This window comes from Nicotiana tomentosiformis, chromosome 7 (genome assembly GCF_000390325.3).
Source record: "Nicotiana tomentosiformis chromosome 7, ASM39032v3, whole genome shotgun sequence".
Classification (NCBI taxonomy): Eukaryota; Viridiplantae; Streptophyta; class Magnoliopsida; order Solanales; family Solanaceae; genus Nicotiana; species Nicotiana tomentosiformis.
This window is the reverse complement of record NC_090818.1, coordinates 49,902,822-49,974,910: the sequence shown is the minus strand read 5'-3', so window position 1 is coordinate 49,974,910 and position 72,089 is coordinate 49,902,822. Positions and strand designations below refer to the sequence as shown.

The following is a 72,089-nucleotide window of genomic DNA, read 5'->3' as shown; positions in this document are numbered from 1 at the left end:
TGCCAGGGTAGTCGGTTCAGGTCCGGTGAGGTTTTGGAATGAATTGGAATACTTAGTTCCAATGTTTAAAGCTTAAGTTCAAATAGTGACCGGATGTCGACTTATGTATAAACGACCCCAGAATAGAATTTTGATGATTCCAACAGCTCTGTATGGTGATTTTGGACGTAGGAGCATGTCCAAATTTGATTTGGAAGTCCGTAGTTAAATGAGGCTTGAAATGCTAAAATAGGAATTTAAGTTTGAAAGTTTGATCGGGGAGTTGAATTTTTGATATCGAGGGCGGAATCCAGTTTCAAAAATTTTCATAGCTCCGTTATATCATTTATGACTTGTGTGCAAAATTTGAGGTCAATCGGACTTGATTTGATAGATTTCGACATCAAATGTAAAAGTTGGAAATTTTTAAGTTCCTTAAGCTTGAATTTGGGTATGATTCGTGACTTTAGCATCATTTTATGTGATTCGAGATTTCAAATAAGTTAGTATGATATTTTAGGACTTGTTGGTATATTTGGTTGAGGTCCCGAGGGCCTCGGGTGAGTTTCGGATAGTTAACGGATCAAAAGTTGAACTTAAACAACTGCTACAATTTTTCTGCTGGAAAATCGGGGGCAGAAATCGAACCCATGATCGAGGGACACGATCGTAGCCATGATCGAGGGCCAGGATCGAGGCCCAGGATCGATGGCCAGGATCGGGGGCCAGGATCGAAGCGAGGATCGAGGGCCATGATCAAAGCCAGGATCGAGGGTCGGGATTGAGGCCATGATCGAGGCAAGATCGAGGGCAGCCTGGACAGAACTTTAAGTTATAAAGCAGGGGATTTCGTCCCATTTTCCATTTTTGACAAATTGGAGCTTGGGGAGAGGCGATATTTGGGAGATTTTCAGAGAAAACATCGGGGTAAGTGTTCTTAATTCAATTTTGGTTAGATTACCCGAATTCATGGTTGTTTTTATCTTTTAATTGGTGAATTAAGTTGGAAAAGTTTGAAAACTCTCTTGGATAAATTTGAGGATTTGAGGGTCGAATTGTTATCAAAATTTAGTAATATTGGTATGGTTAGACTCGTGGTTGAATGAGTGTTCATATTTCGTAACTTTCTCCGGATTCCGAGACGTGGGCCCCACGGGCGATTTTTGAGTTAAGTTCGGATTATTATTGAAAAATGAAGTATTCTTATGAAATTGATTCATATAATTTTTGTTGACTGTATCGAATTATTTTGGCTAGATTCGATCCATTCAAAGTTGGATAATCGAGGAAAAGACCTACTAGTGGATTAAATTGGAGCAAGTCGGAGTAAGTGACTTGTCTAACTTTGTGTGGGGAAAATTCTCCCTAGGATTGGTATTGATGTGATAAGTGTAATGTGTTGAAAGTCGTGTACACGATGTGACGAGTTTGTACACGGGCTAAATGTGGAAAACTTTGGTTTTTAAATTGTGTATATCTCTGTCACACATTAATTAAATTATTTTATCCGATTATATTCATCATCATTAATCTATTTTATATTCCTGAATTTGCCTGACATTTTTTCTACTAATTGTTTTTACCTGTTTAGTTGAAACTTTGCTTTTTTTATTCTGTGCATTATTTGAAAGTTGAATTTTCTTAAATTAACTATTATTAAAAATAAAGTATTTTACATTTATTAATTGGATGTTAAGTCAAGATGTTAAATTTGTGGAAATATTATTTTTGCTGAATATTTTGTGAAGACTTTTGTATTCATTGTGATTGAGCCGTGAGCTCCGTATTGTGGAAATAATGGATATTATTTTGCTGAATATTTTGTGAAGACTTTTTTTATTTACTGTGATTGAGCTGTGATCTCCGTAATGTGAAAAAATATTCTGGTTGTTGATTTATTTTGGCAAGTTAAAATATTTGGGCACTTGAGGTGCAAATTGTGATATTAATATGTATGCGGTGGTATAAGGTCTGGGTGTTGAAACGCATGCGGTGAGATAAGGGTGGCTTGATACGCGTGGCTAGTAGGGGAACTACTAGAAGTCATACGGTGTGATAAGGGTGGCTAAAACGCGGGATGTTATTTCGAAAAAAATATTTTTTTTAAAATTAAACGTGAAGGCTCCCGCAGTGATATAAGGAAATGAGATATTGTGAATTTATTTATTATTTGGGACTACGAGGTGGTACCTCGGGAGTGCCCTTGTTGATATTTATTTATGGCCGCAGTTGCCTTTGATTATTGTGGTGATTCTCTTAAAGTTGAAAAAAAATCTGTTTTGTTTCTGCGAGGTATTATTTGCCCTTATTCTGTGAAGTTAAATTGTGACATACTATCTACTTGATTTATTTCCATTGTCATTTTATCGCTATTATATTGTTAAACATTTTATCATGCCTTTTATTATTTCCAGTAGGGCCTGACCTAACCTCGTCACTACTCTACCGAGGTTAGGTTTGGCACTTACTGGGTACTGTTGTGGTGTACTCATACTACGTTTCTGCATATCTTTTGGTGCAGATCCAGGTACATCTTACCAGTTCAGACATCAGTGAGCTACCGGTGTAGGGAGACTTCTAGGTATATCTGACAGCGTCCGCCGACCCCGGAGTCCCCTTCTATCCTTATTATGTTGCTTCCTTATTTTTTTTTAGATTCTAATATATAGAGACATTGAGGATAAATTCTTAGAAGCTTATGACTTATTTCTACCGGGTTATGGGAGATGTAATTTATTGAATTGCCGATGTATTTATTTTGTATTTCTATTATTATTCCGCATTGATACGCTTACCTAGTCTTAGAGACTAGGTGCCATCACGACATCCTACGGAGGAAATTTGGGGTCGTGACAGATATATACTTTCGAAAAATTCATCATTATCTGATTCTATAACTGTATTATTATGAATGTCAGGATTTTCTGATTTATGAACTAGAAATCGATATGCTTTACTATCTGTTGCATATCTTATGAAAACACAATCTATAGTTTTCGGTCCTATCTTTATCCTTTTGGGTTTAGGAACTTGCACTTTTGCCAAACACTCCCACACTTTAAAATAGTTCAAGTTGGGCTTCCTTCTTTTCTATTTTTCATATGAAATGGATTGCGTTTTTCTATGGGATACTCGGTTTAATATCCTGTTAGCTGTAAAAATGGCTTCCCCTCACAAGTTTTGTGGCAAATCAGAACTTATCAACAAAGCATTCATCATTTCCTTTAATGATCGATTCTTTCTTTCCGCAATCCCATTGGATTGTGGCGTGTAAGGGGTCGTTGTTTGATGAATAATTCTGTATTCTAAACATATTTCTTCAAAATGAGATTCGTATTCACCACCCCTATCACTTCTTAACATTTTGATTTTCTTGTCAAGTTGTGTTTCAACTTCATTTTTGTATTATTTAAATGTATCTATTGCTTCATCTTTATTATTAAGTAAATATATCAATATCGAGTACTGTCGTCAATACCGCGAGATGGTATTGATTTCATGTCATAAATATATGTGTGAATTAAGTCTAAAGGATTTGAATTCCTTCCAACTGACTTATAAGGATGTTTAACATATTTAGATTCCATACATATATGACATTTTGATTTGTCGCATTCAAACTTAGGCAATACTTCCAAATTAATCATTTTTCGCAAGGTTTTATAATTGACATGTCCCAAACGTATATGCCATAAATCATTTGACTCAAGTAAGTAAGAAGAAGCTAAAATTTTATTATTGTCAACAACCATTATATTCAGCTTAAAAAGGCCCTTAGTAAGGTAACATATTCCTAAGTACATCTCGTTCTTATTTATTACAACTTTGTCTAAACAAAAACACACTTAAACCCGTTCTTGACGATAAGTGAAATATAAACTAAGTTCTTCCGTATTTTAGGAACATGACAAACATTGTTTAGAGTCACCACCTTGCCAGAGGTCATCTTTAGGAATATCTTTCCATAACCTTCAATTTTGTCCGTTGCAGAATTTCCCATAAAAATGGTCTCGTCGGATCCAACGGGAGCATATGAAGCAAATGCTTCTCTAACAGCACAAACATGGCGGGTAGCACCAGAATCAATCCACCATTCCTTAGGATTTCCCACAAAGTTTCATTCAGACAACATAGTGCACACGTCATCAATATCATCATTTGTTTCAACCATATTTGTGTGTCCCTTTTTCTTTTCTTTCTTTGGAGCACGACATTCTATAACTTTGTGTCCAACCTTTCCACAGTTGTGGAAATTTTCCTTGAATTTCTTCTTGTTGGGATAGTTATTTAGTTCAGAAGACATCTTTCGCTTCTTCGGATTAGTTGGAGCAGTTTCAACAATATTTACTCCCATAATTGTTGAGTTCCCACATGTCTTCTTTTCTGCAGCTTTATTGTCCTCTTCGATACTCAATCAAACGATGAGAACTTCGAGTTTCAAATCCTTGCACTTGTGTTTCAAGTAGTTCTTAAAGTTCCTCCATAAACGAGGCAACTTCTCAATCATTGCTGCAACTTGAAATGCCTAATTGATGAGCAAACCTTCAATGAACAATTTGTAATTAGTAACAAAATTAATACTTTCAACAAAAGAATCAATTCGAATTATACCTTCAGCAAGGAGATCGTGAATTATAACTTGCAGCTTTTGAACTTGGGTAATGATAGGCTTGCTATCTACCATCTTATAGTCCAAAAACTTGGCTGCAACAAACTTCTTTAAACCGACATCCTCGGTTTTATACTTCTTTTCCAACGCATCCCGTAGTACTTTAGAAGTTTCTGCATTACTATAGACGTTGTAAAGATCATCTTTCAGTCCGCTAAGAATGTAATTCTTGCACAAGAAATCTGAGTGTTTCCATGCCTCAGCCACTATAAAACGTTCATTATCAGGAGTTGATTCCGGCAGAATCGGAACGTCCTCCTTGATGAGCTTCTGTAGACTTAAAGTAGTCAAGTAAAAGAACACCTTCTCTTGCCAACATTTGAAATCAATCCCGAAGAAAATTTTGGGCTTTTTCGCCGGAGCCGGTGGTGGCACAGAACGACTGGAAGTAGTAGCATTACTCGTAGAGCCAACCACGAGGGTTACTGTTTCTGTCATTTCTGTTAACAACAAAACAGAAATAAAATTAATTAACAGTGAAGTATTTAAAATTTTCAAACCGAACAACTTTAACAGAAACAGATTAAATGCCACGGTGAAGATTTTATTTCTTCAAACCGAATATAGAACGAGAAAAAAATCACAGAGATTTTAATCTTGTAATGTCAACCAATGAGTAGAAAATCCGAAAATTTTAGTCTCCAAACTGAGAGTAGAAATCACTAGGATTTAGTCTCCCACAAACAAAATATAAGATGAATACATAAAAAATATATTAAGTTCCTTAAGCTTGTTATTAATCTGTATTCGAAAATATATTCAAAGAATAAAAACCAGAAATATAGAAGAGCAGAATTATTCCGAGCTCACTGAATTCACAGTGTTTCCTTAAGGAACTTAATCCCCTCATAGTATCCGAGGTTTATGATTATTTTCTCCCAGGATAGAACGGATTACCCTCATTGGTATAGCGGTACTTCAAACCCTAGTGACAATGAATGCAAAGAACGGTAGAAAATCACACTTACTGCTTTCTTTTCTGTTAAAACAATGCAGAAAGAAGAAGGATAAATCAGAATTTTCGTAAGGAAAATCTGAGGGAGAGTTCATGTATTTATAGCCAAAAAATATTGGGTTATACTGAAGAGTTACAACTCTTCATGTAAGATTGGGTTGCAACTCAAAATGGTTGTTTCATAAAATGACCATCTATGCAAAACCGCCAAATTCAAATTATAACAAAAAAATTAAAACAGAAGAAAATTGAATTACTGTTAAAGAAACGGTCTAATTTGGATTTATTAATATTAACAAATAAATTTGGTCCAAAAAATTAATCAATCAATCAACCGAATCCGAGCGACAACGACGGCGTGAGGCTTGCCTTCTTCTTAACTCTTTAAGAGCTAGAAGAAGAGCAATTGTATATATACCCATCAAAAAAAAATTTCTTTTCCAATATGCGACAATGTCCCTTTGTCAAGAAAGAAAAATCAATTTATTTTTTTTCTTCATTTTCCATTTACCCTCTTTTAAGCTCTAAAAGGTTAAACCCAACAGTATATTCACTTCAGCAACACTAACTGGAGTTTAAGTTGAAGTATGCTAACGGTAATAATCGGAGACACTGCATTAGAATGCGAATATCAGATAGACGACTTTCTCTATTTAATTAACGTTTACTCGAATTTTTAGAAAGTATCCGATATAACCAAATTCCAGGAAAGTGGAAGTTTTGAAATTCTTTCAAAAGACAAGCTTGAGCAAAGGAAATTTTCTTCTTGATTTGGTAATAACGTAGTTCTCACTTGTTTCATACAAATACATGAAAGAAATGAATAACATAAAGGCTGTTTTGATAAGCTTATACGCGGGTTAAATAAACACTTTTTTACGAACTGAACAAACACCAAAGTGTTTATCTATATTATATTAAAAGCACGAAAATCTTTAGCAAAATATTGTTCGCCTTTTTTATCCTTTTAAAATAGAGTTCACACTTGACAAAATAGTCATTTACTATTTTTTTAATATATAAGAATACTCATTTAAATAATTTCCTACTATTTAGGAATAGTCATTTAATTAATTCCCTACTATATAGGAATCTCCATTTAATACTCCTTTAATATTTATAATATTGATCTTTAATTCTTTTTGGTTCTAGAATTTCAAGCACACATAGTAGGAAAGATTATAGTTCACTACATAATACGAAATTTCCGTCCAACTCCATTAATATTTCGGAGTATTATTAAAATTTCCTTTTAAATTTAGGAGGGCCCTTTTTTTGTTAATAAATTTTTTTCTAATTCGCACACAATAGGAAGGTTTCGGTTTTTTTTTAGTTAATAAATTTTTCGCTAATTCACATACACTATGAAACTTTCGATACTTTCAACTATATTCAAATTTAGAAGTATTAAAATTTTCACACTTGGAAAACTTTTTTAGTAAACAAAATTTTATCTAATTCACATACACATACTAGGTTTTGGTATAAATTTTGACACTAATTTTTTATAAAATATATTAGGTGAAAACGAGCTTTTGTGAACTTCTTTTTTATTAGAGTTTTTTTAATAAATTTTTAAACAATTATATACACAGGTACTTCTATAAAAGATGTCACAATTACAACTTTTCATCATTATAAAACTTTGCCTTGTTGAAGCAGCAACTATAAAATTAACGGTTTCAGGTTCTCTTTCTTTGAGTAATTTTTTTTTATATTAATAGTTGAATTTTGCATTCATGTATTTGTATTAGTAGTTGAATTTTGCTTTCACATATTAGTAGTTGAATTTTGCATGCACGTATTCAACCCATACATCTTTATTTTGATGTTCTTGATTGTGAATCTTGATTGCATAGTCGCCTTTTTGCATTAGAGTGTATGCTTCAATCATTTGTCAAGTTATTTCTTCTACTATTTTTTTGTGCTCTCATTGGATCTTTTTCTCCATTTTTAACAATTTTTAATAGATCTTAAATTGGACAAAATTGTATTAAATTATTTTTAAAAAAATTATAAGAATTTGTAATAAACTAAAATTTTAGTTATAATTTTTTTTATTATTTGAACTAAGTGAGAAATAATATTATTTAATACTCTAAATTCTTTCTTTGTTTGAACTATATAAAATGCCTATAATTTATTTTTAAAATCTTTATCATTCAAATTTAATAGGATAATGGAATGCAAATTCTCCACGTACTCTGATTTTGTAACGGAATGTGAATAAAATCCTTCGCTTATTTCGGATAGCTATGTGGCCAATGATTTTGCTATTTCGAGTTCATGCATGATTCAAGACTATTGCCGACAAAATATCAAAGAGAGGATAAAACGTAGTTTTTTGTTGGGATATTAAATCTTTTATGAAATCAAAGTTCTTTAAAAAGAGCTTTACTTTAAAAACGTTATACCTTCAAAAGTTATGTGTTCTTGCTGAAACTTAAAAAAAAATATGGCAACTTGTGAAACTTAAGGAATTGAATTATAAAATTGAAATTAATTTTAAGTTACATATTGATTGAGATGATTTAGTGCTTTTATGGGATAAAGTTTCTTCCTTTATTGAATAACTAAATAAGCCTAATAATTAATCATTTAGAACACAATTTTCTTTTTCTTTTTCTTTTTAAAATTTATTTTATAACTTAAACATAGGTCTAAAATCGAGATGAGGCACACGCGCGCGCAACGAAGGTCCTTAGTGAAATGTCGTTCGTCTTTTTTACCCTTTAAAACTGGTTTTACATTAGGCAAAATCATAATTAAATAATTTCCTAATTTGTAGGACTCTGAAATCAACTAAAAATTTCTTTCCTTATTTGATTTATATAAGAACTCCTAATATTTCTTAATATTTAAGACTTTAAACTCAACTAAATTTTACTTAATAATTCCATCCTATTTGAAATAATAAATTACTTGTTCATTCGTTAGGATTCATAAAGTATTAGAACCACTTCCTTATTTGTCCTTATTAAAATTATTAACTAAATTTTTATAAATAGTTATAATGCAAAAATAACTCCTATCAGCTTGACCAAAATTATCGAAGTCATTAATTAGTAGAGCTCCTTTTCTTTTTCTATATGATTTTAAGGAGTATTAGTTCTAACTTTTCAACCGTCGCCAATTAAATTAGGCTTTCAGCAATTGTCGTCATTTGAGTGTCTGATAATGATTCGTTTTTGCTTTTACATAACAAATTTTTATTTACATGGATCTATTTTATCATCCATCATAACATGTTGTTAAACTTTGTTTATTTTTAACCCTTATATATGTCTAAATACCTACTTTTAAAAAATTTAAGTTTTTCGATGTTCATTGAGTTCTGTATGATAACACAGATATGCACTCAGAAATTAGTCGTTGTTGGCTATTCTTTTGTAAAATTTCAAACTTTTGAATATTCTTCGTGCTAATAGTTTCATGCACTTCTAAAAAATTAGTCATTGTCAGTTTTTGGTCAATATATATGAAAATTTGAGTAAGAATGCAAGACGAATAATATTGTCTATGCATAATATAGATAATTTAAGTTTTGTATTAGAAAGATGAAACTCGAAGACATACTAACAATTTCACATTGAATAGACATTAAAAATTCATAAGTTGTATACGAATCAACAATGATTTTGACTACTATGCATAGGGTGCAGAGGACCAGATTAACTGTTTTGACTACTATGCATTGGGTTAAGCCGTTAAGCAGTGTTCCTGAAAATTGACATTCATTGCAGTTCTTTGTGATAACAAAGATATTAACTTTTAGGAAATTATTTATTGTTGGTTATTTCAAACTTCTGGACATCCTTCGTGCTAATAGTTACATGCACTTCTAAAAAGTTACTTTCCTAATATTTCGAATTTTAAAATCAAATAGAATTTTAATTATTACCTAATATTTAGGAGTTCGAAATCAACTAAATAAGAATAAAATAAATTAATTAAAAAGAAGAGAATATAAAAGTAAAAGGTAAGTTTCTTTTCAACCAAGGACAAAAAATATTGTATAATTTTCGTGTAATTGTTTTGTGTCTATATCGTACAAGAAAAATTTTATCGTGCAATATCAATTTTGATCCTTTATTTTCCTTTTCATACGAAAATATTTTCTTGGTTGTTTAAATTATATTTTATTAAATTTTTTCACAAATATAATTATTTCATGTGTTAATGTTCATAATATTTACTAATTTAGGATTTTAAAATCAGTTTTATTTATCGAATATGTATTATTTGAACCATGTCAAAAGTCTTAATAAATAAAAAAATTAAAATCAATTAAAATTTTAATCATATTTTACAAATTATTTCCTTAAGAAAATATTTAATTTATTTTTATATAAGTTGCTATTTTTCAATAATTTATTCTTCTTAAATATAAATATAATTATTAATTGACGCGGCACACACGTGCAACGCACGCACACTAAAACTAGTCAAGAGAAAAGTCCAAAGACCGTGTTCACGGGTCCAATAGTCTTGTCTTGTATTTCTTTTTTTTTCTTTTCTTTACTTTATAGAGTATATTGGATTTATCTAACAGATATTAAAACGTAAAATGATATACTAGTATACTAAAATCAGTCAAAAACTAATGACTTTTCACAGCTTACAAGTATTTTTATTTGATCAATAAATTTACTATCTTATCTCTAATGTTTATTGTAATACTCAAAATACCTTTCACAAAATAAAACCCGAAAATCCCACTAAATTCAATCTTCATCATTTGCCTTTTAAGTGATTTTTAATTTATATTCTTATAAATAACTTTAAGGACATGTTAGTTATCTTAACAGAAAAGTTCTGAACCTGCTTATTATTATTATTAGTCTCAACACTTATATCAAACACACATAATTACTCAATTAAAAATTCATTTTAACACTTCAATATTACTTTTCAACACTTTCTAGATGTCAATTACTTTCTATCAGCCAAGTCAAACGAACCCATAAACCATTACTCTCTCTTTTTACCTTATCTCAAATCCAGCTAATGCACTGTACTCAAAAGAAATATATGCACTTGAGCAAGGTGTAAGTTTTGTCACCCCTTTCAAGGTGTAGAAATGGCAACAGATAGCACTTTTAGGACCGTTATTTAAGTTTTAACTAGCTTTTGCGAATTGTTTTATGTTTAGCCAAAATTTAAAAGCGGATTGATATTACTTTATTCTTTTTCCCGCTTTGTGAAATTTCAAGATATCATTTCCTAAAGTTTAATTTTTCAATTTAAAAATTTCAGCATATTATGTTGAGTTTAATTTTTTAGTTCATAAAACTTCAAACTATGTCCTTAAGTTTAGTTTTTCCGGTTCCAACGTTAGGATTTTAATTTTAGTGTCATGAAGTTCACTTTTCTCATTTTAAAACTTTAGCATACTATGTTTTTAAATTTAGTTTTTCCAATTCAAATTTTAGGATTTCAATTTTAGTGTTTTGAAGTTTAGTTTTTCCTATTCAAACTTCAGGGACACTATATCTTGAAGTTCGAATTGTGTAGTTCAATCTTCAAGCTTGTATCTTGAAGTTAATTATTGTGGAAAGAAGCTACGGTAGTAGGGACTAACTTGATGTAGTTTTTTTTTACGATTTTGATGACTAAAACGATGAATATGTTCTTGAATTTGTGTCCTTAAGTTTGAATTCGACAAATTCAAAACTTCAATTCTGACTCCTATAAATAAGGTGACAAATATGTGAGAGCCATGCTTCGTTGCTAGCTGAAAATCCTCGCTAGTATGTATATTAAGAAGAAGAAGAAGAGAAGTCGACGCTGACATTTCTTTAGTATTGACAAAACCTTAAATGTTTTTGGAGAAGTTACTCATTTGACAGCTCGGCCAAAATTATTAATATTCTAATCAATATATATAAAATTATACACTAATCATACATATGTTGGCTATTTTTTTGGGGTATTCTAAATTACATAGAATACAATCATTTAAAGACTTATTTGTATTTCTCATAACTCCTTTTACAAAATTACTTTTAGTACAACTTATTTTAAATCCCTAGCTTTTTAATTAAATTATGTACAACTTTTCATATCCTAAAATCTCTCCCTTGAGATTCTCTCTCACTTAAAAAATATCTCTTTCTGATTTTCTCTCACCTTAATTATCAATCACTATCATCCCCCCCCCCCACCCCCCATTTCTCGTCTAAAAAATATTCCAGTATATCAAAAGCGTTTATGTAACGACCCGACTTGTCGTTTTAAGAATTTGCGTTCCGTTCGGTGGCTTAAGGTCTCGAGCAGCTTTGAAATATGTATTATGACTTGCGAGGGTGGTCAAGTTTGGTTTTCGGATGATTCAGGATTTAATTAAAAGAACAATTTTTGTTTTGGAAGCTTAATTTGAAATAATTAACCGGATGGTGAATTATGTGTAAACGACCCCGAAATGGAGTTTGATGATTCCAATAGCTCCGTATGGTAATTTTGGATTTAGGAGCGTATCCGAAAAATTATGATACGAAGTGTTATATGATGTATTACCTATCAAATGAAAGATCTTTGAGTCTAGTTTCTAACGCTTCAACCCGTTTATTATTTGGAGATTCCTACAAGTAGTTATGACCAAATTACCAAAAGCTGAAAAAATACGATTATGCGGCAAATTGTGCGACTACAAATCAATTATGCGAGCCGCAAAACAGGTTTGCGACCCGCAAAATGGTCGCCGATATGTCCTGCGCACGCCACTTATGGGCATCAGTTTTGCGATCCATTGTGCGACCCGCATACCTATTTGGCGGTGCATTGTGCGATCGCCTACCTATTTTCGGAGAGGTAATTTTTCTATTTTCATAACCCGACCCCATTTTGATAAATAGGTTTTGGGGCATATTTTTGGGCAATTATCTCATGATTTTTGAGAGAAGTGAGAGTGTTCTAGAGAGAGAAAGTAGATAAAGTGTCTTGTTCATCAAATTCTTGTCCAAGTCTTAAAATCCAACAAGAAATCCCTCAAGTTCTTCATCAAAGAGGTAAGGTTCTAACCCCTAATCTTCAATTTCGAGTTTGGGTAATGATGGGTGATTAAGAGTATGATTCTTAGGTATAAGAGTATTATTTATACGTATCAATAAGGTTTATGGAAAGAGTGTTGAGTTCAAATGGGTAAAGATTGAGTTGAAAATGATAGAAATTTTCAAAGACTTTAATTGAAGATTTGAGGGTCGAGTTGATATCGGAATTGGATAATTTTTGTATGGTTGAACTCGTAGCGGAATGGGTGTTTGGATTTCGCGAGCTTTTTCGAGATTTGAGACGTGGGTCCCACTATCGAATATTTAAATGAATTTCAGATTTTTTATCCGGAAAATTAATAAATTCATGTGGAATTAATTCCTATGATTCGTATTGAGTATATCGAATTGTTTGTGAATAGATTTGAAGCTTTTGGAGATAAATTTAAAAGGAAAAGTTGTGGTCGAGTAATTGATTGAAATTTGCAAAGTGAGGTAAGTGTCGTGGTTAACCTTGACTTGAAAGAATAGAACCTTTAAATTATTTATTTTGTGAAATGCATGTTAACGACGTATAGGTGAGGTAACGAGTGTCTATACATCATCAAATTAATTGTTTGCATATTTACTTGAAAAATCATAAATTATTTTAAATCATGAATTAATTATTTTAATAATTATTTTTCTCCTATTCTTTGTCAAATATTAATTCTTGAATTCCTGCATTAATTGTTACATCTTATTTGAATATGTGTATTAATTGCTACTTGACATTTAGTATATTAAATATTAAACTGCTCATTTTCTCCCTGATTTCCATAATAACTTGTTATTTGTCATTGTTTGTTTCATAATTAAATCATAATTATTGTATACTTGTTGTCTTATAATTTTATATTAATTATTATAATTATTAGGAAAATTTCTTCTATAAGAATTGGTAAATGAATATATTGGAGGAGCGGGTTGCACGCCGCAACAGAATTGAATTGGTAAATAAATATATTGGAGGAGCGGGTTGCACGCCGCAACAGAATTGAATTGGTAAATGAATATATTGGAGGAGCGGGTTGCACGCCGCAACAGAATTGATTGAAATGAACATACTGGGGGATCAGGTTGCACGCCACAATAGACTTATTAAAAGTCCATATTGGAGGATCGGATTGCACGCCGCAACAGACTTATTAAAAGTCCATATTGGGGGATCGGATTGTATGTCGCAACTGACTTATTAAAAAGTCCATATTGGGGGATCAGATTACACGCCGCAATAGACTTATTTAAAAGTCAATATATACTTGATTAAAATAATTATATGAGAGGATTGAAAATGAATATATTGTGAAAGCGGTTTGCACGCTATAACAAAAATTGGTTGAAATATTAATGGATTATGACTGCTGAGTTGGCTTCAATTATTATAAATGAGTTACCTGATTTATTTCTATTATTTGTTGTTGTTACTAATATTGCGTACAGGTTAATGTAAGTGACCCGCCTTAGCCTCGTCACTACTTCGTCGAGGTTAGGCTCATCACTTACCAGTACATGGGGTCGGTTGTACTAATACTACACTCTGCACTTCTTGTGCAGATTTCGGAGTTGGTCCCAGCGGCGTACCATAGACTTGCTCGGATTTCAGCTACTCAGAGGAGACTAGAGGTATAACTGCATGGCGTCCGCAGTTCTGAAGTCCCCGTCTACTTTACTTTAGCTGTGTGTTTGTTTCCAGACAGCTTTATTTTATTCAGACCTTATTTGTATTATTCTAGAAGCTCGTGCACTTGTGACACCAATTCTGGGATGGTATTTAAACACCGTTGTTTTTATGAATTATTCACTACATTTCAGACTTTACTTCCGCATTTGTTCTTTGTTATTAATAAATTCAAAAATTATTTTAAAAATAGATAATATTATTCTAATGTTGGCTTGCCTAGCAAGTGAAATGTTAGGCGCCATCACGGTCCGAAGGTGAAAATTTCGGGTCGTGACAGAGGACAATATATAGTATATAATATATTTATACTATGTATAATATATAACTTCTTTAAGTATAAACTATATTGTTTTATTTATATATGTTATTTAACCATTATTTCATATATATATATATATAATATATATATTATATCTATTATTTATTAATACATTTGAATATATACATTATACAACATCAATATATATATATATATATATATATATATATCACTATGTAAATAGTATACAATATACTATATATGAGTTACATGCAATAGTGCAAAAAGATAGTATATTATTACTCAATGAACATAGACATATGGTGTAATCTCTTACCTATTTTCAATAAAAGCTAAAGTGTAAAGATACTATATATGAGTTACATGCAATAGTGCAAAAAGATAGTATATTATTACTCAATGAACATAGACATATGGTGTAATCTCTTACCTATTTTCAATAAAAGCTAAAGTGTAACGATCCGGCCTTTCGTTTCGAGAGTTATAGCCCCGTTTTCTCTATTTCTACTTCTTTTTGTATTATTTAGCTATATTATGTTATATCGGGTTAGTTGGTTCGGGACCGGAGTGGCTTCAGAGTGAATTGAGACACTTAGTCTCTTAAGTAGAAACTTAAGTTGGAAAACGCCAACCGAATATTGACCTATGTGTAAACGATCTCGAATTTGAATTTTGATGGTTTCGTTAACTATGTTAGGTGATTTTGGACTTAGGAGTGCGTCCGGAATATGATTTGGAGGTCCGTGATAGAATTAGGCTTGAATTGGCGAAATTGAAAATTTGGCGATTTCGGTCGGTAGTGAAAAATTTGATATCGGGGTCGGAATGGAATTCCGGAAGTTGGATTAGGTTCGTAGTGTCATTTGTGACGTGTGTGCAAAATTTGAGGTCATTCAGACGTGGTTTGGTTGGTTTCGGCATCGGTTGCCGAATTTGAAAATTTAGAAGTTCTTAGGCTTGAATCCGAGGGTAATTTGGTGTTTGGATGTTGTTTTGAGTGATTTGAAGGTTCGACTATGTATGTTGATATAGGACTTGTTGGTATCTTTGGTTGAGGTCCCGAGGGCCTCGGGATGATTTCGGAAGGTTAACGGGACGTTTGAAGTTGGGAAAAATGCAGTTGGTGCTGCTGTTCTGGTGTGGCCGCACCTGCGGGTTGGGAACCGCAGGTGCGAGTTTCGCAGGTGCGAAATTTAGTCGCAGGTGCGGGGTTTGGAAGCCTGGGGTTTTATCGCAAAATCGGATGAGGGGTCGCACCTGCGAGACCGCAGGTGCGAAGAGAAGATCGCAGGTGCGGGTTTTAGGACCTTAAGTGACTTCTGCAGTTGCGGGCTTTTGGGCGCAGAAGCAGAGGCCGCAGGTGCACTATCTGGACCGCAAATGTGGTTTTGCTAGGCAGAAAGGCATAAATTGAACCTTCGCGAATTTTTGGTCATTCTTCACAAATTCAACTCGGTTTTTGGAGCTCTTGGAGGGTTTTGAAGAGGGAATCAAGGAGGTTTCGTTGAGGTAAGTTATTTGAGCCCTAACACTTGTATATAGGGTGATTTTTCGTTGTTTAATCATGGTAATTAGTGAAAATGAGGGATTAGGGATTGAAATTTTTGGAAAGTAATTTAAGGATTTGAAGGACCAAACGATGTCGGATTTTGATGAAATTGGTATGGTTAGACTCGTGAGTGAATGAGCTTTCTAGTTTTGTAAATTTTATCGGATTTTGAGACGTGGGACTCGGGGCGGGTTTGAGCCAATTTTGGGTTTTTGTCTAATTTTGTAGCTTTTCTTGTGAAATTCATTCCATTAGCACGTATTTATGGTATTGTACTGATTATGAATAGATTCAGAGCATTTGGAAGGCGAGTCCAGAGTCAAGAGCATTGCGAGGTAGAGATTTGACCGGTTTGAGGTAAGTAACGATTATAAATCTAGTCCCGAGGGTATGAAAACCCGGATTTTGTATCATTCTACTATTTTTAGTAACCCACATGCTAGGTGACGGGCGTGTGGTCGTGCACTGTTGGGGATTTGTGACTTGGTCCGTCCCGTAGCAACTGTAAAGTTGCATACTTTATTGAAACCATATGATACTTATATGTTTTAGAAAGAATTTCTGTAAATTGGGCCGAATGCCATGTTTAGGCCTTGCGCCAATGCTGTTTGGACCCTTATGGGCTGTTTCTTACCATCCTCTCATTGTTTTCGATTGAAAATCTATACTCAGTCATGTTTATACTTGTTTACCGTATAACTCAGTTTTATGACTCTATTTTGATACATATAAATGTTTTGGGCCGAATGCCCTGTTTTACTGAAATGCCCGAGTGGCTTGAGAGGTTTATGACTGAGTGAGGTCGAGGGCTTGATTTGTGAGGATGACTGTGGATCGGGGCTTCCCGCCTGCAACATACTTTATTATTATGGCACGTGAGTTATCCGTGCAGCAAGTGAGTTGTCCGTGCAGATTATAGCGCTTGGGATAAATGAGCCTCTTCAGAGTCTGTACACACCCCCAATGAGCACAGGTACCTACTGAGTGCGAGTGTCGAGTGCTGAGTGACTGGGAGGCATGAGTGATTGTGAGGTATGCCCGAGTAGCAAGAGTGATTGTGAGGTATGCCTGAGTGGAACGAGTGATTGTGAGGTTTGCCCGAGGGGCTGTATATGAGGGATGTTTTTGCCCGAAGGGCTGTTTATGATTTCATCATTTTTGCTCACCTTTGCATTTTTCCTCTGTCTGAAAACTGTTGAAAAATATCTTTAAATGATTTTTACTGGAACTGGGTTAAACGAGTTGTTTTGATTCAAATCCTGATTTTTTAAAAGCATGTGGTATTTTACTGAGATTTTCCGATATGAATGTTATATGCTTTATTACTCGTCACTACTGCTCAGTCTTTATTTATTGTTGTTACATACTGAGTTGGCGTACTCACGTTACTCCCTGCACCTTGTGTGCAGATTCAAGTGTAGCTGGTCACGGTAGCTATTATTGAGTGTTCTGGTTGCAGATTTTCTTGGAGATAGCAAAGTAGTTGTTTGGCGATCGCAGCCGCTGCTCTTCTCCCTCTTATCTTCCTCTAGTTTTATTTAGCTATTTTCCAGGCTGAATTAGCCTTGATATTGTTAGACAAATTGTAGTAGATGCTCATGACTAGTGACACCCCGATGTCGGGCTTTTCCTTCCATACTTTTATTTTGATTGGAACTCCTTTACGAAGGTTTTTATGTTAAATAACTTTGAAATTATCTTTAAATTGAAAATATATGTTTGTTTTGTAAATGAGTCGGCTTACCTAGTTCCACGATAGGCGCCATCATGACAGGTTAGGTTTTTGGGTCATGACAGATTGGTATCAGAGCCTAGGTTACATAGGTCTCACGAGTCATGAGCGGGTTTAGTAGAGTCTTGCGGATCGGTACGGAGACGTCTGTACTTATCTTCATGAGGCTGCAGAACCTTTAGGAAACTCCACATTCTTTAATTCTTGTCTTGCGAATCTGTTGATTCTAGTAACTAAACATTTGTTGTTTCATTCTCTCACATATGGTGAGGACTCATACTACCGGTCAGGAGGGCCAGCCACCAGTACCACCAGCCAGGGCCGCGAGAGGTCGAGGCCGCGATAGAGGTCGTGGCAGGGGCAGAGGTGTAGCCCGTACAGCAGCTGGGGCAGTACCTGCAGATCCACCGGTTGTCCCAGATCAGGACAAGGTTCCAGTTATTGATACACCAGCTCAGGCACCACATGTGCCTATAGTGATTCCAGGCCTTCAGGAGGCCCTAGCTCAGATTCTGACAGCGTGTACTGGCCTTGCTCAGGCGGTCTCTATTTCGACGGCCGCAACCACTTCTCAGGCCAGGGGAGGCACTCAGACTCCCATCGCTCGCACACCCGAGCAGGTTATTGTCATGCCCCAAACTCAGGGAGCGCGACCGACCCTCAACCGAGAGAACCCGGTCGAGCAAGCCTATTAGACTTCCTTCTACCCAAACTCATCCATGAATAAAGAGGAGATATACTCCATTAATCAATCACTGAAAAGATTTTATTTACAACTTCCTTTTCATTCCCACTAGCAGCTTCATTCATAATTTTAAAAATATAATACGAGTTTATAGAATTAATGAAAAACATGATTTCCAAATACCAACATTGCTAGTTCAATTCCCAACTTCAACCACAACCCACAACCTGTCTACGGAGCCTCTAAGTACAATAGAAGGGTAATATGGAAATGCCGGCAACAAGGCCCCGGCTATACCTCAAAACACAGTACATAAGAAACAAAAGATACATGACCCCGAAATGAAATGGGGCTCACCAAATCAACTGAAAAGAGTGTACTGCTATCACTGATCAATGCCGCCTGCTGAAGAACCACCTGCATCCATTAAAGATACAGCGCCCCCGGCAAAAGGGACGTTAGTACTGTCGAATAGTACTAGTATGTATAGCTAAAAATCCTCTTTCAAAATAGAATGCCCATATAAGAAAAGGCAACACATAAAAACAGTAAGTCACAATCAACAATATCCAAACGTCCAGTTAAAACATAATAATTTTTAAAATACGAACTTCATATATAATTTTGGTTGGGAGATCATTAGTACCGATATACCACCGTCTTTGTTAGCACGGAGTTCGATCATGCCCGATCGGCTAGGCCATCTCCCCACGAACAATGTGGTTTGACATGTTATGCGAAAGAAAGTTGTTACTAAGAGTAGTACCACCATATGCACAATATGGCGTCTGATCTCCACCCGATCAGCTAGGCCGCCTTCCCACATATGCCGTGTTGGTTAACTTTTCCAATCCACAAAGGTTCCAGTTTCATCCCAATTAAGGTGAATAATATCACAATTTCCAAAGGTTCCAATTTTATCCCAAATTAGGGGAATAATCCCAATCCACCCCTACACCGGCACGTGTAGTTTTAGGTGTGGGCCTTATGACCCACCCTTCCTCGGTATTACTAATGATGCTCCCAAAAATAGTTTTGCTTTGATTTGCAAACAAAAATATCATAAATACAATTGTACTCACCTCAACATGTTTCACATTGTATGAATTCTCATTAGTATTTCCAGTCATTCACAACGACAATATGTCCTTGACTAATTAGGCCATTCACAAGATTCTTTATTCCTGGCACGATGGCCGTATTTCATATTACACACTTTGACCTCTTTCAATTTCAAAGATCACCATCAAGTATCAACATATAGGATATTTCAGAAATCATATACTTCAAATTCATTTGAAATGGAAACTTCAAACACAAATGGTTTCTTCCCAAAGAATGAGGCATACCAACCAACAATAGAAACACACATGAAAAATCATAAACAGTCAATACACCATTTACTCTTGCAATACTCTTCCCCAGAAATGACAATGTACAATTTCAACACATGAGTATATAGAACTCGAAGCACACTGGATATATTAATAAATCAAAGCATTAGTTAAAGCAGCCACACTCTGAGTCGAGGCTCATTTTTATCTTCGAAGTCATTTTTAAACAATTGAGTCGAGGCTCATTTCACATTCTTTATCGCATCTTCTCAAATTATTTGCACTACTAGACACAATCATAACTTAAATTCTTAGCACGTTAGCCACACTCTATATCCCCAATTAACTTATTTCACTTCCAACCATCTTTATAGATTATCAACAATAAGACATTTCCAAATCAAGACTTTAGGTATACATATGAGCAATTTAAAGTCTTAAGAATATTGAGATTTTCTCACACAGTTTGACATACTATCTTTCATTGAAACACGACTCAAAGCCATAACCTTTTAATACGTAACCCATAATTTGAAACTTACGGAAACATTATGGAATTCAATTCCAAGAGAGAAAGTTTAGCCAACATACCTCAATCGAGCTTCCTTAACTCTAGAATGATCCGGAATTCATAGCAATCCTGATCTATTTTGAGACATAACAAAATTGAACCATAATTAGGAAGATATTCATGGTCTCAGCTCATTTGAGCATTTTATCATACACTAGGTGTGCAAATTTAACCACAAGGTTCTTCTACAAGATTTCCTTCACTCCACAACCCAATCCTTACTTATTTCAGCTCAACAATCTTCCCACAATTCTTATTGGTACATGCATGTATAAATAATAATCTCATACCCATGAATCATACTCCTAATCAACCATCTTCTACCCAAATTCGAAATTGAAAACTAGGGTATGGAACCTTACCTCTTAGATGAAGAACTTATGGGTTTTCCTTGTTAATCTTCCAAGATTTGAGCAAGACTTGATGAATAATTAGCCTATGGTTTTCCTATCTCTCTAAAACACTCTCCATTCTCTTTAAAATATCAGATTTATGCTCAAAAATGACCCAAAGTGTGTATTTAACGAAGTAGGGTCGGGTTTTAAAAACCCAAAAATGGAGCTCCGGAACAGGTTCTGCGGTCGCATATCGGTCGCATAATTACAGATCAAAACGATCAAAAATATATCCGTGTATGCGGTCACTATGCAGTCTGCATAACTATTATGCAATCGCATAATGCACCGCATAACAGTTATGTGGTCGCATAGCCGACCGCATAATTGCCCCTAGACTGGCCCTTCTCCTGCTCACTTCTGCGGCCATTATGCGCCCCGCAGAGTGATTATGCGATCGCATAACAGACCACATATACGCGTTTTTCCGCCAAAAAAATTTCTTTACTTTCCGGTGAAGATTTTATACCATCCTCAAACACGTAAGCCTACTCCGGCACCACGAAACCTTGAATTCACTTGCGAAATTTACGGGGCTTTACACTAAAATACTTCAAAATTTTCTGGGGTGTTACGTTCTCCTCCGCTTAGGATCATTCGTCCTCGAATGAGGGTCAAAATCCGTCATTAGCATTCAATGTGGTTCAACTGTTGGTTTAGACACACTAGTAGTTTCAAAATTTGGCTAACTTCCTAAATTTTCAAAAAATTTGCTAGAGTCTCCCCTGTAACTGGGCATATCCACCTGCCAGAGTAACACCAAAACAATTCCTAACAACACATCCACAACTTGACAAAGCATCACCATGTATAACAACGTCACTAATCTCATCATTACAGGCATTATAGTATCAAGAGTGGTATCTGGATATGAGCTGCACATATTTAAATCATAACACACAGAAGTACCTTTCAAATCACAATCATTTAACTATACACTCAAGTAGGGATATTTTATTTCCTTAATACTTTTGCCCCTCCATGTGGTCTCCTCGACTTACAGACTTCGCCATAACACATTAACGGAAACAATCTCAACTCCCGAACTTTTCTAACAAGGATAGCAAATAGTTGCTCATCACAATCCCATTATCCCTTATCTTCACCTTATTAGACATAGACACATGAAATATCGGGTACACGGAGAACAATAATAGGAAAACATCATACTCATGGTTTAGCCTATATCCTTTCAAAATTCCATAAGGCCTACTGTGACTTCACATACTTTACCTTTATTAACAATTCACATAGCATCATCATGCAGAAGATTTTATACAATCCTCAAACACGTAAGCCTACTCCGGCACCACGAAACCTTGAATTCACTTGCAAAATTTACAGGGCTTTACACTGAAAAACTTCAAAAAATTTCGGGATGTTACAGTTATTCAGGGACTTCAGACATCGGACGCACCACCAGCGCAGCCGGTTGCTGTTGCTCAGGATTATGTGGTTCCTGCTATGCCTGAGGATGATCAGCGTAGGTTGGAGAGGTTTGGGAGACTTCAGCCACCACCTTTCAGTGGCACAGAGAGAGAGGATGCTCAAGACTTTTTTGACATGTGTCAGAGGATACTCCGTACTGCTAGTATTCTGGAGATTTGTGGGGTCTCATTCACTACCTTTCAGTTTTCTGGGGCTGCACTCATATGGTGGGAGACGTACGAGAGGCGTAGTCCTGTTGGCACAACACCCCTTACTTGGCAGCAGTTCTCCGTGGTCTTTTTGGAGAAGTTCGTGCCTCGATCCCAAGAGGAGCTGCGCAGACAGTTTGAGCGGCTTCGCCAGGGTGATATATCTGTGACACAGTATGAGATGCGATTCTCTGAGTTGGCCCGTCAAGCGATCTGGTTGGTTCCCACGGACAGGGAAAGAATCATAAGGTTTATTGATGGTCTCACTTATCAGCTACAGTTGCTCATGACCAGAGAGAGGTTTTCGGGTGCTACTTTTGATGAGGTTGTCGACATTGCTCGGCAGATTGAGATGGTTCGCGGTCAGGAGAGGGTTGAGAGAGAGGCCAAGAGGCCTCGTGGTTAGGGTGGATTCAGCGGTGCTCCTTTTGGGGGCCAGTTCCAGCACGGTAGAGATCGTCATTTCAGACAGGCTCAGTCAGCTCGGCCATTTCATCGGGGTGCATCATCTGGCCATATGTCATGACCCAAACTAACCTCTGTCGTGATGGCGCCTATCGTGGAACTAAGCAAGCCAAATCATTTTCAAAACAAACCGATATTTTCATTTCAAAGAAAATTTCAAGGTTATTTAACATACCTCCATTTAAAGAGTTCAAATCAAAGAAAAATAGACGTGCGGAAAAGAAAAGCCCGACATCGGGGTGTCACTAGTCATGAGCATCTACTACAATCTGTCTAACAATATCAAGGCTAACTCAGCCTGGAAAATATCTAAATACAACCAGAGAAAGATAAGAGGGAGAAGAGCATGGGCTACGATCGCCAAACAGCTACCTTACTATCTCCAAGAAAAACCTGCAACTAGAACACTCAATAACTGCTACCGTATCCAGCTATACTTGAATCTGCACACAATTGCAGGGAGTAACGTGAGTACGCCAACTCAGTAAGTAACAACAATAATAAAGACTGAGCAGTAGTGACGAGCAATAAAGCATATAACGTTCATATCATGAAATCTCAGTAAAGTACAACATGCTTTAAAAATCAGTGTTTGAATCAAATCAACTCGTTTAAACCCGGTTCCAGTAAGAATCATTTAAAGATAATTTTCTAATAGTTTTTCAAACAAAGGCTCAATGCAAAGGTGAGCAAAAATAATGAAATCATAAACAGCCCCGAGGGAAAAACATCACTCATATACAGCCCCTCGGGGAAACCTCGGCTCAATGCAAATGTGAGCAAAAATGATGAAATCATAAACAGCCCCAAGGGCAAAACATCACTCATATACAGCCCCTCGGGCATACCTCACAATCACTCTTGCCACTCGGGCATACCTCACAATCACTCATGCCTCCCAGCTACTCAGCACTCGGCACTCGCACTCACTAGGTACCTGCACTCACTTGGGGTGTGTACAGACTCCGGAGGGGCTCCTTCAGCCCAAGCGCTATAATCTGCGTGGACAACTCACGTGCTATCATAATAAAGTATGCTGCAGGCGGGCAGCCCTGATCCACACTCATCCTCACAAATTAGGCCCTCGGCCTCACTCAGTCATAAATATATTGCAGGCGGGCAGCCCCAATCCACACTCATCCTCACAAATCAGGCCCTCGGCCTCACTCAGTCACAAATCTCTCAAGCCACTCGGGCATTTTAGTAAAATAGGCATTCGGCCCAAAACAACATTTATATGCATCAAAATAGAGTCATAAAACTGAGTTATGCGGTAAACAAGTATAAACATGACTGAGTATAGATTTTCAATCGAAAACAGTGAGAGGATGGTAAGAAAAAACCCCTAAGGGTCCAAATAGCATTAGCGCAAGGCCAAAACATGGCATTCAGCCCAATTTACAGAAATTCTTTCTAAAACATATAAGTATCAAATGGTTTCAACAAAGTATGCAACTTTACAGTTGCTACAGGACGGACCAAGTCACAATTCTCCAATAGTGCACACCCACACGCTCATCACCTAGCATGTGCGTCACTTCAAAATAGTAGAATGATACGAAATCCGGGGTTTCATACCCTCAGGACTAGATTTACAATCGTTGCTTACCTCAAACCGCGAAATTCTTATTCTGTAATGTCCTTTCCTCGTGAATTGGTCTTCAAACGCCTCAAATCTGTTCATAAATAATTCGTTTCAGTCAATAAAATTCATTGGAATTAATTCCACAAGATAATAATGATTTTTCATAAAAATTCGAAAATTAGCTCAAAAATTGACCGTGGGGCCTACGTCTCGAAACTCGACAGAAGTTACAAAATCTGGAAATCCATTCAACCACGAGTCTAACAGAAGTTACAAAATCTGGAAATCCATTCAACCACGAGTCTAACCATACCAATTTTACAAAAATCCGACCCAACTGGACCCTCAAATCTTCGATTTAAACCAAGATGGTTTTCAACTTTTCCCAACTCAATTCACCAATTAAATGATAAAAACAACCATGGATTTGGGTAATTAAACCAGTATTGAGTTAAGAACACTTACCCCGTTGTTTCCTCTGAAAGTCACCCAAAATCGCCTCACTTCCGAGCTCCAAATCGCCAAAAACTGATTTCAGAACTTGAACTCACTGCACAAACTTTTCTTCTTCGCGAATGCGATCAGTGCCTCGCGTTCGCGAAGCACAAAATACCTCCCGTCCAAATTCTTCTTTCGCGAACGCGACATCACCCTCGCGTTCGCGAAGCACAAAATGCCTCCGCTTCAATGCCTTCTACGCGAACGCGTTCAACCCATCGCGAATGTGATGCTTCGTTCCCTCTCACTACGCGAACGCGTAGACCAATTGCCTGGGGGCTTCGGCTGCTTCCTCTCTTCTTCGCGAACGCGTAACACATCTTGTGTTCGCGATGCACCCCCGGTCCACCCTTCGCGAACGCGTGCTTCTCTTCGTGAACGCGAAGAGCAAATATTTCCAGCCTCTCAGTTTCTCTTCGCGAACGCAAGGCTTCACTCGCAAACGCGATGAAGGAAACCAAATGGTGTATCAGAAAAAATTTCAGCAGGGTTCCAAGTCCAAAATCCAACCCGTTAACTATCTGAAACTCACCCGAGCCCCTCGAGACCTCAACCAAATATACCAACAAGTCCTAAAATATCATACGGACGTAGTCGAACCCTCAAATCACCTCAAACAACACTAAAACCATGAATTACACCCCAATTCAAGCCTAATGAACTTTGAAATATCTAATTTCTACAAACAACTCCGGAACCTATCAAATCACATCTGATTGACCTTAAATTTGGCACACAAGTCATAAATGACATAATAGAGGTATTCCAATTTTTAGAATCGGATTCCGACCCCGATATCAAAAAGTCAACCCCCCGGTCAAACTTCTCAAAAATTAAACTTTCGGCATTTCAAGCCTAATTCCTCTACGGACTTCCAAATAATATTTCGGACACGCTCCTAAACCCAAAATCACCATACAAAGCTATTGGGATCATCACATTTCAAATCCAAGATCATTTACACATAGGTCAATATCCGGTTGACTTTTCCAACTTAAGTTCTACTTAAGAGACTAAGTGTCTTAATTCACTCTGAAACCACTCTGGTCCCGAACCAACTAACCCGATATAACATAATGCAGCTGAATAACACAAAAGAAGTAGAAATGGTGAAAACGGGACTATAACCCTCGAAACGACCGGCCGGGTCGTTACACCATGATTCTCACAGTTCTCATCAGGGCCACTCATCATTTAGTGCCCTTACAGTTCAGAGTTTGTCCCGTGCTCCACCTGTTCAGGGATATTCCATGCCAGGTTCTTCTACCAGTCATCCTAGTGTTAGGGGTTCCCTTCAGTTTCGACCGCCAGCACCAGAGAGTTGGAGGCAGTGTCCTCGTCGTCATGGAGGTTTATCTCAGCAGAGGAGTCAGCCTCCGACTACAGCACCAGCTACCTCACCACCCGCCCAGTCAGCTCGGGGTGGAGTTCAGTCAGCTAGGGGTCGCCCTAGAGGGGGAGGCAGATTAGGGGCTGGTCAGGCACGTTTCTATGCTCTCCCTGCCAGACTAGATGCTATTGCTTCAAATGCTGTGATTACAAGTATTGTCTCAGTTTGTCACCGAGATGCCTCAGTATTATTTGACCCTGGTTCCACGTATTCATATTTTTCCTCGTATTTTGCCTATTTTTTGGATATGCCCCGTGAGTCCTTAGTTTCATCTGTACATGTATCTACTTCTGTGGGCGATACTATTATTGTGGACCATGTATATCAGTCATGTGTGGTGACTATTGGGGGTCTGGAGACCCAAGTGGACTTTTTGTTGCTCAGTATGGTCTACTTTGATGTGATATTGGGTATGGATTGGTTATCTCCATGTCATGCTATTCTAGATTGTCACGCTAAGACGGTGACATTGGCTATGCCGGGAATGAGGGTTGAGTGGAGCGGTTCTGTAGATTATGTACCAAGTAGGGTGATTTCATATTTGAAGGCTCAGCGCATGGTTGAGAAGGGTTGCCTATCTTATTTGGCTTTTGTGAGGGATGTTAGTGCAAAGACTCCTGTCATTGATTCTGTTCCGGTGGTACGTGATTTTCCGGATGTGTTTCCTGTAGACCTGCCGGGCATGCCTCATGATAGGGATATTGACTTTTGTATTGATTTGGTGTTAGGCACTCAACCTATTTCAATTCTACCATATTATATGGCACCGACGGAGTTGAAGGAATTGAAAGAACAACTTCAGGAACTCCTTAATAAGGGATTTATTCGGCCTAGTGTATCACCTTGGGGTGCACCAGTGCTATTTGTGAAGAAGAATGATGGTTCCATGAGAATGTGTATTGATTGCAGGCAGTTGAACAAGGTCACAGTCAAGAACAAATATCCTTTGCCTCGCATTGATGATTTATTCGACCAACTTCAAGGAGCGAGGGTGTTCTCCAAGATTGATTTGAGGTCCGGTTATCACCAGCTGAAGATTCGGGATGCAGATATTCTTAAAACATCTTTCAGGACCCGATATGGCCATTATGAGTTCTTAGTGACGTCTTTTGGGCTGACCAATGCCCCAGCAGCATTCATGCATTTGATGAACAATGTATTTCAGCCCTATTTGGACTCATTCATTGTTGTATTCATTGATGACATCCTAGTGTACTCTCGTAGCTAGGAGGAGCACGCTCAGCATTTGAGGATTGTATTACAGAGATTGGGGGAGGAGAAACTTTATGCAAAGTTCTCCAAATATGAGTTTTGGCTCAGTTTAGTAGCATTCTCGGGTCACGTGGTATCCAACGAGGGTATTCAGGTGGATCCGAAGAAGATAGAGGCGGTGCAGAGTTGGACTAGACCGTCCTCAGCCACAAAGATTAGGAGCTTTCTTGGTTTGGCGGGTTACTATCGTCGCTTTGTGGAGGAATTTTTATCTATTGCATCGCCCTTGACCAAATTGACCCAAAAGGGTGCTCCATTCAGGTGGTCGGATGAGTGTGAGGAGAGCTTTTAGAAGCTCAAGAGTGCTTTGACCACAGCTCCAGTGTTAGTTCTACCATCAGCTTCAGGTTCTTACACTGTGTATTGTGCTGCCTCGAGGATAGGCATTGGTTGTGTTTTGATGCAGGAGGGTAGGGTGATTGCCTATGCCTCGCGCCAGTTGAAGACCCATAAGAAGAACTATCATATCCATGATCTTGAGTTAGCAGCCATTGTTCACGCCTTGAAGATTTGGCGTCATTTTTTGTATGGGGTTTATTGTGAGATCTATACAGATCACCGGAGTCTGCAGTATCTGTTAAAGCAGAAGGATCTTAATTTACGTCAGCCGAGATTGTTGGAGCTTCTTAAGGACTATGATATCACTATTTTGTACCATCCGGGGAAGGCCAATGTGGTGGCCGATGCTTTGAGTCGCCGGGCAGAGAGTTTGGGGAGTTTAGCATATTTTCCAGCAGCAGAGACACCTTTGGCATTGGATGTTCAGGCCTTAGCGGGCCAGCTTGTCAGATTAGATATTTCGGAGCCTAGTCAAGTATTGGCTTGTGTGGTCTCCAGGTCTTCTCTTTATGACCGTATCAGGGAGCGTCAGTATGATGACCCTCACTTGCTTGTTCTTCAGGATAGGGTTTGGAGAGGTGATGCTAGAGATGTGACTATTGGTGACGACAACGTGCTGAGAATGCAGGGCATGATATTTGTGCCTAATGTAGATGGGCTTCGAGAGTTGATTCTTGAGGAGGCCCACAACTCGCGGTATTTCATCCATCCGTGTGCCGCGAAGATGTACCAGGATTTGAGGCAGCACTATTGGTGGAGGCGAATGAAGAAGGATATAGTTGGGTTTGTGGCTCGGTGTCTCAACTGTCAGCAGGTTAAGTATGAGCATCAGAGATCGGGTGGCTTTCTTCAAAGATTAGAGATCCCGGAGTAGAAGTGAGAGCGAATCACTATGGACTTTGTAGGTGGGCTCCCACAGACTTCGAGGAAGTTCGACGCTATTTGGGTTATTGTGGATCGGCTGACCAAGTCCGTGCACTTCATTCCAGTTGGTACTACTTATTCTTCAGAGCGGTTGGCTGAGATTTACATCCGAGAGATCGTTCGCCTGCATGGTGTCCCATTTTCCATCATTTCAGATAGGGGTACTCAATTTACATCACAGTTTTGGAGGGCCGTGCAGTGAGAGTTGGGTACTCAGGTTGAGTTAAGCATAACTTTTCACCCTCAGACGGACGGGCAGTCCGAGCGCACTATTCAGATGTTAGAGGACATATTGCGTCCTTGTGTCATTGACTTTGGGGGTTCATGGGACCAGTTTCTGCCACTCGCGGAGTTTGCATATAATAACAGTTATCAGTCGAGTATTCAGATGGCTCCGTACGAGGCTTTATATGGGAGCAGGTGTAGATCTCCGGTTGGATGGTTTGAGCTGGGTGAGGCTAGGCTCTTAGGTACAGACTTGGTCCAGGATGCATTAGATAAGGTGAAATCGATTCAGGAGCGGCTTCGCACGATGCAGTCTAGGTAGGAGATCTATGCAGATAAGAAGGTCCGTGATGTGTCTTTTATGGTTGGGGAGAAGGTTTTGCTGAAGGTATCACCCATGAAAGGTGTTATGAGGTTTGGGAAGAGGGGCAAGTTGAGCCCCTGGTTCATTGAGCCTTTTGAGGTGCTTCAGAGAATAGGGGAGGTGGCTTATAAGCTTGCCTTGCTACCCAGCTTGTCAAGTGTGCATCCAGTGTTTCATGTTTCCATGCTCCGGAAGTATATTGGAGATCCGTCCCATGTTTTGAATTTCAGCACGGTTAAGTTGAAGGGTGATATGACTTATGATGTGGAGCCGGTGGTTATTTTGGATCGGCAGGTTCGAAGGTTGAGGTCAAAGGATATAGCTTCAGTGAAGGTACAATGGAGAGGTCAGCATGTAGAGGAGGACACCTGGGAGACCGAGCGGGAGATGCGGAGCAGATATCCACGCCTATTCGAGACTCCATGTATGTTTCTAGACCCGTTCGAGGACGAACGGATGTTTAAGAGGGGGGATGTAACGACCCGACCAGTCGTTTCGAGAGTTATAGCCCCGTTTTCCCCATTTCTACTTCTTTTTATGTTATTTAGCTATATTATGCTATATCGGGTTAGTTGGTTCGGGACCAGAGTGGTTTCAGAGTGAATTGAGACACTTAGTCTCTTAAGTAGAAACTTAAGTTGGAAAAAGTCAACTGGATGTTGACCCATGTGTAAACGATCTCGGATTTGAATTCTGATGGTTCTGTTAGCTCTGTTAGGTGATTTTGGACTTAGGAGTGCGTCCGAAATGTGATTTGAAGGTCCGTGGTAGAATTAGGCTTGAATTGGCGAAATTGGAAATTTGGCGATTTCGGTCGGTAGTGGAAAATTTGATATCGGGGTCGGAATGGAATTCCGAAAGTTGGAGTAGGTTCGTAGTGTCATTTGTGATGTGTGTGCAAAATTTGAGGTCATTCGGGCGTGGTTTGGTTGGTTTCGGCATCGGTTGCCGAATTTGGAAATTTAGAAGTTCTTAGGCTTGAATTCCAGGGTAATTTGGTGTTTGGATGTTGTTTTGAGTGATTCGAAGGTTCGACTAAGTTTGTATGTTGATATAGGACTTGTTTGTATCTTTGGTTGAGGTCCCGAGGTCCTCGGGATGATTTCGTAAGGTTAATGGGAAGTTTGAAGTTGGGAAAAATGCAGATGGTGTTGCTGTTCTGGTATGGCCGCACATGCGGGTTGGGAACCGCATGTGCGAGTTTCGCAGGTGCGGAATTTAGTAGCAGGTGCGGGGTTTGGAAGCCTAGGGTTTTATCGTAGAAGCGGATGAAGGGTCGCACCTGCGAGACTGCAGGTGCGAAGAGGTGATCGTAGGTGCGGGTTTTAGGACCTTAAGTGACTTCCACAGATGCGGGCTTTTGGGCGCAGAAGCGTAGGCCGCATGTGCGGTTTTGCTGGGAAGAAAGGCATAATTGAACCCTTCGCGAATTTTTGGTCATTCTTCACAATTTCAACTCAGTTTTTAGAGCTCTTGGAGGGTTTTGAAGAGGGAATCAAGGGTGTTTCGTTGAGGTAAGTTACTTGAGCCCTAATACTTGTATATATAGTAATTTTTCGTTGTTTAATCATGGTAATTAGTGAAAATGAGGGGTTAGGGCTTGGAATTTTTGGAAAGTAATTTAAGGATTTGAAGGACCAAACGATGTCAGATTTTGATGATATTAGTATGGTTAAACTCGTGAGTGAATGAGCTTTCTAGTTTTGTAAATTTTGTCGGATTTTAAGACGTGGGCCCGGGGGCCGGGTTTGAGCCAATTTCAGGTTTTGGTCTAATTTTGTAACTTTTCTTGTGGAATTCATTCCATTAGCGCGTATTGATGGTATTGTACTGATTGTGAAAAGATTCAAAGCATTTGGAGGACGAGTCCAGAGGCAAGAGCATTGCGGGGTAGAGATTTGACCCGGTTTGAGGTAAGTAACGATTGTAAATCTAGTCCTGAGGGTATGAAACCTCGGATTTTGTATCATTCTACTATTTTTAGTGACGCACATGCTAGGTGACGGACGTGTGGGCATGCACTGTTGGGGATTTGTGACTTGGTCCGTCCCGTAGCAACTGTAAAGTTGCATACTTTGTTGAAACCATATGATACTTATATGTTTTAGAAAGAATTTATGTAAATTGGGCTGAATGCCATGTTTGGGCCTTGCGCCAATGCTGTTTGGACCCTTAGGGGCTGTTTCTTACCATCCTCTCATTGTTTTCGATTGAAAATCTATACTCAGTCATGTTTATACTTGTTTACCGCATATCTCAGTTTTATGACTCTATTTTGATGCATATAAATGTTTTGGGCCGAATGCCCTGTTTTACTGAAATGCCCGAGTGGCTTGAGAGGTTTATGACTGAGTGAGGTCGAGGGCCTGATTTGTGAGGATGAGTGTGGATTAGGGCTGCCCGCCTGCAACATACTTTATTATTATGGCATGTGAGTTGTCCGTGCAGCACGTGAGTTGTCCGTGCAGATTATAGCGCTTGGGCTAAAGGAGCCCCTCCGGAGTCTGTACACACCCCCAGTGAGCGCAGGTACCTACTGAGTGCGAGTGTCGAGTGCCGAGTGCTGAGTGACTGGGAGACATGAGTGATTGTGAGGTATGCCCGAGTGGCAAGAGTGATTGTGAGGTATGCTCGAGTGGCACGAGTGACTGTGAGGTTTGCCCGAGGGGTTGTATATGAGTGATGTTTTTGCCCGAGGGGCTGTTTATGATCTCATCATTTTTGCTCACCTTTGCATTTTTCCTCTGTCTGAAAACTGTTGAAAAATATCTTTAAATGATTTTTACTGGAACTGGGTTAAACGAGATGTTTTAATTCAAATCCTAATTTTTTAAAAGCATGTGGTATTTTAATAAGATTTCCCGATATGAATGTCATATGCTTTATTGCTCGTCACTACTGCTCAGTTTTTATTTATTGTTGTTACTTACTGAGTGTCACGACCCAATTTTCCCTCTGTTGGGTATCGTGATGGCACCTAGTCTTAGGGACTAGGTAAGCCTAACAATAATTAAAACAGCAACATTATTTAAATATAATCTCTTAAAATTTCAAAACCGGTAGTACAAGTCATAAGCTCTACAGAGTGTTTGCTAGAAAACTTTGAAATACAACTGTCCAGAAATAAAAATAAACAGTGCAAAATGAAAAGGTTGAAGGTGACTCCGAAGCCTGCGAATACAGCAACAGGTTTACCTTGAGTCTCCGAAGCGCGGTGATCATTTTCCTCTTCGCGTTCGTGTGTCACTTCGCGAACGCGAGATAGGGAATGTGAACGCAAAGAAGGGGGGGTGGCAGAACTTCGCGAACGCGAGAGGGTGACTGCGAACGTGAAGAGGAAATATTTCACCCTCCAAAATAACACTACGCGAACGCGAAGGCAAGGAAGCGAACGCGATGAAGGAAATCAGATGACAGATAACAGCAGTTCAAAAATAGGGGGAAAAGACCCGTAGCCCATCCGAAACTCAACCGAGGCCCCCGTCTAAACATACCAACAACTCAACAAGTCCCATAACCTAACACGGACTCGCTCGAGGTCTCAAATCACATCAAACAACGTCGAAACTACGAATCGCACCATGAATCGAACTTATAAATTTCAAATCTTTCAACTTCTAAAACTCGTGCCGAAACCTATCAAATCAACCCGGAATGACATCAAATTTTGCAGGCAAGTCCCAAAATAACATAACGGATATGTTCCAACTCTCGGAATCGCATTCCGACCCCGATATCAAAAAGTCCACTTCCGGTCCAAATCTCCAAAAATTCGACTTTCGTCATTTCAAGCCTAAATCAGCTACAGACCTCGGATTTACAGTTCGGACATGTTCCTAAGTCCAAAATCACCTAACGGAGCTAATAGAATTGACGGAACTCCATTCCGGAGTCGTCTTCACATACTTTCAACTACGGTTAACATTCTAAGACTTAAGCTTCCGTTTTAGGGACTAAGTGTCCCAAATCACTCTGAATCATCCGGTAACTGAATTCAACCACGCACGCAAGTCAATACACCTAATATGAAGCTTCTCATGGCCTTAGGCCGCCGAACGAGACTTAATTTCTCAAATTGACCGGCCGGGTCGTTACACTGAGTTGGCGTACTCACGTTACTCCCTGCACCTTGTGTGCAGATTCAGGTGTAGCTGGTCATGGTAGCGGTTATTGAGTGTTCTGGTTGCAGATTTTCTTGGAGATAACAAGGTAGCTGTTTGGCGATCGCAGCCCCTGCTCTTCTCCCTCTTATCTCCCTCTAGTTGTATTTAACTATTTTTCAGGCTCTGTTAGCCTTGATATTTGTTAGACATATTGTAGTAGATGCTCATGAATAGTGACACCCCGATGTCGAGCTTTTCCTTCCGCACTTTTATTTTGATTGGAACTCCTTTACGAAGGTTTTTATGTTAAATAACCTTGAAATTATCTTTAAAATGAAAATATCGGTTTGTTTTGAAAATGAGTCGGCTTGCCTAGTTTCACGATAGGCGCCATCACGACAGGTTAGGTTTTAGGGTCGTGACAGAAAGGATATCTTCTAAGAGATGATTCATTGTATTTGAGTTGTAATAAATTTGATTAGGCTAAATTTTAGGGATTTAAAGATTTTTTAAGAAATAATTGGTTGTTGTCAATTCAGTTAATCTTAAATTTAGGAAATGATGAGAATCTCGTTAAATTTGCTAAATTTTTGGGATTCTTATTAAATAATTTTTGTAGAGAGAGCTGATTTTTTAAGCTGAATAATTATTAATCTATATCTATATTATTATAAAAGCACGAATACAATGCCGGTTTATAAAAATAACCTTATAATATTAAGCATAATAACTCATAATAAAAGGACATAACCGGAATTGTAGATATTAGCCTTATAATCCTATTAGTTTTAGGATATAATACTGTACGTTAGCAATCCAACATGATTACCTTTGGGAATCCTATTAGTATAATTACTTTTCGACTGTCTAATTCATATAAAATTGAACAAGTAAATATCTCTAGACATGTAATCCTATTACTTTTAGGATATACTTCTTAAAAATTCCTATTACTAATTTAATTTGAATACGTATTATAATGTCCTATTACTAATTTAATTTGAGAATGTATTATATTGTCCGAATTCATTTAGAAAAATGAGAGCCTATATTATTATAAAAGTATCAATATAATGTTAATATACCAAAATAGCCCCAAAATATTAAACAAAAGAACTCAAAAGTAAAGGGCATAACTGCAATAACTTATTTTTTGGACTACAATAGCTTCTATGCTAATTTTTAATATTTTAAAATTAATACAATTTGTCTATTAAATTCTTAATAATTTTTTTAGGAAAGTTTAATAAAATTAATTTTATCATAATCCTCTGCATTGGCAATACATTACCACTCCATAATGTCAAATACCAAAATAAAATTAAAAGTAATAGTAAATGGACTGCATAAAGAGTTAAAATTGAGAAAAATACCCCCATGATAATATATTTTTATATTATATTTGAATTATTTTCCTACTTAAATAATATTTTTTATCAATTTTTCGTGTAATATTAAAAAATACCCAATTATTAAACAACAACTAAAAGATATTTAAGAATGTAAATGTGTGAGAAAGAGAAAAAAATGGTTGGTAAGAGTCAATACCACTAATAATTCTATAGATATAAAGATCTAAAAGTGAAATGTCATATCAATCTTTACTCTTTGAAAATAAAATTTATTGTGGACAAAATTATAATTAAGATTAAATATTCAAACAAGAGATGAACTAATATTAAGATTTGAATCAACATAGAGTAAATTATTTTTATGTTAAAATAAAATAATTAAATCTTTTAATTAATTATTTAGCAAGAGAATCCAATTCAATTATTTTTTAAATTCATCATATGAGTAAAATTCTTATTCAAATTTTAAAAAAATCTTAGAGTACATAGACTTATTCCATAAAAAGAGCGTTAGAATAAAAGTAAAAAAGTTAATATATTATTAAGAATCAAAATGTTATACAAGTGTCCGAGGACACACAATCAAAATTAAATCCAAAACAAGAACAAGTTTTCAAAACTATATTATAAAGAGTCAACTTTGCTATAACGGGGTTATTCTTTGTAGATGCCTCCGACGGAATCGATATAATATTTTTATGTCATGCATTACTTGCAAATATCATATCAAGAGGCATGGACATTGTTAACAATAATAGTAAGTGGTGTACCAAAAATAATTTTATTGTGAGGTCACCCACTTTAAATTTAATATACCTCTTCAAACAACTTAAATAACCATCACAAAAATATCAAAGTAGAGCAATGATGCTAAATTTATAAGGAAACAAAATTGATAATATAGAATGAAGCACTTATGGCTGAGTGTCAAACGGGGTTCTAAAGATATATTAGATATTAATGAACTGTTTGGTGAAAAATTGATGGTTTGGGAGGTAATTTATGTCAAATACTACGAGAAGTTCCAAAATCGACAAAAACAGAGACTGTAAAAGCTAGTTTGCCAAAGTTACTTCTTGCCTCAAATGAAAAAGATTCAACTGACAAGAAATATAAAGTAAGAACAAATTCAGTATTCAGTGCCTTCTTTCTTCGTGTCGAAAATGAATAAGAGCATCCAATAAAAGATGATTTGGTTCTTCCTGAACACTAGGTTATCAATCCCAATGGTAATAGTAATGCATATAATCAGATAAATATTTATATCATTAGATTAAAACGTAATTTGTGCAAATCGCAATATATTATCTTGCACGAACAACTGTATGTTGCATTTTCAAGAGGGATATCAAGATCGACAACAAGAGTTCGAGTTAAGGCAGAGCAACCAAAGCATTAGGAGGAAACATACACAAAAAAATATTATCCACAAAAAAGTGTTCAATAAGATACCATCACATTAAATACTTTTAAACTATAATATGTAATTATCTAACTACCATGACAAAATTGATCATTTGTGTAAGTTTTGATGATGTCCTTTTATTTTATATTCATGTATTATGCTAATGTAAATATTTTTCGGCATTTAGATGATTGTTGTATTATTATACATAAAAATTTTTTATTAATTAAATTGTATTGTTCCTTCGTATAAATAAATGTTTAAATCATCACGTGTCATTATTAACGTGCAACGCACGTTCATAGATACTAGTTGTATAAAATATTATACAAAACGTAAATCAAATAATAGTTGTAGATGCTGTAATATACTCTAATAGAAGTTGTATTTACGAAAATTTCCCTTAATTCTTAAACAGAGGCTCAAAAAATGGTTAGTAGTGAACTTCACCGTTTCAAGATAGTGTGAGTAGGCCCAAAACGGACCGCCAATACAGAAAGATGGAGGGAGAAGTGCACAGTTAGCTACTAATTAGATATGTCTTTACTCTTTAGCCACTGCTTAAAATGTATTTACTCTTTAGTCAGTGCTTAATAAATTTTTACCCGTCCGGATGAAAATATACCTGTGCTAGATATGGATGTTGTGTAAATATTAAGGACATGGTGTCCTTAACTTCATGAATACTGTGTAAATATTAAGGACAAAGTGTCTTGTATTTGCACCTCCCGTTGTTAAACTTTAGGATATCATGTCCTTAACTTCATATGTGCAGTATAAAATTTAAGGACATGCCGTTCTTAACTTCATGTGTGCAGTGTAAATGTTAAGGACATAATGTCCTTAACTTGTATTTGCACCTTCTGTTGTTAAACTTTAGGACCTCGTGTCCTTAACTTTATATGTTCAGTGTAAATATTAAGGACATGATGTCCTTAACTTCATGTGTGTGGTGTAAATATTAAGGACATATTGTCTTTTACTTTATGAGTGTTGTGTAAATATTAAGGACATGGTGTCCTTAACTTCATGAATGTTGTGTAAATATTAATGATAGAATGTCCTGTATTTGCACCTTCCGTTGCTAAACTTTAGGACATCATGTCTTAACTTCATATGTGCAGTGTAAATGTTAAGGACATGGCGTCTTTAACTTCATGTGTGCAATGTAAATGTTAAGGATACCATGTCCTTAATATTCACACAGCACTCATAAAAAAAGGGTAAAAATATCTTATCATATTAATTTTAATAGAGTAGTGACTATTTTTGTTCAACATTAAAAAAAAAAAAAATACGGGATAAAGACTAAATAACATGTTAAAAAGTGGCTATGCCACGCCATTTCTTCAAAGATGGACTCGAAGCCCAGGAGCGTGTCGGGGAGCCTATGTCGACCCAAAATACCAATCGGGAATCAATTGTCAGAGTAGCCGTTTATTGAATTCCAGCTACATAACAGTAAACCAGAACTAGAGCTTGCGGAAAAGAAATGGAGGCGGCGAGTTTCACTTCAACTTCACAGTTCTTAACAGCTAAATCTTCTTCTTCTTCCTCTTCGTCGACGACATCGTATCCGTCCTTTTCCTCCACTTCTCAATCTCTTTATTCCCTACGTTACAAGCCCCATGCTAAAGCTCTGAATTGCAAATCTTCCAGAAGCTTCTCAGTCCGCGCCTCTGCCGGCGGCGCCGATGATTCTGGTGTTCTCTCAATTTCCCCTTCTAATACTGACAATTAAACAATGCGCAAAATCATATACGCTGTTAATTATATCTAGAATGATATTTTTCAATTCCATGCTGGCAGCGTGATGCCCCTTGTTTTTATAATCATATTTTGACTGTAAGGTTGATTTTTTTTTTTTTTTTTTTTTTTTTTGCAGTGGTAACTCTACTTGACTATGGTGCTGGCAATGTGCGAAGTCTCAGGAATGCAATTAAGTATCTCGGTTTTGACATCAAAGATGTATACTCTTTCACTTTTACTTTTCTGTTACTACTTTTGTGACTTTTTTTTTAAGTACTTAAATTAGGATTATTTGTAGGAGATTAAAAGAAATACTATTCAAAGAAGAATGTATATATGGCACTAAATACTTCCACATGCACATCACTAACATAGTTTAGAGGTACTCTTATGTTCAACCTTAACTGTTTATACGATGAGAATATGAGGATAATCATGCCCGTTAATAGCCCTGTAGTCAACCGATGGATCATGAAGTAATTCTTATGCTTTCTTTTTATTTTGGGGAGGTGTGGAAAGTTTGTTACAAGTGCAAGCCAAAGCCAGAAGGGAGAAATTATCCATGGATATTGAGTTTTTGTTGCTCTCTTTTCTTACCTTTATTATTTCAATGTCTTCCAGGTCCAAACACCAGAAGACATTTTGAAAGCAAAACGACTCATTTTTCCTGGAGTTGGTGCTTTCGCTCCAGCTATGGATGTGCTAAATAAGAAAGGGTAAAATTCACTGACATAATCCATAGGGATGGAATTGTTTATATGTTCAGTGTTTTTCGTTGTAAATAAACAAGTAAATTACTTTATCGATAATTTTACCCGTATGAGAATCTCATTGCTTGAGCATGGTTATGGGATAATACAACCTCTCGCTCCATATCTATGTAAAAGATAAGTTGTTTATTTGCTCGAGAGTAATCAAACCAGTATTTAGCATTTACTGCGAGACGTTTTCCTCAAAAAGGTACTAATAAAAGCACAAACAAAATAATTATAACACCAGTTAAAAATATATTGTACTAATCTATTTTGGTTAAAGCTTTTGCAAAGATAAGAACATGTTTATGGAAAGTTCGTCCGTCTTTATTGGTAATTGGTTCTCATGTTTTATTTTTCTCGCTCCATATAAATTAGGTTCTTTTTTCCTTGTCTGAAAATTACGGGGAAAAATTGTCATGCAGAATGGCTGAAGCACTTTGTACTTATATTGAGCAAGATCGCCCATTCCTAGGCATTTGTCTTGGGCTCCAACTACTTTTCGAGTCAAGTGAAGAAAATGGACCAGGTCAGCTACTAAGATTGACCTCCTACGTTTATGTATGGCTTTAGACATTTCATATCAACTAGTTCTAGCGAAGTCGCTTTTATCTAACTGTAAAAAGAAACCTCATGCAGCGAGATGCTTAACTTATGGACTATGAGTTTATTGTATATTACAATAATGAACAGGATCATTCAGCATTTAAATGGTTATATATTTTGGAATATATTTTCATAGAGGAGAATCCATGGCTTACATTGTAGCTATAAGAATTTGTCTATGGTAAGAAATGAAGTTGGGCCATCCACCAGCTTTACATTGTTACCTCGTTGATGTTATACGTTGAGTCCGTTGGTATCAATTTTCCAGTTGCAAGTAAATTTGGATGTCAATTTCTATTTTATAATCTATCTTCCAAATTCATGTTATTGTTATGTCTCCATAGCAGAGTATATATTTATTTGTTTGCCTGCAATTTCGTACATTGTTTTAACGTATAGCTCCTTCATTTGAGGAACTGACTCTTCAACATGTTTATCAGTAAAGGGTTTTGGTTTGATTCCTGGAGTAGTTGGACGTTTTGACTCTTCTAAAGGGATCAGAGTACCTCATATTGGCTGGAATGCACTTGATATAGCAAAAGATACTCAGATATTGGATGACATTGGAAAATCCAATGTCAATTTCTACTTTATATAAATTCCCCAGATTCATGTTATTGTTATGTCTCCATAGCAGAGTATATATTTATTTGTTTGCCTGCATTTTCGTACATTGTTTTAACGTATAGCTCCTTCATTTGAGAAACTGACTCTTCAATATGTTTATCAGTAAAGGGTCTTGGTTTGATTCCTGGAGTAGTTGGACGTTTTGACTCTTCTAAAGGGATCAGAGTACCTCATATTGGCTGGAATGCACTTGATATAGCAAAAGATACTCAGATATTGGATGACATTGGAAAATCCCATGTCTATTTCGTACATTCTTATCGGGCAACGCCGGTACTACTTTTCATTGCATAAATATATATTGATGGTGACTCCATCCTCTTTTTTCTCAGTTGCTTTTTCATTTAGTAAATTGCCAAGCAACTTAATTCAGACATTTCTCCTATTTTAGTCAGATGATAATAGAGAATGGATATCATCAACTTGCAAGTATGGTGACAATTTCATAGCATCCATTCAGAGGGGAAATGTCCATGCAGTTCAGTTTCATCCCGAGAAGAGTGGTGGTATAGCGACCTCCTCTTTATAACTTTTTTATGTTAGATCAATTAAAATTATGTTTTATCTGATGAATGTAGCATAGAAGGCATGGAAGTGATCACAATGTAAGCATAGCCAGCCAAATGTCATTGGAGAATTTGTTAAGGAGATAGCCGATTTTTTTAATCATTAATAATATAGTCCTTTTTACCTTTTGCATGTCATTCAAAGATACTTTAATTTGTTTTCTCATCTTTGAAGAGTTCAGAAATAACCCTTTTAAATTTTAGTCCATTATGGTTAATCACAATATGAAATTTGTAAATAAAAAGCGTGCACACATACACACACATATATCCCCTTAAAACTGTTTAGTTTTTGTTTTCCTTTTAATCACTATCTCATTAAACTGCTGGGTAATGTTTCCAGATGTTGGCCTTTCTGTATTGAGGAGGTTCTTGAATCCAAAATCTGGGAGAACACAGGTATTAATGATGCTTATGATTTGAGTTAGTGTGTTACTTCTCAAGTTAATTGTTCAAAGCATCTAATACATGAAAGCTTCATGCAAGACAGAAGCTAGTCCAAGGGAATGCCTCTAAACTTGCAAAAAGGGTAGGTTACATTCATCATGTAGTAATTTGATTCCCGGAATTTTTTATTTAATTTTGTAACACTGAAGTTTGCAATTTTTTCGACTACTCAGGTTATTGCATGTCTTGATGTAAGGACTAATGATAAAGGTGATCTGGTTGTAACCAAAGGAGACCAATATGACGTTAGAGAGCACACAAAAGAAAATGAGGTCAGTAAGCATTATTCATCGGTTAACCATCAGCTGTTCAATGTTGGAGTAGGTTTTCAAACAGTTGAGAGCGGACACTATAAATTATAACCATTACATAAAAATCAGAGCCAATAAAATTTATATAGAAAAGGAAATCGTTTACGTTATCAAAAAAAGAAAGAAAAGGAGATCGTCTCTAGACGTTAAAACTAAGAAGGATTACGAGGACAATAAAGTATTGTTATTATTTTGTTTAAAAAAATAAAGGGTTGTTATTCTTCCGCTAATAAAAAGGAAAAAGAATTTCTAGTTCTTATTCGTTTGTCTAGTCTATTGCCTATGAGGTTAGAAAATGGAAGCTAGAAAGCTGTAAGTTTTTCGGCTAGCAGACCTCATGGCATAGTGAGATAAGAGGTTCAGGCTCGTACTTGTAAGTTACCTAAAGGAAAAGAGAAGGAACAACAGAAAACTAATGAGGAAGCATGTTAACTAGCTGATTTATAGCCTCTTAAGGTTCTTGGTGTCAGGTACTTGATCCACTTGGTGAATAATTTTTTTATCAGTAGTCTAACTATGTACTATATAGCTATTCTGGAATACTCTGTTTCTTTGACATCTAGAATTTATGGCTCTTATGCTGAAGCCATGTGGATTTCGTACTTGATTTTAATCTTCCAAAAATTGCTCCTCTATTTGAACATGATTGTCTTTCCTGAAGGTGAGGAACCTTGGCAAGCCAGTGGATCTTGCTGGACAGTATTACAAGGATGGGGCAGACGAGGTTTACCTTAGCATTACCTATCCCGGACTCCATGTTACTCTATCCCGATGATAAACTAATCAGTTATTTTCTCTGGTTTTAGGTTAGCTTTTTAAATATTACTGCTTTCCGAGACTTCCCCTTGGGCGATCTGCCAATGTTGCAGGTCTGTTCTGTACTCTTCTTTTTGTGTTATGTAGTTAAATATCTGAGTAATTATTAAAATCCTTCCCAATAAAGAGAATGGTTATGATAATTTCTGCTCCTTGATTTGCCATTTAGGTATTGAGGTATGCATCAGAGAATGTTTTTGTGCCATTAACCGTTGGAGGAGGTATTAGAGACTTCAAAGATGGAAATGGCAGGTTTATGTTTTTCCCCATAATTTTCACTTTCTTTTCCTTGCAGTATGGCTATTTGCAAGGCCGGCTCTAATGTTATAAGAGATAAGGCTTATGCCTTAGGCCCCCAAATTTGGGGGGACCTATTTTTAAAAAAATAATAGATTTATAGGTGATTAAAAAATAATATTTAGTACTTTTAATACAAAAGTAGGGTTTTTAATATAAAAGAAAAGAAAGCTCTTTATATATTTATAAATAAAGTAATAATTTGACTTACTTAAAAATAGGTAGATGAACTGTTTTCAAACGTTCCAATTTTTTACTTTTTACTCCTTCATTAGCTAACGTGTAAATTTTTTATTCCCCTTTCTTAATTTGTTCAAATCAATCTTTCTTTTTCCCAATCTCTTCATATTTCAAAAACCTCTACATATTTTTTGACTTTCTCTTTCTTATAAGACTCACATTATTTCTCCAAGGTTTTATTAGTTTAAGTGTTCAACAATACGTTTAAGCTTCCAATAGTTCTATACTTCTATTGCTTTACAATATCTTATCTAAAATCAACAATATCTCAAGAAAGACTAAATGAGTTGTCTATAATATCAATTGAAAAAGAATTATTAGAAAAAATCGATTATAAAAAGATTATTAACAACTTTATATCTCAAAAAGCCGGAAAATTAGATTTCAACATATTTTAAAACTTTCTTTTAAAAATTTAGGCCTCATATTAAATTTTGGCCTTAGGCCTCCGCATGCGCTTGAGCCGCCCCTGGCTATTTGGTATCCCTGTTCATACATCACTATTTGTTTTCTTTGAATCCTCCAAATTGGTTCCCTAAAACTGAGTTGACAAATTGAATAATGTTCATTTGGGAACGTGGATAAGGATCAAAGTTCACTAGTTCTTATATGGACTTACTTCGCAGATACTACTCTAGTTTGGAAGTTGCCTCAGAATATTTTCGTTCTGGAGCAGACAAAGTTTCTATTGGAAGTGATGCCGTTTATGCTGCGGAAGAATACTTAAAATCTGGAGTATGTGATACTCATTTGTATGAAAATTACTGCATATTTTTCCAGAGAAAAAATGCTTCCTTCCATATTTACTTTTATATTAACGTTATTCTGTCCTTTTGTTTTGCTTACTGTCTTTGAAGGTGAAAACTGGAAAGAGCAGTCTAGAGCAGATCTCCCGAGTTTATGGAAATCAGGTTTGGTTTAAAGCCATGTATAACTTAATGCTATTTCTTCATATAGTTATGTCTGCTAGTAAAGATAACATATTTGTTTCGTCACTATCCTAGGTTAATATCTTAGTTTGGAACTACCAAGATTTGATTTTTAATATGTAAACTACCTTTTTCTTCTCTCTTCACTGATGAAGAGTGACTGACATAGTAGTCTATAAGTGCTTTCCCTTGTCTGCTTGCTTTCATATATGAATAACATACTCATTATTTATTGGGCAAATTGTACAAAGATTTTATTGAATTTTGTGGTTGTATTGTGATTTTGTAGGCAGTAGTTGTAAGCATTGATCCTCGAAGGGTGTACGTGAAGGACCCCAAAGCTGTAGAATTCAGGACTATCAAAGTGAGAAACCCAGGTAAATGCATTCAGATATTCTCTTCCAAATGTAATTTAGTGATTGACCTTGCATCCGGTGTTTCCGCGTAGAAAGAGAAATCTTTTCGCCCATGAACGATTAAAAATCAGGAAAGAAGATTTTTTAATTAGAGTTGAACATCGACTAACATGTACTATTATATGTTAGAGACTTGCTTTCTAGATGTGGTGACCATACATTTCGAGCTTGTTTGTGAAGTTACAGCTATACCTTTGTGGAGCTCCTTAACCCAACCCCCACCCTTCCCGGGAGGAAAAAAAGAAAAGAGCCTGTGGGGTATACTAGCTTGCCATTTGTATATCCTTGGAATGTCACATTACCTTATTCATGCATACCACTGTCTTATCAGACTCGTGTCGGCAGTGAGGAGGTAAAAAGAGAATCTATTGCTTCATGTCATCTCGCATTCTCACTCGACCAAGATAAAATGGGGGCAAGATGACATGAAGCAAGAGATTCTCTCAAGAAGGGAATATATATTCGACTGAAGTGTGTCTACTGGTTTCAGGTCCAAATGGAGAAGAATATGCGTGGTACCAGTGCACGGTGAGCAGTGACTCTTTTTTGTTCTGAATTGCAAACCGTTATTCTTGAAATGCTCTTATTGTTGTTACATGGAATATCAAGATTGTTTTTCAGGGTTGATAACTTTTATGTTTTCACCTAAAGTTCACTTCAATTCTCTATTTCAAGGTGAGTGGTGGGAGAGAAGGTCACCCTATTGGAGCTTATGAGCTTGCAAAAGCTGTTGAAGAATTGGGAGCTGGGGAGATACTGCTAAACTGCATTGATTGCGATGGTATATGTTCTTACTGAATTTGACGCATATTTATTCTACATTACAGTTCGTGTTAGAATGAGTCTGAAGATGGTCAATAACATAATTTGGTGTTTCTACTGTAACAGTCGCCAAGCAACAGTAGGATATGTCCTGTTTTAAGCTTTCGTTGGTCCAGAAAATTTCCCATTTCACAAAATGGGAAATATTTTCTATATAGTATTCCCAAAACTCACTTTTAGTGCATTAGAAGTTCAAATTTGTGAAAAGTTAAACAAAGCTTCATTTTTGGACCCACTCATGTTATTTACATTGTATTTAAAATACGGGAGGAGTACCTGCTATATTAGGCTTCCTTTGTCTGTGTAATGGGTTTTATTTTTTTTCCCCTTTTATGTAGTAATAGTTTGGTAGGATCAAGGTTAGCTATTTCTATCCTTAATTAACTTGCCTGGTGTTATGATCCATGTTACTTGCGAATGAAACTATACCAAACCTGCATAGTTGTCCACTCTTGATATGTAGGGATGGCAATGAGGCGGTGCGGGTTTAAACAATGATATGACTTCTTTCTTTGCCTTATCAGGACAGAATTTTCATTCACCCGTTAGCTCTACTCCAAAGCTTGCTGTCCTGTGGTTTATTATTTCTCCTTAGGATAATAGATTGATCATACAACCTGAGGGTTCCTTTTTTGCAACAATCTATTTCATGTATTAGGACACTAATGCCTAATATTGCTCTTTTGATATATTTTCAGGTCAGGGAAAAGGATTTGATGTAGACCTAATTAAGTTGATTTCAGATGCTGTAAGCATTCCTGTGATTGCAAGCAGTGGAGCTGGAACTGTTGAACACTTCTCAGAGGTCTTCAAAGAAACAAATGCATCTGCTGCTCTTGCTGCTGGAATTTTCCATAGAAAGGAGGTTAGTTGAGACTATATTATACGGAAGCCTTCTCTTCCTTTTAAGTTATTTCAATATTCAGTATCAGTGTCAGCTCGATAACAATTTTGATAGATTAAAGAAGTTAGATGACGAAAACACGTGAATCTTGGATAATCAATGAGAGGTGGATGCTAATGTCTCTGAAAGCCATGCACCTTTTCGAAGAAAGAAGATACCTTCTATTTGAGCCTCACCTAAAGGGGCGTTTTATATCTTTTAAAATGGACTAAGAAATATCTGCCGCTTGTGTCACTTAAAAAGTGCTTTTTATTTCTTCCGGAAATGCATCTATTGCTTGTGTTAAACTTAGCTGAATAAAAAAAAAAAGATAAGCATTTAATGAAATGCATATGGTTACACCTTAAACCATTTTAATTAATGGAATCTTGTCAAAAACTAAAATCTTTTAGACTATTAAGCATCTGAGGGAAGATTGAGTGAAGTTGCATATTTTGCAGTACTTTTTAGTTTCAGCAATACACTTTGATATTATTTGCTTAGGTTGTGTTGTCAAAACCTTTTCATGTCCGCACTTAAGATGGTCTGTGTAGTAGATGCAATAAGGGGCCAGCTGCAAATCCTGAAGTTACAGCCAGACACCCTACCCCCGCTACGGAGTAATGTACATACATGGAATATGGATCTCTGACTGACCTGGGCTGTATAATTTGTCTCCTGATTTTCAGGTTCCCATTCAATCCGTGAAAGAGCACCTGGTAAAGGAAGGCATAGAGGTTAGAATGTAACTAAATATTGCTCCTCAGCAACTCGATCTGCCAATCCTTATCTGTAGATGTCTATAAAAAAAATTATTTTGTCGCTACAAGGAAAGCCTCTTTCAGTATCTTGCACTTTTCGAGTCTCATGCCAATTTTGAGCAGGTTGTCATTGTATAATTGTATGATTATCATTTTTGTAAACGTCTTCCTTAAACAAAAGTATAAACAAAACATCAGGTTTTACTTGAGCATATCTGTGTGGGTGTTAGTCCTGAATGTCATGGCGGTTGATTGTGACTTAGAAGGCTTAGTTATTCAGAAACTCTTGACTGCATCCTGGAAATGAGAGGCAATGTCATCGATCCAATTAATAGCTATAGCAAATAAAGTATCAACTAGAATGAAAATACATTTCGTAGGTACTGTCTTTTGATCTTGAGCCCTTGAGAATGAGTCTATTCCCCATAAAATGAATTTGTCTTGGATTATTAGGGAGCTGTAATGCAAAAGTAAAGGCCCAACCTTTTCGTTTTAAAAGCGAGTTAGACAAACCCTTCGGGTTGCCTAGTTGGTTTGGAGGGCGGTCATCCTGGGATCGAATCCCCTCAATGCCTTCTGGGTTGAGCATGTCGCACATGGCTTGCCTAGTGTGTTTTGCAGGCTATTACACGCGCACCAAGTGTAGCGGCTGTGTATTTCCCTATTATAAAAAAAAAAAAAAAAAAAAACGAATTAGACAGATGTTCACTTGAGAAAGGAAATCAGAGGATATTGTCGCTTCAGGGGTTATTCCTTATTGCTTCTTCACTGCCTTAGAATTATGCATACATTCATCAATCTTGATCCTCGTAAGTTGCAAGCCTAGGAGACAAAGCTATTTTCTGTCTGTGGATGCATTAGAGCATATCAAGCGTTTACATATGAGAGCCATGCAACCAGAGAAGCGCAATTAATATGAGAGCACCATCAACTCTCTTTTTGTGAAAAAGAGTAACAGTGCAAAGTATTAAATGTGGTGCACATTGCTTAGAACACTATAAGTAGCGTCATGGCATGAAGAACATATGCAACAAAGGATGAATTTTCAAATAGTGTGGCCAACAAAGCATGAATTCATGCAAATTGTCTTAATAGTTCCTCATTCCCACCGATCATTCAAACAACCATGCAAGCAAGTAAACCATTATCAAAGAAATGCAATTGAAGCATTAATAAGGCCCTAAGAATTAAAAGCCTAACATAGTAAAATATATCGAAATATAAAGTATTCCTATGGCGACCTAGCAATTAGTATTGGATATATGAGTTAATATCTAGACAATTAAAGAATTTTGAATAGTTGAATCAATGAATTTTGTGCCAAGTGTCATCACTATAACATGTCAAATTTAAGTTTTTAGGACAAAACTCCAACAACAGTTTTAAAATTCTTTTAAAATAGAAGGTAGAAAATCAAAATAAAAAAAATTAAACCTGCCAATTTCAAGAAATTAATACTTCCTCCCACGATTAAGAAAAATCAATACTTCCTCCCACGTTTGTTTGGCATTTTTTTAGATTTATTTATTAAACCTTCCAATGTAAAAAGAAATTAATATTTTCTCCCACGTTTTTTTGTGCTGCAGTTTGTAATTTATTTATATACTTAATATTTTCTTACACATAAACAAGAAAAAAGGAAGAAAAAAATAAATCACTTGAAAATTTAACCCCGATGTCTTCCCAAACGTGGGCTTGGAACAACAATTCTAACCTACCTCCATAATTGATTCTTATCATGTTCTCCTATGCAAATAATTATTTATGCGGTTTCTTCCTTCAAGTATCCACACTAAACCAAATGACAACCTAATAATAAGTCACTTGGCATTGCTCAAGACAATTGGCAATATTAGGATAAGATAAATAATAATTTAATAAAATCAGTTAGTTTAGAATTAGTATGGTTAATTTTGCTAATATGAATGTGAAATACGGCATTTCTAATCACATTAGACGTGGAAGTTTTTTTTAAATGATTTTTGTTGCTATTTTATGTGGAAGTTGGATGTAATTTTGTAGCTATCAACACGAAAATCTGTAAAATTATCCAAGCGGCAAAGTGCCTAAAAAATTAATTTAACATTTAAATTTCAAAATATAATAATACCTAACCCTGAAACCCGCATTTTTAAAAAAGAATTACTGCCCTTAACGCCATCACCAACATCTTCTTAATTAAAAACATACTATTCTCAGAATCTGATCCAAACTATGCCGGCAGATTTTTACATTCTCGCAAACGATGATAATCGGTACGAATAATATACAAACCTTGCTATGGTGTACATTTTTATTTGTATATTATTCGTACCGATAATCATCGTTTGGATCAGATTCTGGTCGGCCAAAATGTTCAAAGGATATATATTATCAAAACAGGTAACTTTTCAACCTATTAATTATATTATTACTGATTTGTCTTTATATTGTTGCACCAATATTTATCAATTGACGGGTTTATAACTATATTATCTACTATTTCATGAAGAGAATAAAAAGATGATAAATATTTTTAAATATTTTAAATACAAACTTTATCCTGAATTTTTTCAATTTCTTCAAGTACTTAATTAATTAAATTATAATTCAAGAAAAAATAGTAAAATTTGGAGACTTGAATGTATGAATAGCTACTGCATTTACATGTTCATAAAATAATATCATTTACGTGTTTCTTTGTGTGTATCATATTTTTCAAGTAATATTTTCTAGTGAAAAATTATATTTAATATTCTCTGCGCAAGTATGAATACCGGTTGCTTAGAACACTATAAGTAGCCTTATGGCATGAAGAACATATGCAACAAAGGAAGAATTTTCAAATAGTGTGGCCAACAAAGGATGAACTTTCAAACGTGTATTAATTCCAATGCAGAAGAAAATACTGAAGCCAAAGAGCTGTAGGGCAGAAATGCAAAAAGTCCCAATTCAAATACAATTAAAGTTGGTATATAATATATTCAAACAAAAAATAAGCATAGTTGGTGAATCTCAGGGGAACGCACGATCTTTACGGCTCTGCAAATCTCAAGTATAGCTTACTGCAACTAAGTAAATAATCAGGACCAAAGCAACATCGAAGGCCTACAAAACTTAGCCATCGCCATTTATTCTGGTTCTTAGCCTGAGTGTACACTCATGTAAAATAAAAATCCAGAGGATGTTGCCTATTCAAACATCAAGGAGCAAACGGCGGGGATCTTCCACCACATCCTTAATTCTTCTCAGAAAGAACACTGCCTCTCTTCCATCAATCAGCCTATGATCATATGTCAGAGCAATGTACATCATTGGTCTTGGAACAATGTTGCCTCCAACAACCATTGGGCGACTGACTATTGAATGCATTCCCAAGATAGCAGACTACAAAATCAACCAGCAAATTTTCGATGGTGAGATAGGTTGACGGGGTAATTGTAACCACTTCCTATGTTGCATCAAAGACACATACCTGAGGAGGATTTATGATAGGGGTACTGAGAAGACTTCCATAGACTCCACCATTTGATATTGTGAACGAACCTCCAGCCATCTCGTCAATGGATAGGCTTCCATCATTTGCCTTCTTAGCAAGCCCGTTTATTGTCTTCTCTATCTCAGCAAAATTCATCTGCTCAGCATTGCGGAGAACTGGTACGACAAGACCCTGAGGCATGGAGAAAAACAGTGGCCAGAACACTCAAAAGTAGAACCCAAAAAGAGAAGTTTGAAGGACAAAATGAGACTGATTAGGAATTCTGCAAGAAGTTTCCATGTAATCTGAAACTTTGAGGCAAAGAAAGGTTTTGCTTGCCTTTGGGGTACCAACAGCAATACTGATGTCTATATAATCCCTATATATGATGTCATCGCCATCAATAACTGCATTAACTATTGGCTGACTCTGGAGTGCGCTAACTGCTGCCTGAAATATGTATAAGCATTTTAGGCCAGAGTTTCACAATAAGTATACAAATTAATAGAAAACAGTCTTTCCGATTCGTACTTTCACAAATCCAGACATGAACCCTAACTTCACTCCATGCTTTTCAACAAAGGCATCTTTGTAATCAGTGCGGAGCTTCATTAGATTTGTCCTGAAAAGAGAAACAATTAAGAAAGTAAGCTCATCACAGATGCAAAACAAGCATTTCAATACATATGATAAATGCCCGCTACACCTCTCCTAGGTCAGAAGAACAAAAAAAGAAACGGAAGTTATAAACTTACAAATTTCAGTTGCCATTTTAAAAACTTCTTTTTTATTGGCAGAAGTGCTGTATATAAAATTCGTGAAGATATTAACATCAAGATTTAAATCTTCCAAACCAAACTTGATCAATTTTCTGCTGATTTGGCACGTATGTTAATATTCAGGTTTAATCTTAGTTCGATAAAGATGCAGAAATATTAGCACAGAAAAGATGATCTGTTTAATACCAAATCACTGTCTAAACTTACATATCAACTTCATTGAACGTCGTCAGCATTGCAAATGTGTTCTGAGAATCCTTCAAACGTGTGGCAACTCTTTTTCTGAGCCTAGTCATGGGAACCTGTCATCAAAACAGAATTCTAAAGTTACACGTAGTAATCGCGAAGGATGCATAAACAAGTATTGCCACGACAATGAGATTACAACAGCATCAATTGTTGACTAACTCGTCTTTCCCGTTCTTTGGGGGGGAGTTGGAGTTCTGTAGGAGAGCGTTTAGGGGGTGGAGGTGAACTCTCCTTCGGCTTTTCCTTAACAGGAATAGTCTCAACTTGAGGTTTTGCCTTCTCCTCTTTCTTATCTTCAGCTGGAGAGGATGGCTGAGGAGCTGCTTTTTCAGATGGCTTCTTAGATGCAGGAACATGTTCCACACCCTCACCAGATTTTGAAATGATAGCAACTTTATAGCCTGGTTCGACAGTGTCCCCTTCATTGGCTACGAACTACAGATATTCAAAAACAGATTCAGAAGCCATTGACCCAAACATACAAGCAAAATAAACTTTGGGGGGGGGGGGGGGGGAGTTCCAATGCTAAAGATGTTCTACCTTTTGGATTACACCAGCTTCAGGACTGGTGACATCAATGGTTACCTGCCAAGTAAAAACCAGTCATATATAAAGCCATTAATCTCCACAGAGACCTAAGAAAAAAGGTTAGACTAAAATCAACTAGGTGGCATTTCAATTTTCAAGCTATGTACCTTATCTGTTTCAATCTGAGCAATTGGCTCATCAACTTCTACTCTATCACCAGGATCTGCTCAAAGAGAAGGAAAGAGGAAAGACAGTAAGTTCAGAGAATTAACGAATACTACCGGATTGAAGATAGATCAGGGACAATATCAACAAACACATACTCTTCAGGAACTTGGCCAGTGTCCCATCACTTATGGATTCACCCATAAAAGGAACAACAGCATCAACCTGGTCACCTTCAATACAATTATAGGGAAGCAAATAAAAGCAATGTGAGAAACTATACCAATACAGAAGGGATAAGGTTTGACATACAAGAGGAGAAAGCAAATGAAAAAACAATTTAAAAGATGGAAGCATCCACCAGATTTCAGAATGCACCTTAGATATGCCCCCATTGTTCAAACTATAAACCAAGTGCAAATTTCCTGCTAGTTCTTAATTCTACTCCACCAGATTCTAAGTTATAAGAAAGGGTCATTAAACTTAACGAATTAACTTCTCATGACATATTCTTTCACAGATGATACATTCTAATTATTCAATAGGCTTCTATGGTCGTCTGTGCCCCTGGTTGCGAAGAGACCTTTGGGGGATTACATAGTTTCTACAGGTGGAGATGATGGGGTCAGTTCTTCTTGATGATATTGATGTCGATCATAATGACGATATGATGCTTTGATAAAAGAAATTATATTCCTGTTGCTAAAGATGATATAGAACTTGACACGGAGTTAGAACTGCTTACAAACTATGTACCTTTGGATAGATAATGCAAATACTTCTTTAACTCCCAAATAAGTCTATAACTAACAGCCAAACATTCGGCACAATACTAGGAAGTAATAAAATACCTGTACCGCTGTTTAATATCTATATAAGACCTCAATCCCAAAACAGAAAAGAAAGGAAAGGGTATCTTCACTAAAAAGTTGTGGAGATGATATTCATTCAGGAGAGAAGGTACAACTGAATTCAAGGTGTCCAACTGATAACTGAAAATGCTCAAAAACGCTAAAGAATAGAGTAGATGGAATCATGATCAATTGCAGGAACAATACCATGAGACGAAATAACATTTTTGAACGATATCATATGCATTGTAAGCATGTGCATGACTAATTACTATATTGAGATTCCAGCAAAGCTTAATTACTATAGAAATATACCACTATTTGCACAGAATGGCCTGCTCCAATTCGGTAGTGTTGCACTTGACCAAAGATTGATAACAGCTCCCCTGCAGGCAATGTACTAATTCATATAAACCAACTGGAGACACACACACACACACACACACACACACACATATATATGCGGAGGAAGAGAGAGAGAGAGAATTAGCAATCACCAAGTCTCATATTTTTGCTAATTAACATGAACGAAAGAAAATTGAAGCATCACAACAAAGTACCCTTACGAAAAATTCTGACATCCAAACATTCCCGAAACCCATACACTTTGAATTTGGTAAATGCATATGGTCTTTGGTTGAACTGAAAATGAAGCATCAAGGCTTGATTTAGTAAAAACCAACTAAAATTGGTAACATATTTAATTATCTGTGATTACTATTCCTTTTTCTAGCTTGAAAGGAGATCTGGATATAATTTTATTCATGTTAAGACTTCAAGTGCTTATGAGCTATGTTGCTCGGACTCTCCAAAAATATCGCCAGGTGCGTATCGGATCCTCCAAATGTAGTGTATTTTTGGAGGATCCGAAACGGGTGCAGTGTCATTTTAGAGAGTCCGCGCAACATAGCTTATAAGCAAGCCATCTAATTTGCATTAGCCTGGTTGTTTGGTAGGAGTAGGGGTGGCAAACGGTCGGGTCGGATATGGGACGGGTCAAAACGGGTAATGAAAACGGATAAATTATCCGACCCGACCCATATTTAATACGGATAAAAAAACGGGTTAACCGGCGAATAATATGAGTAACCATATTATCCATGGCTTCTTGAATATGATCACTTTTGAGAGAATTCCTAGTCTCCCAAACTTGAGGAAGCCCCAATTTGAGGCTTTAGAAATGTAAAAGTTAAACTCATTAGTTATCCATTGGTTATCCATTTTCTAAATGGATAATATGGTTCTTTATCCATATTTGACCCGTTTTTAAAAAGCTCATTATCCAACCTATTTTTTAGTGGATAATATGGGTGGCTAACTGTTTTCTTTGAACCATTTTGCCACCCTAGGTAGGAGTCTATTTAGTTGGTTATAGGAAAAAATATGATATTCGCTATACTTTCTATTTATTGAGTAATGGAATGAAATGAGTTGCAGCGGAATGGATATAGAAGATTCATACAACCAACCCCAACTTGTTTGAGATTGACACGTAGTTGTTCTTGTGCAAAAGAGAAAGAAAGACAGATAGAAACAGGTGAATACTAATCCCAATATGTATGACACTATTGATTATATCACTTTAGGACATCCCAAATGCTTGAGACAATTTCAAAATGTATGTTGTTAAATCTATGAAATTGTCCACAACAAAGAAATTAATCACACAAACTTCAACAATTATAATATTGTCTTCCGACTATAAATGGGTATGATAGTGTAAATCTTTAGTTAGCGATAAAGAATAGTGTAAGTCATTTAATTTGTTATTCTTTTTGGAAAATCAAGCTATGTGACATGCACACACTGTCATTCTAATATAGGCACATTCAGTAACAGAGGTCTACCCATCTCCATCTCCCTTGTGGATAACACAGTAATTATCTGGAGCGCCTCAGCTTTAAGTTGCTCAACCGAGCAAATGAAAACACAAAAGAAGCTCTGCAATACTGAGCTAGGTCCTAAGAAATGCAAATAACAAATTTAAAAGCAGTGGCATGGTATTTTACCAAGTTTGTCCTATGCAGAGAAATATAGAATGGCTAATTCAGAAGGACATCGCGCATTTGTTAATGCTCTAAGCCTTCAAATAATGAATGCAAGGTGTATTAGCAGTAATAGATACTAACCTTTCTGGCCTCAAATTCGATGAGCACCCTGTATTAGGAAGTAGGAGTTAATTATAACAGCAACATGATGCCAGTATGAATGTATTGAGTTATCATAGATTAACTACAAGTACCAGGTAGCACAAGCTGACTGAAATTCCGCGCATGACCACATTGTCTAGTAAGAAGTGATGTCTGTTCTCATATTCAAAATATGTGACAAGATTTTAAACGGGATTAGAAATAGAATAGCAGGAAGACCAATAGCATAAAGCTTCGCATTCAACATAATGAGGGGGAGGACAAAAATAAATGTCTGATGAATGGTTAAGTCTCAGTAGGGTTGCCATAGACGGTATGTCATGGAATCTGAAAAGCATACTAAGTCAGAGCATAATGTTTTAGAAGCAATCATAGCGAGAAGGGCTAGTACTAACACATTGTGTAAGGAGAGGGTAAGGATAAACCACAGGCAATCTCAATAATAGATATGATTAGAGTACAGACATCTTAAAATTTGAATTAGATTCCTGAAATTTACACAATTTTTGAAACTGATGTATCAAAAATCCAAAATAGATTTAATACAACACTAAAGAAAACAATGTGAAAAACAACTTGATAACTTGTACCTAAATAAAAATGATACTTTCATTAACCAATAGTATGAACTACCAATTGATTATGATATGAGTTGAGCTTGAAGAAAGAAGTGAGGATTCATATCGCCGACCCAACTTTGTTTGGGACTGAGGTGTAGTTGTTGTTGTTTCATTTCATTAACCAATAGTATTAACTACCAATTGATGAAGATCAAGTATTGTAAAATTGTGGCTAAATTATGTGCTTATCCTAAAAATGACAACATTTTAACAACTTACCAAGAAGTTGACTTGAGCTTTAGGAAAATAGCTCTTTTTTTCTTTTTTTGCCAAAAGATATTTCAAAATCAACCGAACGAAAATTACACCACCCTAAAACTGCCATTCGACTATGTATTCAAATAAGAACTGGAAACACATGTTTGCCGGAAGAAAGGAAAAATCAGCTGAAAAATACAAGAAAAAAGGAATAAATCAGAAATAGGCATTACTACCTCTTCTGCTGCGGCAAAGGGAATTCTAGATGAGGATATTGCAGGCCCAACCGTATGCAGAGATTTCCTTACACACTGTCCCAGAAAAAGCAAATTGTTTGTCACATCAAATACCTTTAATATCTCATTGTACAGAATGCACTATATATCAAAACGAAAGGCCAAATCACGAGTTTTACCGAAGTAGTAGAGGCGCTAGAAACGACTTTGCGCCTTAAAACGCCCAACATCGCGGCTTTCGATCTTTTAAAACTGTTTAATCAATAGCATAAAATATTTTTTTTTAAAACAATTTGATTGACACAAAGGCACACGTTGAATGACCATATATGTGTGGAATATGAACAGTGCACTAAAGCAGATCTTGCGTAATATGAAAAGGAGGAAAATGAAGATTTGACCTGATGATGTAAATGAGAGAAGATCAAAAATCAAAGAGAAGGGTAGGGTTCGAGAAGAAGGCGCCGATTGAGAATTCGGAACTTGTTCTGCAGCTGCTTACTGCTTACCTTTCTTTATTCAGGACTTTTTCCTTTTTACTTCGAGAAAGAGTGACTCGATGGAAATGCAAGTGGACCAGTCAGCTTGTCCCGCAAAAGACCCAAATCTTTTAATTGACGCGTCAAATCGTAAAAGTCATACGTATGACCTTCAAATTATATAATTTATTTAAAAATAATTAACTTACACAAAGTTATGAGATATTTAATACTACTATAAATTTGTTATACTGGCATTTTAAGACTAAAAATTTCAAAAGTATTATAGCCACACCAATGTTATTACATTAGGCCAAAATTTGTAAAAGTTTTTATTTTTTTTCTTAAATTTCATGTTGGAGTCTAATTATATCAAACAAGCCAAAACATAGAAACTTACAAGATAATACTCCCTCCACCCTAATTTATGCGGTACCATTCGGTACTTATACGAGTTTTTTTCTATCTGTATAATTTTTAATTATTGTTACTTATAGTATTTTTACGTAGTTTTCAAATATATAATATTACTTAAAAATTAAGATTTCTTGTCAAATTATAATTATTAATTAAAAAGTTTAACTCTCAAAGTCCGAACAGTAACACATAAATTGGACAAAAGACGAAACAAAACCTAAATTCCAAGCCAAGTGGATCTACTCGACTATGTAGGTCTTTATTGACCATACCGCTTGAGTTACTTATCTTAGCCCTATATTACACATTTACGCAATAATTGTTGAGAATTGAGTTTTGATGATTATCAATTGTGTGCAATGAACGTGTGCTGAAAACCATATTTTCAAAGTAGCTGCTGAAGGTTCTTACATGGCAGTAACTTTTATACAAAGTTACTACAGTACGATATTGCTGGGAGGGACTCTTGATGCGATAAAGATTGTCGCACAAGAATATCTAACCGCATATCTGGTAGATATGAGTCACAAGATTCGTGGAGTCCTCAGAACTTCAGGTTTTTCAAGCAAACGAGAGTTTGACTATGTGTAGGACTCTCAAAGATCTCGAAGCATTGGAAAGTTAAATACTTTGCCTATTGAGTGTGAAGACTATCAGTTTGCACATTGACTGGAGAACGTAGCATATCATTATCAGTTCAGCACTCAAGTCTCTCATCGGTGTGTTTTGAAAGTCATTCCTTCTTAAGCCAGTTTAGTTCATGTGTATTAGGAGATTGAGTTGTAATCAACATGTTATTCAAACAATATTAGTTGGAGTATTGTCCGAGTGTGTAAGTTAGAGTAACTTGTAATTCATACAACAAGTAGAAGTAGGGGAAGTGTGAGGGTATTGATTTACAAGTGTTGTAATCAGTATATTTGACTCAATTGTTCTAGTGAAGTTGAAGTTAAAATCCTACGTGGTAGGTCGTATTTTTTGCACCTTTGAGTTGGGTAATTTTTTACGTAAAAATTGATGTTCTTACTTTACTAATTATTTCATTTACGCGTAAGGATTAAAGCAATGAACCAAGTTGTCACGGCCCAAAATCCCACCACAGGCGTCGTGATGGCACCTAGTCTTAGAGACTAGGTAAACCGATTTCTATTACATTTTGAAGCCATTTTTTTTTAATTAAATAAGTAACCAAAACTGACAGCGGAATAAATATGAATATACAACCTCCCAAGATTGGTAGTACTGAGTTACGAACTCTAGCTGAATACATGGATTGATCACGAGGATCGAATATACAATATTGTTTGATTACAAATTAACAGTACAATGAAATGAAAAGACTCCAAGGGACTGCGACGACCAAGCAGCTCTACCTTGAATCCTTACGATCCCGCTTTAACTCTACTCAAATCCGTTATCTTCAATACCTGGCTCTGCACAAAAATGTGCAGAAGTGTAGTATGAGTACGCCACGGTCGGTACCCAGTAAGTATCAAGACTAACCTCAATGGAGTAGAGACGAGGTACAATCAAGACACTCACTAGTCTAATAATCTGTACAATATAATTTACAAAATAATATGAAACAAATAATAATAAGGGCAAGATAAATCAACTAGTTATATGCACAATAGACAACAAGAATACCATTAATATCACTCAACAATTAATAAACACAATTACACCCAATTAAATCGAGTCCTTCAAATAAATGTCTTTCTCATATAATTCTTCCAGATAACTCTCTTTTAAATATAATTTTCTCAAATAATTATTTTTCATATATAATTATTTCAATAAATCTTTTCAAATATAATTTTCTCAAATAAATATCTTTCAAATACAATTTTTTCATATAATACTTTCTAAGTAAAAATCCTTCCAAATAAATATTTTGAATATAATTCTTTCAATTAAAAAGTCACCATGTGACACCTCATTTCATAATCATAAAAATACGGGTCTCAGCCCATTTTCATATTTTTCGTAAACATGGGTCTCAGCCCATTTTCATATTTTCACGTCACCTCATGCCCATAATTAAATTATCATATTTTTCTGGTACCTCGTGCCCTCATTTCATATCACAACTGCACGGACAATTCACGTGCCAATTATCATTATCATTTCATTACAGCACTTCGTGTCCACATTTCATATCACAACTGCACGGACAATTCACGTGCCAAATATCCTCATTATTTACTCACGGCACCTCGTGCCCACATTTCATTTTATAATTCGCCTGGCAATAGCCACATGCTCTCAATTTCAACATAAATCAGATTGTTATCAATTTACCAACAATAAGACAAATTACACAAGGTATAATAATAAACACAAGAAAATCACAACATCACATGAAGATTATCAACACCATAACCCCACATCATCACATATCGTCCCTGACAATAGCCACCCTTATCGCTCCTATTGCCACCCTTATCGCTCCTATAGCCACCCTTATCACTCCTCCCAGACAATATTAATAGCCACCCTTATCGCTCCTATTGCCACCCTTATCGCTCCTATAGCCACCCTTATCACTCCGCCCAGATAATATTCCAACAAACACAACAACAGTGAAATGCCACCCTTATACCCACATAATATCAACGGTGAAATGCTACCCTTATCTTCTCAAAATAACAACTCACACAACACAACAATTTACACGGGAAATTATCACAACAACATAACAAAAATCAATTCATATCACAATTTGTCCAATGGCCACAACCAAATTCTAAAGCTACAACCAAATCAATTAATTTCACAATAAATAGCCAAAAGCTCCACACAATGCGTACAACACCCAAAAACAATCAATAGAGATAGAAATTACTCAACAAAAAGCAAATCCTTCATAAAAATTAAATTTTTAATAATTATATAAATACCTCTTCTTAAGCTCATTTAATTAATTATTTGCAGGAAAAAAATCCAAAATGAAATGAAATTCCAATAATTATCAAACCAGCAAATTCACGAAATTTCATATATAATCAAATAACAATCACATCAAATTGTCATATAACAACAGAGTCAACATCAAGGATTTAGGCACGACAAGTAGATGATTAAATATATGCCAACAATTATCCAATTTACTACACAATATGCTCTAGACTTTAACTCAATAAAATTTGCACATATAAACCAAGTACGTACTCGTCACCTCGCGTACATGGTTTTCAATTACACAAATTGCACATAAGACTCAATGCCTAAGGAAAAATTCCCCCACTCGAGGTTAAGCAAGACACTTACCTCTTTGAAGTTATGCCGATATTTCAAAATCGCCTTCTTGCTTGAATTGACCTCCGGGCCGTTCAAATCTATCCAAATTAATTGTATAACTTCATTAAAATTCATCGAAAATAATTTCGGATAATAATACGTCGACTTAAAATTTTATTCCAAAAAGTCAACAAAAGTCAACGCGGGGCTCGCCTCTTGGAACCCGATATAATTTTCATGAAATCCGAACACCCATTCCGATACGAGTTCAACCATATTAATTTTATCAAATTCCGATACCATTTCGTCCTTCAAATCGTGATTTTTCATTTTGAAAAATTTTCTTCAAAAACCACCCTTTTCCTCAACTCAAAACACAATTTAAATGATAAACATAAAGATAGAATCATGGAAATAAATAGATTCTAGGTGAAGAACACTTACCCAATCGATTTGCTTGAAAAACCCCACAAGGAATCACTCAAAACCGAGCTCTACAAGTCAAAATATGATAAGAATGGCCTAACCCTCGATTTGAAAAATTTATAATCTGCCCAGGTCTGAAAGCATCGCGAACGCGGAGAAAGGCTCGCGTTCGCGAAGAAGGAAGGTAAGGCTGTCCAGAAAAACACTTCGCGAACGCGAGGGAAGGAGTGCGAACGCGAAAAACAAGGGACAGAACCTATGCGAATGCGAGACGTTGAATGCGAACGCGAAGAAGAAATATGAGGCTGCCATGAAGAGCTTCGCGAACGCGATGGAGGAAAAAGGCAAACCTTCGCGAACGCGAACGCGAAGAAGAAATATGGGGTGGTCAGCAGTAACACTTTGCGAACGCGAGGTACTCTTCGCGTTCGCGAAGAAGAACACCAGAAGACAGAACATCAGTTCAAAATAGGAGGGAAATGACCCGTAGCCCATCCGAAACTCACCCGAGCCCCCCGGGATCCCGTCCAAACATACCAACAAGTTCCATAACCTAACACGGACTCGCTCCAGGTCTCAAATCACATTAAACAACGTCGAAACTACGAACCGAACCATGAATTGAACTCATAACTTCCAAAACTTCCAACTTCGAAAACTCGTGTCGAAACCTATCAAACCAACCCGGAATGAAGTCAAATTTTGCAGGCAAGTCCCAAATAACATAACGGAGTTGTTCCAACTCTCGGAATCGCATTCCGACCCCGATATCAAAAAGTCCACTTCCGGTCCAAAACTCAAAAAATCCGACTTTCTCCATTTCAAGCTTAAATCAGCTACAGACCTCAAATTCGCAGTCCGGACACGCTCCTAAGTCCAAAATCACCCAACGGAGCTAACGGAACCGACGGAACTCCATTCCGGAGTCGTTTTCACACAGTTCCGACTACGGTCAAAATCCTAAGACTTAAGCTTCTGTCTTAGGGACTAAGTGTCCCAAATCACTCCGAATCATCCGTAAATCAAACTCGACCACACAGGCGGGTCATAATACATATTGCGAGGCTGCTCAAGATCTTAAGTCACTGAACGGGGCTAAAATTCTTAAAACGATAAGTCGGATCGTTATATTTCTTTAGGAATTTAGGAATGCACTCAAATTAATAATAATAATAGTAGTAATAATAATAGCAATTAAAATGATTGTTTGAATCGTATGCGCTCTAAAATGATTGTTTGCGATTTAGAGTGATTACAACTTTGATTGACAGTTAGTTGTTCACCAATACTATCTCTCCTTCCAATTATTGTTCAATCATATGACACATTATGATGTGTTTGCAAAGAGAAAAATTTAAATGGAAACAAAAAATAAAAAGCAGGTCGGGTGAGTGCTGCTACGACAATTTTTAAGGGAATCGTAAGCTTAGCTTGATTAAGAGGGTATTCTGCTAAGCTTGTCAATTTATCTACATATTTGATAAAATTAGTATTTGTGTACGTGCGTTGCACGTGTGTATAATATTAATCAATATAAAGTATATATAAAAAGAACAAATTATTGCATCTGCATCTCATACTGTGGAGTACATCGATTTTAAGAAATTACATAAAATGTTCATTAAATAATATATATATATATATATATATATATATATATATATATATATATATATATATATATATATATATATATATATAAAAGTTATAAAATAAATATCAAAATAAAAAATTATAGGTTCCTGAAAAATGTTGAATTGATCCGATATAACTAACTTAATAAATGAATAAGTCTTGCTCCAACCCTCATACTTCAGATGCCTCATTGTAACTTCAAGCTTTGCCTCCAATTACCGAAGTTATCTGATTTTCTTCTTTCTTGTGGTATTAATTAATAAAATATACTTGATAAAAAATAAATAACAAATTATAACATAATCTATTCTTATTCCCTAAAATTATGTTGTCTGAACTTGACGTGAGTACTTCTATAAATTGATGTTGAGTTAAAGAGTTTACGAAAAGGTAATGAGAGAATTTGTATCTAGGGAATGGTATTTATTAGAATATGTACTGATATCTTTGTACACAAATGTTATAGAATGAGTGTTTAATTAAAAGATAAAAAAATCGTTCAACTTTATATATGCATGCATTTTGGTCTATCATTTTTTTACATTAGATCCTTCCACTTTTATAGTAATCTAGTTTTCAGGTACGTGTGTTTGTTTGTTCCTCATATCAATGAGTATACAATTTTAAGAAATCACATAAATAATTTTTATAAATACCAAACTGTTGTTATTGCTATCATCTAATACAGCAAAAAAAAAGTTATCCAAAATATTTCCTTGGACTTAAGAGAATTATTTTATGAAAATTGTTATTGTTCCTAGTACATAATACTAAACACAAAGAATGTAACGACCCGGCCGGTCGTTTTGAGAGTAATAGTCCCGATCCCCTATTAACTGCTTCCCCGTATCTTTTTCTGCTTATGTGACTTGTCAGGAGGTTTTGTTTTTGGTTTCGGAGTGTTTTGGGACACTTAGTCCCTAAACGGAAGTTTAAGCCTTAGGATTTTGAACGTAGTTGGAACTGTGTGAAGACGACTCCGGAATGGAGTTCTGTCAGTTGCGTTAGCTCCGTTGGATGATTTTGGACTTAGGGGCATATCCGGATTATATTTTGGAGCTCTGTAGCTGATTTAGGCTTGAATTGGCGAAAGTTAAATTTTTGGAGATTTTGACCGAAAGTAAACATTTTGATATCGGGGTCGGATTCTGATTCCGGAAGTTGGAGTAGGTCCGTAATGTCAAATATGACTTGTGTGCAAAATTTAAGGTCAATCGGACGCGATTTGATATCTTTCAGCATCGGTTGTAGAAATTTAAAGTTTTAAGTTCATTAAGCTTGAATCGGAGGGTGATTCATATTTTTAATATTGTTTGATGTGATTTGAGGGCTCGACTAAGTTCGTATAGTATTTTAGGACTTGTTGGTATCTTTGGTTGAGGTCCCGGGGGCCTCGCGTGTGTTTCGAATCATTATAAGATGCATTTTGGACCTAGAGAAATGGCTGAAGTTCTGTGATCCGGTGCATCTGGTTTCCTTATACGCGATCGCGAGAGAGGGGCCGCGATCGCGTAGGCTCAGCTAGGCAGAGGAAGTTTTGTTCTTCGCGTTCGTGGGCATAAGGATGCGAACGTGTAGTGGTATGAAGTGGTGCTTCGCGAACACGTGGCCAAGGTTGCGTTCGCGTAGAGTTAAGGAGGCTAAAGCTGGGCCACGCGCTTTGCTCATCGCGAATGCGTGAGGACGTTCGCGATCGCGTAAGTCTGAAAGCTAGCACATCGCGTTCGCTTGGTGTTTTGCGCGTTCGCGTAGGGTTAAATCCTGGGGCAGCGAAGTTATTCTTCGCATTCGCGAGGCTATTTCTGCAATCGCGATTAAGGAATCACCGGGCAGACTTATATCATTTCAAGACGGGGGTTTGGCCACTTTTATCAAAACTTGAGTTTGGAAGCTCGAAATTGGACGAGATTGTTACACCCCATATTTTCGTACGTGAAAGTACGCCATAAGTAAATTGATGGAAGCTCAGAAATGAGATGTTACATCCCGCATTTTTGTATGTTAAAGTTTCGTCGTAAATCGACGTAAGTTCGGGAATTGGATTATTGTGAGATTATAAGCATTATTCTATTTCAAACAAGTGATGAGTAAATTCGTGAAGGTGGGAGGGTAAGGGGATCGAAGAAAACGAGTTTCGTCGAAGTTTTTCATTTTGAGATAAAATACGGTCCAAGCTATAATACCCAGTATTTATGAACTGGTGCGATACAAGGTACCACATGACCATAATAGTAAGATGTATAAAGTGTATTAAAAGCGAGTAGTATTTTTAGTAATTTAAGATAATTTTTAATTATGTGGGTAATTGGTTAATTATTGAATTAGTGAGAAATTATCAAGTTAATTAATGGATTGGTAATTAATTTAATATTTTGGATAATCTTACCCTTGCCCAATGTGGCAGCAACATGTGATATCCATTAAGTGACTCTTAAATTATTTTTGCAAGGTGGCAACATTTAAAGATGCCATTATCTCATTTGGTTAAGAATATAATAAAAAAGGGCAAAAAATGGTACAACCCTTTAGACTTCCTTTCTTGTATGTTTGTCGTTGAGCTTTCTTGATATTTAGAGAATGTGACGAGTCTTTCTAGTGTAGCATTCCCTTCCTCCAGTTAAAAAGTGAAAGACTAGCTTTTCATTTGGTATTTGAAAATAATCCGAATTGGAATCTTGCTAAGACTTACAAAGTAACGATGGAGTTTAATCAGTTCATTTGAAACTTCAAAGCGTGAGATTTGCGATTATAAGGGAGTACGGTGTAATCTTTTTCAAGAATATCATACGGATTTTTTCCTACTTCGCTCCGCCGTTACGTGTTATCGCAATTGACGTGTGTTAGAGGGATTGTCAAGAGAGTCGGCTCAGGTATGTTAAGGCTAAGCCCTTCCTTCATTTTGGCTTGATCTCGTAATTACATGTATTTGATAACGAGTCATAAAGAGAAGTTCATACTCCCGAATTTATATACATTATCCTAGTCTTATAAATTACAGCATTCTCCTTATCGGGACTTCATATTTAATTGAGTATTGTCTTCTTCCAGTCAAGAGAGCAGAGAGCCTATATATACAGTATTATAGTATTTTCATTACAATCGAGCTATAATCGATGGGCAGGCCCCTATTGGGCAACCTCTGATCAGATGGTAAGTTATATACCGAGCCTACAATGGCCGAGCGCCTATGGGCGAGCCCAGTTAGCCGAGATACAGAGCCTAGTATGGTCGAGCGCCTATGAGCGAGCCTACTACGGCAGAGCAATTGTATATATACCGAGCCTTATAGGGCCGGATAGCTATTTTACTTACTATATTGAGAGAGTTGAGTCAGTATCAGCAGGTAAGAATATCTTCAGATTATCTTTGACTCCGAGTTACTTTCAGTTATTATATTATCAGTTCACTTTCAGCTTTCAGTATATTACCTTACATACTCGGTACATTATTTCGTACTAACGTCCCTTTTCTGGGGGCGCTGCATTTCATGCGTGCAGGTTTAGACAGACAAACGGGTAGACCTCCTCATTAGGTGTTGCCCGAGTTCAGCTTGATCGGTAAGCTCCATGCCCTTCGGAGTTGCCGGGTCTAGAGCTTTATGTACATCTTGTGTATATATGTTATGAGTAGGTCGGGGCCCTGTTCCGATCACAGTATATCCAACAGTAGAGGCTTGTAGACATATCCTGTGAGTTAATGCAGTATGTTGGGATTGTAGGCCTTTTATGTATATTTTGTTGGTTTGCCAGCCGTAGAAGTTATGACGTCCTTATCGGCCCAACTTTATATTGATGTTTAGTCAGCATTCGCAATTGTCTTGCAATGTGGCCCATGTCCAAAGTATGACATTATATGTTCAGAGTCCCTTAGTCGTAAGTTGGTATGCAAGGATAGGTGAGGCACCGGGTGCCGGTCTCGCCCCCAGGTTCGGGGCATGACAAAAGTGGTATCAGAGCAATTCTGTCCTAGTGAGTCTACAAGCTGTGTCTAGTAGAGTCTTGTTTATGGGTGTGTCGTGCACCACACTTATAAGCATGAGGCTACAGGGCATTTAGGACCGTCACTTTTTCTTCTTGCTCTAGATCGTGTGGTAGAGCTCACTTATAAGAATTCACATTCCTAAATTCTATTTTATTCGTAATACAATGATACCTACATCCAAAAGGACAGTTGGTAAGGGATGGAATGCGGTTGTGGAAGAGTTGAGTTGGAGGAACTCGAATTTGCATCATGCTTATGATGAGTAAATGTAGGGTCTCCAGCAGATCATGTGTGCACTAAGACGTGTGAGCTTCTGGAAAAGGAGCCATAAGGCATGAATATCTATCCACCCATATGGTAAAAAGCAACAAGAGATTCAGAAGGTAGATACAAGCTTCAACAAGTAAAAGGAGAAAGATGAGAAGGGTACGAGGTACCTAGTTAATGAAGATTATCAGTATTTACAACTCAGGCAAAAAAATATAAGCATTGTAAGTAACCTTCGACAGTAACAGAGGTATGTATAATTGGCCACACCCATCTCAGTTATGCCCTATGAGGGCTAACAGGTGTAGTTTAAGAAAAGGACGGGATATCAGGATCCAGCTAGGGTTAGAGTAACCCAAAATAGTGGATGGATTTTTTGTGTTAGTTAGCATTTCCGAAGGATATTACAAAGATAGGTACTGGAAGCCTGGAAGAGATAAATATTATCTTAGTGTGGCTCCCGTCCCTAGTAAAGAAAGAATGTTAGGCAACCCGAAGAACTAGTAGATGGAGCAAGGGGAGCTAAAAGCAAAAAAATGTCCTGTTGAAAATTTTAAAATAAAGTGATAGACAGAAATGTTAGCAGGAAATGAGAAGAGAGTTAATGAAGCATTATGAGTAAGATGTGATGCATGGATGACAATGGTAGAAAAAAAATGACAGTATTACAGAATATATAGTCAAGCGAAGGAAAAGACGAGAGGAGCCAGGCCTTGAGACAACAAAAGAGTATAGGCCATAAAGTCATATTCTCATTTTGAGAAATAAGTTCGTGACTCTAACGTGATTACCAGGAGGAAAAGTTAGACCCCAGCGTAATAGAAATCAGTATGGACTGGTGAACAAGATAAACTACGCATGAATTAGGAACTGAGTGATTTGATAATAGTCGGCATCGTGAAAATTTTAGAGATTGCGTTTCGGCGATAATAGAATGGACGATAGAAGAATAACCTTTAAAGGTCATTTAGGAAGACGCTTCCCTAAAGCAAGCAATGCGAGCAAAGTTAAGCTTATGGGATTATGTGTGCCAGTTACACTAAGTGTCACCCTCGTGGATAAAGAATTTTGTTATCCTTAGTATAGAAGGATTACCGCAAGGCAGGAAAAGGTCATCGATGATGTGAAAAGATGCCAAAGAGGAATAGGTAAAACATCTATAGGTAGATCGTCGTGGCTCTAAATCTTAGTACCCCCCCTAAAAGGGGGAATATGGAGTGATGTGACATTAAGTCAGAATTAAGTGATTCTAGTGACTATGGAATGGTAAAGGAAGAATGCGATAAAAAATGAGAAAGGAATGATATTGTACTTATTTAAATCCTACGGATATGCTACGACTTCAGAACATTATGCAAACATGATGTCAAGGAGAGGGAGTAAGGGTTCCTGTCCGAGATGTTATTGATAGGTAAGGAGTCAGTGCGGGACGTAAGTTAAGATAAAGGAAATGAGCTAAGAAGGATTACGCGGAATATTGATATGAGAATGGGCCAACGAGTAGTTAGTAGTTGATCCAGGAAGAGCCTAGTTATGGCTAGATAAGAGGATACATAAAAATCAACAGATCGTGCAAAATAAACATAGTGAACCCTAACATGGGGAATTCAGTCTCGCAGATATGACATCGTGATCCTTGAAAAATATTCGGATAGGAGTTGGGGTAGTTAAAGATACCGTATGAGTGTTATGGGAATAAAAGAGAGTCCCATTGGGAAGATAATCAAAACTTCAGTTCAGAAGCAACCATACGAGCACATGAATGTAGAGGTAAGTAACTAAGGATGATTATAGGTGAGTACGAACATCAAAAACAATTATGTCGGGTAAACGATATAACAAGCTTGTAACTTTACAAGAGCTAGAAGGTCTCCCTAAGTACTCCAACGAAAGACTAGCAGAGGAAATAAGGAAGAAGGCTTCAACCTAAGTACAGTAACCTGAAGAGGTAATGGTCTTATAATAATTGTCTCACAACAACATTGTATGCACTCCATAAGAAAATGGCACCTACCGTGGCTAATGAACGAGAAGTAAAATCAGAAGTGATATTCAAGATCATATGAGTTATATGGAATTCCAATGTGTGTGGGCACTAAGGTAAGCTAAGTATGCACGCAACAAGGGGGCAGAAAGACCAGAAAAAGTAATTGCTTACTTTTAAAAGAAAAAAGCCGGGAAGGAACAGAAAGAATTATTTGATTAATGACCCAAAGTACGTTATGAACGCACTTAAGAGTTCGGAATTTTATATATGTTGTCAATTTATAGACATAGAAGACTCAGGTATAAGTTAAAAGAAAGAATTGAGCCCAGGGCATAGATAAATGATTGAGTTGTTAGAAGATTGTATCATGAATATTCCATAACGCCCATGAAAGGCTAAAGTAATAAATAATACCAGGGGCTGCAGATCGGAAGAAGCTTTAGCCTACATAAAGGCTGATCAGAAGGAAGAGGAAACTAAAGAATTGTATCAACCAAGTACATCAGGAGTCTGATTATTGGACCTAGAAAATTATGGAAATCAGGATTGAGAACATTGCAGGATCACTCTTAATATCAGAGGTACAAGAGAGAAAGTACAACAACCATATTCCATAACGGCCATACGATGAAGCCAGTTAGAAAAGTACCAGCCTCATAAGAAGTCAGTACGAAACTTCCACCGGATTGTGTATGCACTAGAGGTGCAAGTATGTCACGATCCAAACTAACCCCTGTCGTGATGGCGCCTATCGTGGAACTAGGCAAGCCGACTCATTTCCAAAACAAACAGATATTTTCATTTCAAAGATAATTTCAATGTTATTTAACATAAAAACCTTCGTAAAGGAGTTCAAATCAAAATAAAAGTGCAGAAGGAAAAGCCCGACATCGGGGTGTCACTAGTCATGAGCATCTACTACATTCTGTCTAAGAGGGAGAAGAGCAGGGGCTGCGATCGCCAAACAACTACCTTGCTATCTCTAAGAAAATCTGCAACCAGAACACTCAATAACCGCTACCGTGTCCAGCTACACCTGAATCTGCACACAAGGTGCAGGGAGTAACGTGAGTACGCCAACTTAGTAAGTAACAACAATAAATAAAGACTGAGCAGTAGTGACGGGTAATAAAGCATATAACATTCATATCGGGAAATCTCAGTAAAATACCACATGCTTTTAAAATCAGGATTTGAATCAAAACATCTCGTTTAACCCAGTTCCAGTAAAAATCATTTAGAGATATTTTTCAACAGTTTTCAGATAGAGGAAGAATGCAAAGGTGAGCAAAAATGATGAAATCATAAACAGCCCCTCGGGCAAAACATCACTCATATACAGCCCCTCGGGCAAACCTCACAGTCACTCGTGCCACTCGGGCATACCTCACAATCACTCTTGCCACTCGGGCATATCTCACAATCACTCTTGCCTCCCAGTCACTCAGCACTCGGCACTCACACTCAGTAGGTACATGCGCTCACTAGGGGTGTGTACAGACTCCGGAGGGGCTCCTTCAGCCCAAGCACTATAATCTGCACGGACAACTCACGTGCCATAATAATAAAGTATGTTGCATGCGGGCAGCCCCAATCCACACTCATCCTCAAAAATCAGGCCCTCGCCCTTACTCAGTCATAACCCTCTCAAGCCACTCGGGCATTTCAGTAAAATAGGTCATTCGACGCAAAACATTTATATGCATCAAAATAGAGTCATAAAATAGAGTTATGCGGTAAACAAATATAAACATGACTGAGTATGGATTTTCAATCGAAAACAATGAGAGGATAGTAAGAAACAGCCCCTAAGGGTCCAAATAGCACTGGCGCAAGGCCCAAACATGGCATTCAACCCAATTTACAGAAACTCTTTATAAAACATATACGTATCATATAGTTTCAACAAAATATGCAACTTTATAGTTGCTACGGGACGGACCAAGTCACCCATCCCCAATGGTGCACGCCCACACGCCCGTCACCTAGCATGTGCGTCACCTCAAAGTAGTAAAATAATATGAAATTCGGGGTTTCATACCCTCAGGACTAGATTTACAATCGTTACTTACCTCAAGCCGTGAAATTCTTATTCTTCAATGTCCTTTCTTCGTGAATTGGTCTCCAAACACCTCAAATCTGGTCATAAATAATTTGTTTCAGTCAATAAAATTCATTGGAATTAATCCCATAAGAAAATAATGATTTTTCATAAAAATCCAAAACTAAATCAAAAATCACGCCTCGGAACTCGACAAAAGTTACAAAATCCGGAAGCCCATTCAACCACGAGTCTAACCATACCAATTTTACCAAAATCCGACCCTAACTCGACCCTCAAATCTTCAATTTAAACCAAGAGGGTTTTCAAATTTTCCCATCTCAATTCAACAATTAAATGATAAAAACAACCATAGATTCGGGTAATTTAACCAATATTGAGATAAGAACACTTACCCCGTTGTTTCCTCTGAAAATCACCCAAAATCACCCCAAATCCGAGCTCCAAATCATCAAAAACTGTCCCATTTTCAGAACTTAAACTCACTGCCCAGGCTTTTCTTCTTCGCGAACGCGGTCAGTGCCTCGCATTCGCGAAGCACAAAATAGCTCCCGTCGAAATTCCTCCTTCGCGAACGCGACATCACCCTCGCGTTCGCGAAGCACAAAATGCCTCTGCCTCAATGCCTTCTACGCGAACGCGTTCAACCCATCGCGAATGCGATGCTTCGTTCCCCCTCCCTACACGAACGCGACACCCCCTACGCGAACGCATAGAACAATTGCCTGGGGTCCTCGGCTGCTTCCTCTCTTCTTCGCGAACGCGTAACACCTCTCGCGTTTGCGATGCACACCCAGTCCACCCTTAGCAAACGCGTTCTTCTCTTCGCAAACGTGAAGAGCAAATATTTCCAGCCTCTCAGTTCCTCTTCGCGAACGCGAGGCTCCACTCACGAACGCGATGAAGGAAACCAGATGGTGCATCAAAAAAATTCCAGCGGAGTTCCAAGTCCATAATCTAACCCGTTAACCGTCCGAAACTCACCCGAGCCCCTCAAGCCTCAACCAAATATACCAACAAGTCCTAAAACATCATACGGACTTAGTTGAACCCTCAAATCACCTCAAACAACGCTAAAACCATGAATTACACCCCAATTCAAGCCTAATGAACTTTGAAATTTTGAATTCTACAAACGACTCCGGAACCTATCAAATCACGTCCGATTGACCTCAAATTTTGCACACAAGTCATAAATGACATAACAGAGGTATTTCAATTTTCAGAATTGGATTCCGACCCCGATATCAAAAAGTCAACCCCCGGTCAAACTTCTCAGAAATTAAACTTTCTGCATTTCAAGCCTAATTCCTCTACGGACCTCCAAATAATATTCCGGAGACGCTCCTAAGCCCAAAATCACCATACGGGAGCTATGGAATTATCAGAATTCAAATCTGAGATTGTTTACACATAGGTCCATATCCGGTCCATTTTTCTGACTTAATTTTTCAGTTATGAGACTAAGTGTCTCATTTCACTCCGAGTTCCTTCCGGACCCAAACCAACTAACCCGATATAACATAATATAGATGAATAGCACAAAAAGAAGTAGAAATGGGGGAAAACGGGGCTATAACTCTCGAAACGACCGGCCGGGTCGTTACATCCTCCCCCTCTTAAACATCCGTTCGTCCTCGAACGGGTCTAGAAACATACCTGGAGTCTCGAATAGGCGTGGGTATCTGCTCCGCATCTCCCGCTCGGTCTCCCAGGTGGC

The 72,089-nt window shown here is 36.9% G+C and overlaps 2 protein-coding genes and 1 long non-coding RNA gene across 4 annotated transcripts; 2 read left to right on the top strand and 1 right to left on the bottom strand.

Moving 5' to 3' along the window:
* Positions 1-37,777: 37,777 nt before the first annotated feature.
* Positions 37,778-46,854, top strand: LOC104100130 (imidazole glycerol phosphate synthase hisHF, chloroplastic). Its single transcript, XM_009607302.4, has 19 exons — positions 37,778-38,123; positions 38,306-38,388; positions 38,791-38,885; positions 39,347-39,450; positions 40,258-40,427; positions 40,546-40,660; positions 41,064-41,119; positions 41,211-41,249; positions 41,341-41,439; positions 42,140-42,202; positions 42,285-42,347; positions 42,464-42,546; positions 43,458-43,566; positions 43,689-43,742; positions 44,050-44,137; positions 44,667-44,704; positions 44,852-44,957; positions 45,697-45,863; positions 46,571-46,854. Exons 1-19 carry the CDS (start codon positions 37,913-37,915, stop codon positions 46,628-46,630), a joined length of 1,803 nt encoding a protein of 600 aa, XP_009605597.1. The 5' UTR covers positions 37,778-37,912; the 3' UTR covers positions 46,631-46,854.
* A 2,628-nt stretch (positions 46,855-49,482) lies between these two features.
* LOC104100129 (dihydrolipoyllysine-residue succinyltransferase component of 2-oxoglutarate dehydrogenase complex 2, mitochondrial-like) lies at positions 49,483-56,457 on the bottom strand. 2 transcript variants are annotated; one of them, XM_009607300.4, is made up of 15 exons: positions 56,277-56,457; positions 56,055-56,127; positions 55,876-55,950; positions 54,914-54,974; positions 54,801-54,828; positions 52,987-53,057; positions 51,979-52,053; positions 51,823-51,878; positions 51,668-51,712; positions 51,287-51,562; positions 51,086-51,180; positions 50,631-50,721; positions 50,439-50,549; positions 50,097-50,291; positions 49,483-50,008 (listed from the first exon to the last, which is right to left on the bottom strand). In XM_009607300.4, exons 2-15 carry the CDS (start codon positions 56,103-56,105, stop codon positions 49,817-49,819), a joined length of 1,422 nt encoding a protein of 473 aa, XP_009605595.1. In that variant the 5' UTR covers positions 56,106-56,127; positions 56,277-56,457; the 3' UTR covers positions 49,483-49,816. The 2 variants fall into 2 exon arrangements, with proteins under 2 accessions (XP_009605595.1, XP_009605594.1); XM_009607299.4 differs by lacking the exon at positions 56,277-56,457 and having other exon boundaries at positions 56,055-56,240.
* Positions 53,372-54,126, top strand: LOC138896487 (uncharacterized). The gene is made up of 3 exons (XR_011409691.1): positions 53,372-53,465; positions 53,594-53,623; positions 54,021-54,126. It is a non-coding gene; the product is annotated as an uncharacterized lncRNA (long non-coding RNA).
* Positions 56,458-72,089: the final 15,632 nt, after the last annotated feature.

Coding starts and splice junctions, on each gene's coding strand:
- LOC104100129 (XM_009607300.4), bottom strand. CDS start 56,105: ATGTTGGGCGTTTTAAGGCGCAAAGTCGTTTCTAGCGCCTCTACTACT. Junction 51,879..51,978: donor ACTGGCCAAGTTCCTGAAGA/GTATGTGTTTGT, acceptor CTCTTTGAGCAG/ATCCTGGTGATAGAGTAGAA. Junction 50,292..50,438: donor TTGCTGTTGGTACCCCAAAG/GCAAGCAAAACC, acceptor TCCATGCCTCAG/GGTCTTGTCGTACCAGTTCT.
- LOC104100130 (XM_009607302.4), top strand. CDS start 37,913: ATGGAGGCGGCGAGTTTCACTTCAACTTCACAGTTCTTAACAGCTAAA. Junction 40,661..41,063: donor TCATCCCGAGAAGAGTGGTG/GTATAGCGACCT, acceptor TAATGTTTCCAG/ATGTTGGCCTTTCTGTATTG. Junction 44,138..44,666: donor TATCAAAGTGAGAAACCCAG/GTAAATGCATTC, acceptor TACTGGTTTCAG/GTCCAAATGGAGAAGAATAT.